The 72089-nt window shown below is 32.0% G+C and overlaps 1 protein-coding gene across 1 annotated transcript in view; it reads left to right on the top strand.

The window, feature by feature from the left end:
• LOC149540345 (laccase-12-like) overlaps window positions 1-1276 on the top strand; it is a 4128-nt gene extending 2852 nt beyond the window's left edge. The window contains exons 5-6 of the mRNA XM_089799555.1: window positions 1-870; window positions 985-1276. The exon at window positions 1-870 is cut by the window's left edge and continues 81 nt beyond it. Coding sequence (XP_089655681.1) covers window positions 1-870; window positions 985-1115 — 1001 coding nt within the window. The 3' untranslated portion in view covers window positions 1116-1276. The remainder of the gene's footprint in view (window positions 871-984) is intronic.
• The last annotated feature ends 70813 nt before the right edge of the window (window positions 1277-72089 follow it).

The following is a 72089-nucleotide window of genomic DNA, read 5'->3' as shown; positions in this document are numbered from 1 at the left end:
TCAAGATCGCATCACACAATCTCACAGTGGTATCTGCGGATGCCTCCTACACAAAGCAATACACAACAGACATTCTCTTTTTAACATCTGGTCAGACCTTAGATGTTCTTCTCACAACCAATCAATCTGCAGCCCAATACTATATGGCAGCCAAGCTATACACTACTCAAGCGGAAGCATTTATTAATGACACCACGACAACCGCCATTTTAGAGTATGTGAGTTATAATGCATCTGCTGCTCCAATCCTTCCAGTCCTTCCAATATTCAACGACACCGACACTGTGACCAACTTTACCAAATCCCTACGAAGCTTGGCTTCAGAGGAACATCCTGTGGATGTTCCCACAGACATAAGTGACAGTAGTATCATAACCGTGGGACTTGGTTTAAGTCCCTGTCCAACTGGATATAATGCATCCAGTAACTGTACTGCCCCTAACACCAGAAGATTGGCTGCCAGTATGAACAACATGTCTTTTGTGCTACCAGACATCGACATTCTGCAAGCCTATTACTTCGGCATTGATGGTGTTTATACCACAGACTTTCCTTCAAATCCACCAGTTGAGTATGATTACACAGGCGATGTAGACGAATCTCTGTGGGCGCCTCTTATGGGCACAAGAGTGAAAGTGATTGAATATAATGCCACAGTTCAGATTGTGTTCCAGGGAACCAGTATTTTCCAGGAAGACAACCATCCAATGCATATTCATGGGTATGATTTTTATGTGGTGGGAGAGGGGTTTGGTAATTATGTTGAAGCTAATCAGAGCTCTTTCAACGTGAACGATCCGCCTCAACGGAATACTGTAGGGGTTCCTGTCAATGGATGGACTGCTCTCCGATTCAAAGCTAGCAATCCAGGTAAGAAATAGAAAAACATGAATTTCTGTCACTGTTCTGGACATGAAATATGGCTTGGAATTGAAGATTTTGAATGTATGTATGGTGGGCTAAAATGATTGTTTGCGTGTGCAGGTGTCTGGTTCGTGCACTGTCACTTTGATGATCATGTAACATGGGGGTTGAACATGGCGTTGATAGTGAAGAACGGTCCCACTGAGCAAGAAAGTTTGACGGGTCCTCCAAATGGCCTCCCACAATGCTAGAGCAACACATAGCTTCAGAGATTTTAGTTTGGTGTTAATGAAGTAGTGAGTGGTGTAAAATGTTAAAAAGAAAGGGCAAAACTTGTCTTTTTAATTCAAATGTATTATCGCATGAAGAGCATTGTGTTGTGTCAATAAATAAAAAATGTTGTTTATGGTAATATACATTTTTTTGGTAAGAATTTTAAATAAAATCATATTTTAAAATCTAATTTTATAGATTTTTTTAATAATAATTGTTAAAAAAAAAAAAAAATTATAATTATTTAAAAGAAAAATACTATTCTGAAAGTTCTGATTGGCTAACGTGGGAGAGTGTCTAAAATCTTACAAATTAGTCAAGCGATAGAAGAAAAGGGAACTCACAAGAAGTGAGACCACCCAACAAAAGACAAATAACCTAAATAGAACTCAAAGATGAAAATAGATAAAACTAAAAATAACCATATCTATATGATCCAAAATCATATTTTAAAAACTAATTTTATAGGCATTTTTTAATAGAAATTGTTTAAAAAAGAAAAAGAAATTATTTAAAAGAAAAATACTATTCTGAAAATTCTGATTGGATAAAGTGGGAGACTGTCCAAAATCTTACAAATTAGTCAAGCGATAGAAAAAAAAAGAACTCACAAGAAGTGAGACTACCCAACAAAAGACAAACAACCTAGATAAAACTCAAAGATGTAAATAGATAAAACTAAAACTAACCACACCTTTATGATCCCGCTTAAGAAGAGGGGATCTTAATGAGTTTATAATATTGAATTAATTCATTTAGCACATGTAGAAAGGATGCTTTCTCCATTCTATCACATGTGTAACATAGATCAATTGAAGCTTCCACATTCAAACTCGGTGTCATTTCCTTTTCCTTTTCCATGCTTGTGTTCAAGCTCCTCTTCAAGGATTTATAGATAGCTTCATGCCTTTCTCATAATATCATAAATAATTTCTTTTTCTTCTTCATCAAGCGACACTAACTCAGAGATCCTTGATCTGAATCTCAATTTTATCCTAGATTTTCTGTCTATTAGCAAGATCACCATTTAAAGCCAAATCCATCTCATCATGAATAGTCATACATTGATTTCCAATTCTCATATTTGCATCTATCAAAGCCTCAAGCCTATTAATTTCCTTTTTGGTCATATGTAATTGGGATAACATCAATTTGATAAATCCCATTTTGTTTATTATAAAACACACACAACTTGTCAACTTTTTCTACCATTTCATGAAACTCAACATTCGAGAAAGATATAGCAGGGAAGCGAGGAGGGGTGGTAGGGGAATCTAGAAAAGGATTACGACTTGAATATTCAAGTGTGGATGGGGAATTCACAATCATCTCAACTAATCCAAAAATATAGGAGGAAGCAAAAGCCTCATAAACACGAAAGACCTTGGTTTGCACCACATTCATGGTCTTGACTACTGTCTTCATCTTAGCAATTTTCTAAGGGTTAACCAGGTTTTCTTTGGATATAACAAGGAGTGATTTATCCAAACCAAACAAAAATGACCATTTACAATCTTTGGTATTGGACAACTCAACAATGATGTTAGGATTATTGGAGGCAGAAGGGCTAGGTCTAGAATTAGTAGAGAGAGATAAATTAAGAATATACAATCAAGTAACAAGATTAGTAATAGAGCTCATAGTCAAGAGTATTCTCATATAGAGTTCATAGTGTTTTAATTAGATATATATATTGTAATTAAAAAATTCTACAAGTACGTAGTTTAACACTCAAGAAGATGTCAATTTTGAGAAAGAAAAAAATAGTAAATCATATCAAAAAAATTTAAAATTATATGACATTTTAGAGGAGAGAGTCCTCTTCAAGAATCTATAATTTTTCTTTTGATTGGAATAGATTTACATTCAAAAATGTGGTGGGAGATGAAAACTATCAATTTAAGTAAGTTGAAATTTGAACTGTTATAAAAGAGAAAATATAGGTCTAAAGTCATTTTTTGTTTTTTATTGTTCCATCTACATATATTACGTACAACATAATCTGAGATCAAAAGGAAAAAAAATTATTTCCTTGTAGTTTTGTGGTGGGAACTAGACCCCTAATTTTCAGCATTTTTCAGCAACTAAAAAGTTATCTTTAAAAAATAGGAAAATATACCATTTCTTTTTGTAAATAATTATTAAAAATAATAATCTTAAACTTCACCCATTTCTATACATTTCATTAGTTTACTTCATTTTCAAATTCTAAATAATAATACAAGATGTATGTCATTGAAGTTGAATAGTTATACTTTTGTTAGCCTTTTCCTTTGTAAAAGGGTGATATAGGTTTGCACTTTTACCCAAGTACAAATAAATTATTCCACAAAACCTTTCAAAACTTATGCTTAGTTGCTAAACACATTAAAAACATAAACATTAACTTTATTCTATTGGTAACCACATCAAATATTAATAATAGATGTAACTATGAAAGTAAATAAACACCAACACAAACAACACTAAAATTTATGTAAAAAACAAAACTAGGAAAAATCACAAAAAAAATAATTCTCATGAAATGAACACCAATTGAGGTGACTTTTACAAGTGACTTGCTACTATTTTTCTCATTATTATTTGGCTTGCTACTAGTTGGCTTGTTTTCAATTAGGCTAACTAACTAGAGATACAAACATAGCTCATTTCCAATATGTATAAGATCACTTCCAATAAACTCAAGCTTATAACTAGAGTATAATAAATGAGAATTGGACCCACTCCTCAAGTCAATATCATTGACACTCTACAATAAGGAAATGGCATTATAGTCTACTACCAATTGTACCAACTCACATGAAAATCAACACATCTAGATTCTACCTTGATAGATTCACACTCACTTCACATATTATGTGCATACAAGCATCATGCATCCATACATTATCCATGAAAATAAACTAAGATCATTTCTCTTCTTATATTGCTCGATACCACCAACCATGTTAGCCAAAACTAATTTAAAATTGATTATATTGAAACATTCCCATGATGCTAAGGAATGAAATGTGGATTACCTCACTTCAATCCAACATGCAACATCATCTTCAAGACTTCTAGTGCTATAAATCTATGGAAATTCAGAAAATAATGATAATTATGATCGAATCATAAATGAACACTCCGCAAATAGGATTGAACCCAAACCATCAATCCACCACATGTTGCACATTTTTTAGTAAATATTTTTTCCCTTTAAGTATAGATAAATAAACTGACTCTAAATGCCTTAAAAGAAGAACAAATTGACTAATAGCTAGATAAGTTATCATGCAATTGGTAATTCTCCTCTAAATTGATAGGTACAAGTCTCTCTTAAAATATCTACAATGAATGAAAATGTTGATATGATTTTTACCAGAAAGTAATAAAGGCGAATAAACAATTTTTTCGTAACTATGGGTAAAATAAAAATGACTAACCATAATAAATTGGTTGAAGATAAATAAAATAGTGTGTATCCTTTACAACCATGAAGATTAAGAAAGTTGGAAATTAATGAAGGCTTCCATTCTTATAGTATTGTTTAATTGTAGAAATAAAATTCTAAAATTTATTCATGTACACAATCTCTATGATTTGAGAGATATAAATGGGTGATTACATGACATCAAAGTCTCACTAATTAGAAGAGATAATATTAAAAATGTAAAAATTATAAACATTATCTCTCCTTTCATTCATATCAACATAGAAAATGAGCCCCTTTTTGTATCTAAAAGGTTGTAAAAGAATCCAAAGAATTTTTTTTTTTTTTTGGAAAGGCTTTCTCTTTTTATAGATGTTTCCACCTCCTCCCTATAACTTTTAAGGATAACTAATTCTTGATGATTCTTTTTTTTACACCGTTCCCCAATTTGTGACTAAAAATCAGATTTATTCCTCCACTTTCTTTCCTTCGTGACTAATTTTTTGTAAAAAGATAAAATAAGTGAACTCCTTAATTGTTGTCTTTCCAACTAATTAAAAGTATTATTTTATTATGTTGTATAAAAAAAAATATTAAAATAATACACCACGTATGCTTGTATGGTTACCAAATAAAATTGGGAATATTTAAGGTGGAAAAAAGGTGGGTCAACCTCATTTTCAAAAAACTAGTAACCTTTTTCGATTGCATTTTTGAATTGTCAGATGAGTCATCCCACACAACTCGTTCCCACTTTTCATCATGAATGGATTAGATGAATAGTGGAAAAACTTTATTTGGGCACTTCAAGCAAAGCATTGGCTTCCATTGAAGCCACCAAATGGCTTCACTCAAAGCCATGTGGAGAGGGCTTTGATGGAAGCAAAATGCTTCTTTCAAAGCCCTTGCCGCCCATTGGTCCACTTGGGCTTTGAGCAAATCCACGTGCTTCCTTCAAAGCCTTTACAACTTCATTTGAAGCCCTTAAAAACCCTAACCACCCACAGGGGCAGTAAATCGGTGAAGGGGCTTTACACAAAGTTGCTTTGCTTGAAGACCCAAAAATGGGCTTAGAACAAAATCCTCTTCACGTGAAGCCTCCAAAAATTGAAAGTTTTCAGATTATGCTCAAATTTTGACTAATTTTCTTCTTTTGATGGCTCAAACAAGGGCCAAATAAGTTTAAACTCTGAAACTAAGTTTAGAAATGTGTTCTCCTTTCAATAAGCTTTCCAATGAATATGTTTTTAGCATATATTGTGTTTATTGTGATGTTTAATTTTTAATTTTATTGAATATAGGTTTTTTTTATCATTTTAGAAACCTCCATTTGAAGCCTTGGGAAAAATATAAAAGTAAAGATCTTTTTAAAAAATAAATATGATCATCAAAGCTATATGTATTAGCTTTCTAGCAAGTTAAGAAAAATACATTTTGATATATACAAATCAAGTTATATTGATCAAAAGAAACCTATGTCTAAATTATCATTAGTGTCACTTTGACACTAAATATAAAACCTATTATTTTTGACAAAATTGAACAAAACCAAAAAAACTTACTAGTTACTGATGTTACTATTCTTGCCCAAAAAGAAATTTGTAATTATCCTATTTAAATTATTTTTTATGTTGATCAAAACACCCATCACTTTTTGGAAATATCAATTTTGGTATAAAGCGCTTCTCAAAGGAGATAAAAGAAAGGATTTCAAATGAAATTATTAAAAAAACTAAAAAATATTGTTAGAAACTGGATAGAAAATGCTAAAAATTGCTAGTTTACATCATCATGATGTTCTTTATGGTTTTTTCATAATATGCATTTGAAAATAAAGTTTTTGTTAACAATATCTACTTTAGTGTCAAACTTGGCCAAAAAGTGGAAACCATTACCATGGCCTTATAGAGATGTGTGCACAAAAATTGATTATCATGTTAAACAATTGAACCTAATAGAAGCATTGAACCACTTTGAACTTGTAAACCTAGTTAAACTCATTTGAACTTGGATGAACCCTATTTATCTTTTGAACCTCTTGAACCTAAAGTTCAAATTTATAGAATTCTCACAAAAATATTTTCCTTATAATGATTATTTTCCCTTTATTTATAGTCTATGTTGAAAATTTTGAACCTTTGAACCTAGTTGAACCACCTCAAACATTTAAACCTTTAAGTTGGGGCATCATAAGTGGGCCAACAATTGGCTCTATCTAGGGACTAATTTTCCATGCCAAAAGAAGATAAATTATAGAAAGTTTGATTAAGAATAACATTGCAATCTAGTGGATGGTAAAAGAGTCAAATCTAACATGGGTAGCGACTTATACGTTGGCAAAGGGGAAGCTTAGAAAAAATCAACAAGACAAGAACTAGAATGAAAGCCAAAACAAAGGATAGCTATATTACACCAAAATTTTATTTACAAAAGATATGGCTAACAACGTTTACCTCTATAGATTCATCTTGCTACTCATATGAAGTCATTGACAAGCTATAAGAGATATGATATGCTATGAGATAGGAATATTTATTTTTAAAACACTTGCAAGCATAAGTATGACATGCAAGCCAATTGGAGATTTTCTTAAACAAATAAACCAAGATACATTCGAAGTCAAAACTTCACCTTCTATCACATATCTCTTGAGGAAAAAATGAGTGCATCATGTTTTGATTAATTAAAGTGGGTAGGACTCGAACCCATAAACAAAAAGTAACATCAAGTCTAGAGAAGATGGACCAAAAATATCACAAGAAGTGACCCTATAAAAGAACTAACAACCAGAACCAACAACTATAGCTAAAAAAGAGGAAAGAAAAATAACTAACCATGGTGGATCAAAACAAAACCCTAGCAACTAACACAATTTTTAGATGGGCTAAGATGCTAGCTAAAGCATAATTTAAAAAAAAAAAATTATAATACAAAGGTCCATATCTAATTGAACCAACAACTAGAACCAAAACCACATCGCACCAACCAACAATCACCATCATGTCCTCTACTTCTGCAGCTTCTTGAGCTACTCCAGCAAGGAGAAGTTTGGGCTAGCAAGCTGGAACTCACTAAACCCCTGAGAAATCTCCTGTTGACCTTCTTCTTTTCTTGGAGTCTCCTTATTCCTTTTCCTCTTTGTCTCTTTCTCCACCAAGAAAGCCTTCAAAATCTCAATCTCCCCTTCCATCTTGTTCTAGGCATGGATTCTCTGTGTGACTAGATTGTTAATTTTTATCACCTAGTAGTGCTTGCTTCTTCTTGATAGACACCAAGGCTTTTAACACCTCATTACACTTTTCCTTAAGGGACACTTTGTTTTTTATGTCCTCCACCTATTCCTCTTGCTTTTCCTTGCTAGTGAGCTTGTCTCCCAGCTCCCGTCCTACTTCCCACTAAACCTCATCCCTTCCAACAATCATATAGTCTATAGAGTTTCTCTCTACTTCTATAACAACCTTTTCTCTATTAATTTTTCTTCATGCATTTGAAATAAGAGCCACCTAGCTACCACTTTCAACCTGTTGTAACATAAATCCTTCTCTATAGAATAGAGGGTTAGAGTATCTAAATCAATAGTTCAATCATTATTTTTAGGATTTGGACTAGTCAAGGGCTCTCTAGACACTCTTGGGTCATTTGGGTAGCTTAAATCCAATTTAAGGGAGGGTGGGCACATAGTAGAACCCAACAAAATAGGGGTAAAAATTTGGGACAAAGTCTCTAGGGTACACTCAATTTAAGTGGTTGAGTAGCCTTTCTCTAAGTCCTCTGCAAGTTCTACAATTTATTCTTTGGAATTAGGGAGCTCATCCTTTTTATTTGTTTCTTTATGGGGAGGCAAGGTCCTAACCCCATAACCAAAGTGAGTAGCATGAGTGCAGGATTGTGCATAGTGCAAGGTAGGAGAGTCCCCAAAGGAGATGTTCTAGCCCTTAGCAAACAACCACCCAATAGAATATAAAAAATAACACAAAAATTTAGATCCACACAATGGAATTTCTCATAAAATGATTTTCATCCAACATTCTTGGTTGTAAGGCCTTCCAAGTTATGGCCAAATACATCAACAATTACAATAAAAGTTTAGCAAGATGTCACAAGATCCAAACCACTAGCTAGCCCAAATCTGCAACCTGGTAGAGAACTCCAAGAATAATCTAAACTCATGCTCACAAGCCACCAAGCAACCTTCTTGTTTCCCAAGCCACACTTAGCTACTAGCTCCGCTCAAATTTTGTTATATCAGTTACTCATCTTCTTCCACTTGAATTCCAAAATTATGCCTAAGACACTATTGAAGCCCTCCTTAAATAATTTCATGACCACATGTTGGCCTATTTTACTTACAAATTTATTAAATATACCCACATTAAATATATCCTTCAAGCCCCAAGTCATCTTGCAATGGATATTAAATGCATGACAATAAATTAAATACTTAGGACAAGCCCCAAGTTTACAATGCATAACTAACCCATAAGACCACATAAGAATACACACACTTAGACCACATACCAACCAAATATCCAAATCCACGAGCACACATACCAACTCCCTTGGATCAAATCTCGCAAATACAATCTCCAAAGTTGTGCCAGTAAATAGGAACACATTACCAACAACCACTAAAATGGCTCTAACTCCAAGACGATGACTCCAAACATCATCTACACTTGAGGAAAGGTTTTCCAAAATTCCTTGAATAGATCCCCAATCACATGAATCATAACTCCACAAAATCAAGCATGAAGCCCCTGCATACATGATTGTTGACTTCCCTAGGATGCTCGTGCATCAGACACCCCAAGTGAGAAAAAAAGATATTCTTAATAGCTAGAAGAACATCTTTTAGGTTTCAACACATAAACCCCAAACTAGTTCTTCACATACATGTCCTCCACCAGGTCAACTAGTACACTCTTGCCTTTGTTTTTCTTCTACAACTGTCATCTCCACATCTGTCTTTGGTGCACAATAGGTTTTCTTTCCACATTGATCTCTAACCGTTTCAAAATCTCCCAACTCAACTTGGATACCAAAACTCAGGTTCCCATTGAGCTCTCTATTATGTAAAGGAATTATGGGATGCTTCCTACTACTCTTCTCAATAGTAAACACATTATTGACACAATCATGCATATCTTTGCAATCATACTGCCAAGGTCTACCAAGTAATAGTGACAACTACACATGTCCACAATATCACACAACACTTGATCCTTATACCAGGCCCAATCTGGAAATCAACAAGACATTTCTCCCTCACTTCCAAAGAATTTTTATCTTGTAACCAACCAATCCTATAAGGAAAAGGATGAATTAACCTCTTCAAATCAAGTTTATGAACCATCTCTAGGTTATCAATACTAGCACCATCCACAATCACATTACAAATCTTACCTCTAGAGTTACAATGAGTCCTGAAAAAATTCCTCCTTTGACAAGGTTCCAATGTCCTGTGTCCAAGAAAAAATCTTTGAATCAACAAATTCACCCCATCCTTCTTGGGTTCATTCACCAAGTCTTTAGCCTCTTGCACCACAAAATTTCTTCTATCAATAGCCTTAGGACCTTCAAAATATCTATTTCCTTCTTCACCACATCTCGAGAAAGTACTCTTAAATGCACCTTTCTCTATCATCTTCCTCTATTCAATAGGTTTTGGTTCATCTTCAGCAATTTCTTTTCTTTACCAAGTGATCTTATTTCTCCATCCCTCAAGGATTACCTTGATATCTCCTCTTCAATTTCTTTTATGCTCACAAAGCATATTGATAAGTGTCCTTAATAGAAGCAATATTCAACATACCAACCTCGTTTTGAATGTTGAATCTCAAGTCATTATTATATCTAGCCACCTTTTCTTTAGAAAATTCTCTATGTCCATACCAAATAGTCAATTTGTAAAAATCCTCTATATAATATTTCACTGCCATATCTTTCTGCTTTAGATTCTACAACTTCTTGAACAACTCAAGTTCATAAATAAAAGGAATGAACTTAGCCTTCAATTTAGTCACCATCGATCTACATCTAGTGATCTTCATTTCACCTTCCTCTTCTTTATCTTGTTGCAATTCCTTCTACCATAAAGCAACATGTCCTTTCAACTTAGTTTGTGCCAACCTCACTTTGAGTGGATCTTCAATATCCCCTAACTCAAAGTAATCTAATCAATCTAATCAATTAGATCTCTAGGATTCAAATTACCTAAAGTTTTAGAAACTTCCATCTTATGCTTTAGCTTTAACTGAGAACTAGATCTATCAAACTGACCAACCCTATTTCCCATAGGTCTCTCAACTTGATTAGTTCTACCTTCACTACTCGATCTAGCAACCTCAAAATCTTCAGTAGTTTCATCACAACCACCTTCGGTACCCATATAATGAGGTACAACACCTATAACACTTATGATCTGAATGATCATATCACTTTTCATCAAAGCCATCTCATATATGAATTCTACTTTAATCTTAGATCTTAGATCTTTCTTCCACAAGCCACCAAGAAACCTTCTTGTTTCCCAAGCCACACTTAGCTACTAGCTCTACTCAAACTTTTCTATCTTAGCTACTCATCTTCTTCCACTTGAATTCCCAAAATTATACCTATAACACTACCCAATCCCTCCTTAAATACTTGCATGGCCACAGGTTGGCCTATTGTAGTTACATTTATTAAATACACACACATTAAATATATCCTTCAAGCCACAAGTCAGCTTGCGACAGATATTAAATACATGACATAAAGTTAAATACTTAGGACAAGCCCGAAGTTTCTAATGCATAACTAACTCAAAAGACCAAAAAATAATACATGTAATTAGATATAGGTCCATGTACCAACCACCTATCCAAATCCAAGAGTACACATACGAACTCCCTTAGATTGAAGCTTGCAAATACAATCTCCAAAGCTCTATCAGTAAATAGGAACACATTACCAACAACCACTAAAATGGATCCAACTCCAAGATTATGACTCCAAACATCACACACACTTAAGAAATGGTTCCCTAATATGCTTCAAATAGATCTCCAACCACGCAACATAACTCCACAAACTTGAGCATGAAGCTCCTGCATACAGGATTGTTGACTTCCCTAGGATGCTCATACATTAGATTGTCTCATTGTTGAAGAGATTATCTTGAAAATATATTTATTTATCTCATTGGTAAGGTTAGGGGAGGTTTGAAGGGTCATGTTCCAATGGAACTCATAAATCCTAAGAAAATGCCCTTGATATTTCAGTAGGAAACCTTTTACTTTACATTTTCTAATTGACAACAAAAGGGAGGAGAAATTTTGAAAAGGAAAAAAAAAAAGAAAAGTCATTCCTCTGAAAATGATTCAACATGGGAAAAGTGTGGGAATGAAAATTCTTATACCTACCCTTATAGTTGATTAAATGGACAAGAACCTTCACTAGGGCCTTCTACACTCTGTTCGTCGCCTATCTATTAAACCCATGATGCAATTTAGGGATATTTTCCTCCCAGCTCCCTAAATTTCTCTAAAGAATCCTTGAATGGAATTTTGGTGTTTATTAAAATTTTGGCCCTTTCCATACTTAGCCTAGTGATGGTAGAGATGGAGTCCAAAGTGATGATAAATGTGACACGACCCACTCTAATGTTTCCTTCATCCGAGGACTCCAAAACTTTATAAGAAAGTTAAGGGTTATAACCCTTCATGCTTGTGTTGTAATTAGTTAAACCACACTTCTCAAGGATCTCCTAGATCTCCTTCTCATTTTGTTATTCTCCCCACTCTTTAGGCTTAATCTAATAAGGTCTCTACCCATCCTTCTTCTGAGATGAATAGAGGAAATACACACCACTTCAGGAACAAACAAAGGCACAAACAAAAATTAACTTAAGTTTTTTGGTGTGGCCACTTTCAACTAAAAAACTAAAATGACAGTCCAAATCATAAAATATCTATGGCAAATAGGCCCCATTAAGAGTAATAAAGACCAAATCATTAATATGTGATCTAGGTGAGATCATGACAGATCACATTTATACCCTTTGACGAGGATAAACAGAGGGTCATCCCATATTTTGCATCATTTCATAAATTTTCCCATACTCAACAACCTATCAATGACATTATTACCCTCTCAAAAGGTGTGTTAAAATGACACCCCATCTAATTTTGTTGAGATAGATTTCTCAATTTTCACATTGAGAAATTTGACTAAATAGGAAAATAAAGAAAGGGGAAATGAAACGAAATAGATAGCAATAGAAGATACCAAGTTCCTTTAAGTATATACTTGTGAGAATGATATTGTGGAACTTTAAAATGCTATAATTTTTCAACTTACCAAATGAACTTGCAGACTAAACTATACCCCCTACATGCATACCCCACCTATTGCCATGGTAGGGCCTCCCCAAGCAATATGCCCTACTCGCCGTACTGTTAGATTATTCCCTAGCCCCATGGAATTTGATGGATCAATGAACGAGATTCTAGATGCCCCATAGCCCATAAAATAGTAGGGAGGCACGACTAGTACACATGCCCACTCCATGCACCATGTTATGTACTAGAATTGAACCTAAGAACAGGTTTATTAAAATAAAACAACATAAACATAATAGAGAAAGAAAGAACTTCTAGCTTAATTTTATTGAATATTAGATGCAAATTTATACAATAGCTTGACTCAACAACATTCCTAAATGATTGCTAATTAGATTGACAACAAACTACTTCATGATTGGCAACACACACACATAAACTTGACACTAATTGAAACTTATGAAAACCTAACTCAACACATCTACAATAAGAACTTGATTCAAACTAAAACTCTTTAACTCAATCCTTAACTAAACTTGTGTTGCCAACAACTCAACAAGGCTTCCCACATGTGAAAAAATTATTATTGACTACCTTGGAACATTAAATCCAACACCCTCACTTAATGTGACAACTAAAGGAAACATTATCTAGAAATTATACGTTGAAAATATGTCATAGAGGAGTAAGACTTTCTCATAGTTATGCAACTGTCATCCAGCTTTGAAACACCATTGGACACCCCATCTCCACATGAAATGTCTTATAAGCCTTTTAAAGGTAAGATGCCAAACTTCCAAACTTTCAGATCTCCCCAAACTATTGGACACACCATCTCCACATGGAATGCCTCATAACCCTCATAAAGGTATAGCTTCTCCAATCCTATAGCACCTCAAACTATTCGAACATACATCTAGCCTCTACCACATCTTTTCCTATTTTTCAAAACATTGATATCTTCAAAATCAAAATTTTTTCTATATGAAAACATAATCATCCAGTGGTTCTTCTCTTGGTCTCATCTTCTTAACAACTTCTTCTCAAACACACACAACTTAGTAGGAAGATAGCTCTGATACCATATTGGAAAAATAGAACAACATAAATATAATGGAGAAAGAAAGATCTTAAAGCTTAATTTTATTGAATAGTAGATGCAAATTTATACAATATCTTGACTCAACAACATTTCTACATGATTTCTAATTAGATTGACAACAAACTATTTCATGATTGACAACACACACATAAACTTGACACTAACTAAAACTTAGGAAAACCTAACTCAACACATCTATAATAAGAACTTGATTCAAACAAAAACTCTTTGACTCAATCCCAAATTAAACTTGTGTTGCCAAAAACTCAACAAGGCTTGCCACATGTGCAAAAATTATTATTGACTACCATTGGAACATTGACTCCAACACTATGTTGCTTAGAAAGTGTTTGATTTTAGCAATCACATCTCTATCATTCCATCTTATCATTGCCACATTTTTAAAAATATTGATGATATTTAAGGGATAACCTTCAATGATGACCTTCCTCATATCTTGTCTAGTTAGCATAATAGCCCTATGTTACAAAGCTAGTAGTTTGGCCACATAAGAAATCTGAACCCCCAAGTCAACCAAGTAAGCAATTAAGATATCCCTGTTTAAGTTCATCAAAGGGCCACCCCCACCCACCCAACGTAGTTTTCCCATAGCAAAACCATCAAAATTTAGCTTGGTCCAATTTGGATCAAGGGTTCAATGAGTGCATCATGTTGTATAGGATAAACTACAACATTTTTATCTTCACATTACGTGATTCTTTTAGAAGAGTAGATCAAATCTCTAATGGGGAATCCATTGAATAGGATGGGATGATGAATATCATAAACTGATGGTAAATTTTTAATAAATACATGGCCCCCATATTCTAACTCATTAATCAAAATTTGAAGGTGTGACAAAGAAGACATGTATGTCTTTATTTTCAAAAATAAAAGGCTCTAAGATTAAGCCATTCTTTACCTTACCCATTCCTGCATTGTCTTAGCTATCTGTTTCTTTTATTATAGCACCATCACAAGAGTTATATTTCTCTTATGTCCCCTCTTTCTTACTTTCATTAATATTCCCTTCAAATTTTTAATTAGCATTGTATTTTATTTTTTTAAGAAATTCGTTTGCATAGGTTCATTTACACCACTCTTATGAGAATAAAATTGTCATCATCACTTTCATTGTCATTACTTTGAAGAATACATTCTTTTAATTAAGCTCCTTCATAGAGAAGGGATAAATTCTTATTGGTCGGATGAGAATTATGAAGTTCAAAAGGAGGATTATCCCTTATCTTAAAATCTTAATAGAATCTTGTAGATAGATATAATGCATTCATACTACCCCAATTAATTTCAATACCATCTATTTCAGATTTCAACTCAACTTCTATAATGTCAATTGCATTATCATCTTAACACACAAAAGAAAAATTAGAATTCATAGACAACCCTTGTGATCCATAAGATAGAATATTCTCATGATATATAGCTAAAAATAAAGGTTTTTGGATATTACTTGTCATCCTTATTGAATCAAATTTAAAAGGAAATATTTCTTTATTTCTGGTATAAACAAAATCTTCAACAAACATGAAGGATGGAAATTGGATTTATTCACACCATTACCAATACTAATCGAAAGACATTCATGTACATGCATCTTCTTGCTTTGTCCATCTTGCATACATAATGAAGAAGATCTATAATATTCATTATTAGCTTGGTGTGGACTTTCTTTCTATTGTTGATAGTGATCCCAAGGTGCTAATGTGTGTGTTGTTGTTGGTATAAAATTTTGTTCCCCGAGAACTAAGAAATTAGGAGACAATGATTCTTTATTTTCTAATTATTTCTTTGGTGTTTTTTCTGAAATCAAAATCTCTTCTTTTAAGCTCATGAGGTAGTAATATCTTTGGTACACTAATTTTAGTAATAGGGAAGATCTTAGATCTTCAAATAAATTTAATATGTTAATTTAAGTATCACAAATGCTTCCTTTAAAGACATTCCACAAATATTGCAATATTTGATCATATTCAAAATTCAACTCTTCAATAGTTGGTCTCCTTCTAAAATATTTTCTTGGTTGGACTTCATGCTCACCACTCTTAAGGTCATCATTATTAAAAGGACTTTTAGCATCTAAACCAATCTCAGAATAAAGAGAAACTAGATTTCTTTTGCAAGGAGATTTCCTTGCCCAATAGTTGACAAAAACTTATTTATGATGTCTTCTTCACAAAGAAGAGTGTCATCTAAACCAACCAATAGTTCTTAAGGTTGCAACACTTCGTTGGCATGGCTATTATCCTACTCTACATTCTCTTTAGAATTTCCTTTCTTAATCAGATTTTTATATTTTTGAAACTCTTGGACACCACATGGAATTTATTTTTTCACAAGATTTAACAAATAAACCTTTAGATTATATCATTGTATTTTCAACATAAAATTATTTTACAATAGATTTGTTAAAATTATAAAAAAAACTATTCACAATGTCCCCTTCTATAAACTTAAAGGCTTCATATTCTTCTTATGTACTGAGATGAAAAAAATTTTATATTTTACAACCACTACATATTTCTTGTTCTTGTTGATCCATCATACTTGCTTACTTTATATTTTTTTCTAGAATTATATTAGAAATATCAAGTGTAAAAGATTGAAATTCTAAAATAAAAATACTTTCTAGAAATATTTCATTTAATTTTTCACCATCAAATTTTTTTTCTTGTATAGATTCTCCATGACTTCTTGATCAAAATAATTTGTTGAAATTGTGTTAGAATTATCAAATGAAAAGGTTTGCAAATCTGAAAAAGAAACATTTTCAAGTGTGCTTTCATTTGATCATTCTTTGTTAAAACCCTTCTCAATAGAATACGTATCTACACATGCTATTAAATTCTCTAATTTTACATTGTGATCATTGTTGTCTTTAGAAGAATCATCATTCTCCACATGCAAAGGATAAATTCTTTCAATGTGAGGACAGCTTTTTTCAATTGCATGACATGCATGAAGATATTAATCATTAAATACTATTAAATTTTGATGATGTGAGATAGGAAAAGCTAATTTTTTTCATCTTTCATAATGGATTTCTTTTGCTGAGACTTTTTCTTGGAATAAAAGTTTTGATCATGAAGACAAATTTTAGATTGAGGTACATTTCCAACACATTCATTTATGCACTTCATCTCACTTAAAAATATATCGTCATCTATTTTAGTAGCCTCTTTTTGTGCATCTTTCAAATTTTGCATTTTCTTTCATTTTAATAGGAATTTAATCTTAGTTTTTAATGCTACAATAAAAACACACTATTGATTATTTTCATTTGGTTGGCATGCTTGAGAGATTTTACCAACACACCTACTATAACTATCAATAAAATCTCTCTTAGATTCTTCCTTTTCCGTTTGAATTTGAAATAAATTCAACAAGTATCATTTACATTTTGAAATATTCTACGAAATTTTACCTTTAAATGATCCCATTTGGTAATGTATCCCTCTTGCGAATTCTAAAACCATTTAGTAGCATTTCCAACAATTCTCTCAACAAATAATTTGACAAACACATATTACTCTTGCACTCTGAGAATCCCACATGCAATAGTATCTACTCTAATATGATCATCTGGGTCTTGAGTTTTATCTCCAAAAAACTTTGGAGAATTTATCTTGATCTTTTTGGTAGAGTTGAATATTGGGGTAAAGTGAAAGGTCCAATTTGTGTTCCTATGAATGAGTTGCAACCAAAGCCATATTTATACTGTATTTTTTTTGACCAAGATATATTCAAATCAAACACAAAATTTCCAACTTCACACATGCAAAAATAAACTAAAGAAATAAAGTAAGAATTGGTCTTTGATTTTGATTCTCCAATGGAGTTGCCAACCATCTATTAGTAAATAGATTTATCCTACAAGAATAGATAAAAAAATTGACTCCATATTCCCCAAAAGAAGAATAAATTGAACTAACAGCTGGATAAGTTATCATTAAATTGATAATTCTCCTCTAAATTGAGAGGTGCAACTCCCTCTTAAAATATGTGCAACGAATGAAAATATTGCTATGCTTTTTACCACAAAGTAATAAAGGCAAATAATTTTTTGTCCATAACAATGAATCAAATGTAAATGATTAACCATGATAAAATTGATGAAGATAAATAAAATAATGTGTATCAATCTTCAACCATGAACATTAAGAAAGTTGAAAATTAATGGAGGCTCACTTTCTTTTGATATATTTAATTGTACAAATAAACTTCTAAAATTTATTCATGTACACAACCTCTATGATAGAGAAATGTAAATGGGTGATTAAAAGATATCAAAATTGCATTGAAATCGGAAGAAATAATATTAACAATGCAAATATTATAAATACTATCTCTTGTTTCATTTATACGAATACAAAAATTCAAATATTAATGTTCTCCACCTCTTTGTTACTGTTAGAAAATAAAACTTAGGATTTTTTCATTTTTTATCCATGCTTTATGCATAAAGTTTTTATTCTTAGTGTGTAAGCTAACTAAAGAATACTTTTGATTTTTTAGTTTTATTCATATTTTTCCTCTTCTTTATGCTTTGAGGAAGCCTATATTATTGTAATTATTTCATTGTAATCAATGAAAAGTTTCATTTTTCATCTTTTATTATGAATTTTTTCTTTCTTCAACTACATATTTTGTTCTATCATTCTACATAGATTATTTGTTGGTTAAGTTAAAATTTTACATTGTATTAGAGCTTTTAAAGAATGGATTTTCTAGCCTGCGCTAGTTTGATGCTATATTGCTATTTTAAATGGAAGTGTAATGGCAATAGAGGTTGAACTAAATTCTATCGGTTGATCATAGATAGGCCAAGATCATGCTCTTTTTTCATGGGTCTTGCCTACATCTTCTTCTTAGTGACACACAATTTCAGTGGACTTGTCATGCCTTACACTTCAATATTTTAGAGGGTTTTCTATTGTTAGTGTTGATGCTTCCTTGGTTCCATAGTTGATAAATTTTGTAGACAATTAGAACCTCTATTTTCAACTAGAAATTTATTTTTGCATGGTTGAGTAGTGTTGTTTGGGTCACTCATGTAGATTTATATGTCATCTACATCCTTAATTAATAGATGTTTTGTCTTATGGTTGAGTAGTGTTGTTTGGGTCACTTGTACAGATTTATGTGTCATCTACATCCTTAACTGATATATGTTTTGTCTTTATTTTCCATATATTCATTGTTTAGGGGCTTCTATCTAGATTATTGTGTTTTGTATCTTCGATTGACAGATGTTATGCCTAGTTTGCCATCTACTCAATATTCAAGTAGTGTCATTGGGGGCACTCATGTAGATTGATCTTGATTGTCATTCTAGTTTCAAAGGAGGTTTTTCATCCAGCACTATGATAGGTATCATGCAATAGTCATCCACACTTTTCTTGTGTCTCAAAAGATGGTTTTCTATTGCATATTTTGAGGGGGGGTAGGAGGAGGTGACAGAAAATAAAACTTAGCATGTTTTTTGTTTTGTATCCATGCTTTATGGATAAAGCTTATTTTCTTAGTGTGTAAGCTAACTAAGGGAATGAACCCACAATAATGGGCTCCACTTTAGTGGGCCGAACAAAATTGCAAAAACTTGGCAAAAGTGGAAATTTCATGCATGATATGTTCGCATGAACATAGTTTACATGTTCGGACGAACACACTAACTACATATGTTCGCTCGAACATATCCACATATAATATGTCATGTTCGAGTGAACATATTTAATTAGTGTGTTCGCCCGAACATTGCACAAGTTGATTTTCGACAGTTAAAACTAGTGATTTAACCCATTTGGGTCATTTTCGATGGCATAACTATTCATTTTGAGGGTTGGAGAAAATGAGTGTTTCCTATAAGATCTATTAGCATCATCTTTTCACTTTCCTTCTGATTCTCATCTTCAGGTATGTTTAAATATTATTATTTTAATGTTTTTTATTGTTTATTTATGTTAAACTTAATTATATTAATTTAGAAAACAAAAAAATATCATATAAAAACATTATACTTTTTTTAAGGAAGCATTAAGAAAAATATTAGAAAAACATTAGAAAATTTATAATAATATAAAATTTAGAAAACAAATTTAGAAAAAACATTAGAAATTTTATAGTAATATAAATTTTAGAAAATAAATTTAGAAAACATTAGAAAAAAATATTAGAAAATTTAGAATACAAATCTAGAAAAAACATTAGAAAAATATTAGAAAATTTATAATTTAATATAAAATTTAGAAAAAATATTAGAAAAACATTAGAAAATTTATTAATATAAATTTTAGAAAAAAAATTTAGAAAAAACATTAGAAAAATATTAGAAAATTGATAATAATATAAAGTTTAGAAAAAAAATTAGAAAAAACATTAGAAAATTTATAATAACATAAAATTTAGAAAACAAATTTAGACAAACATTAGAAAAAATATTAGAAAAACATTAAAAAAATTTATAAAATTTATAATTTAATATAATGTATAATTGGAAAATAAATTTAGAAAAACCATTACATTTAAATATTAGAAAAACATTTGAAAATATATTTAAAAATAATAATTTAAAATTTAATATTAGAAAACTATGAGAAAATAAAATTAGGATTTAAAAATTACAAAATATTAGAAAAAATATTAGAAAATATTTTTAAAAACATTAGAAAATATTTTTAAAAACATTAGTCGTGAAAATTAGAAAAAATTAGAAAAATATTAAAAAATATTAAAAAAATAAAATTTAGAAAAATATTTTCAATATTCATATAAATTTATTAATGTTAATGTATGTATGTCATTGATTTTTTAATACATCTTAATCTTTTATGTTTACGTATATATGTTTTATTCATGTATCTGTATATGTTATTCATCTTAATGCCTTATTCATGTTTATGTGTATGTTATTCATCTTTATGCACCTTAATCTAAATTGTGTAATTTTAACTATATTTAATGGCATACATCTTAAGGGGAAATCCTAAATTATAAATTAAGAATGCTGATTAAAATATACATATTTTATTTCATATATATATATATATATATATATATATATATATATATATTTTAAATGTAGACACGTATGTTTTTGATATTCATGTTTATGTATATATGTCAAATTCATCTTAATCTCTTAATCTTAGAAGTTTAATTAAATGACATATCTTAAGGGTCCAAATCCTAAATTATACATGTAACAATGTAGATTAAAATGTATAATTTTTTATTTTGAATGTCATAGATGTACATGTATATTTGTTCATGGTTAAAAGTAGATGTATGTACATGTTTTTAATAAATTCACATTTTTATATGTATATATATATATGTTAACTATTGATCTTAATTTGTCTTATAACTAAGTGTAATTAACTATATTTAGTGACATGTCTTAAGGGGAGATCCTAAATTGTAGAAATAAGAATGTAGATTAAAATGTATATTTTATTTCATAAATGTACATGTAAATATGTTCATGTTAAATATAGATGTCCATACATATGTTTTCAATATTCATGTTTAAATGTATATGTTATTATTTTTAATGTCTTAATAATCTAAGTATATAATTAACTATATAATTCAATGGCATTTCTTAAGGGGAGATCCTAAACTATACATTTATAAGAATGTAGATTAATTTGCATATAGGTAAGAATATAATATACATGTACATACATAAGAACATATAACTTTAGAATGTGTGTATGACCTAAAGAATACATGTTACAACATTTAATTAATAAAAGTTAATTATAATCTAACATAACTTGATTATAATATAAAAACATAAAGAATGTACATCATATATTTGAACATGTAAAGATCTTATATATATATATATATATATATATATATATATATATATGTATATATATATATATATGTATATATATATATATATGTATATATATATATATATGTATATATATATATATATGTATATATATATATATATGTATATATATATATATATGTATATATATATATATATACATATATAAATATATAGATATATACATATATATATATATATATATACATATATACACACATATATATATACATATATACACACATATATATACATATATACACATATATATATATGTATATACATATATATACATATACATATATGTATATATATATATATATATGTACATATATATACATATACATATATGTATATATATATATATACATATATATACATATACATATATATACATATACATATATATACATATACATATATGTACATATATGTATATATATACATATATGTACATATATGTATATATATACATATATGTACATATATGTATATATATAAATATATATATATATATATATATAACTTAAATTTTAACTCTTAAACCTTAATGCTAAACAATCAACTCCTAAATACTAAACCTAGTCATAATCCTAACTGCAAAACCCTAATCATAAATTATAACCATAACTCCTAAATATCAATTTGAACCGTAGACCTAAATGATAAACCCCAACATTAAATAGTATTTAATCATAATACTTGATCCTAAATTTAATTATAAATATTAAAACTATGTGTTAAAACCATAATCCAAAATCTTATCCCTACTACAAATCCTAACCCTCTAACCATACTGAACTAACAATGATGTAAACCCATGTACCCTAACCCTCTTTAAACTGTACTTCTAACAATGATGTGAACCCATTTAACCTAGATCTAACCCTAATCATAATCATAAACCACAAATGTTAAACCATGACCTTAAATACTAAACCCCAATCTTTGTACACTAAGATCCTAAAATGTTAGATTTAAATGCTAAATTCTAATTCTAAAAGAGCTATTTAACTAATTTTAAGTAAGTTAAAAACCATAATTCTAACACTAAGTGTAAATGGTAAACCCTTATACTAGATGATAAGCCCCAACTCTTATCCTAAATTATAAGCCTTAATCATAAATTTTCTATCCATAAATTTTAACCCCGATACAAGTCATAACCCTAAAAATAAAACTAATAGCAATGTCAACCTATATATATATATATATATATATATATATATATATATATATATATATATATATATATATATATATATATATATATATATATATATAACCCTATAAATAATACTAATAGAAATGTAAACCCATACCCTAACCCTAATCATAACTATAACCCTAAATCCATTAAATGCTAACTTAGCCTAATACTAACCTTAATTGATAGACTATAATTTGTACTCCTAACCTCTGACCATGATCCTAACTATAATCGTGGTCTCAATCCTAAATAGTAGCCCTAACCATGTAATCCTAACTCTAACTATAAACCTTAACTAAAATAATTATCCAAATCCTAACCCTAACCATTATCAAAACCCTAACCTAACCAAACCCTAAACCTAAACATTATCCAGACCCTAACCCTAACCTTGATCTTAAAATTTAATTTCTAAACCCAAGATTATAAATGATAATAAATAACCTAAATCATAATCTTGAACCAAATCATAAACTTCATATGCTAAGTTCCCTTATCCTAAATTCTTAACATGGACCTTCATATTAACCCCTAAATTTAATGCTAAATTATGTAAGTTCGTATAAACCCTAACAATGTCATAAGGTCCTAAATCTTACCCTAAAATTAAGCCTAATTATAACCTTTACACTAAAACCCTATTTCAAAACCTAATTGAGGCCTAACTTACATAAAATTAAAACAAGTTGACCCTAATCCTAAATTGTAATAAATTACAAATTTGAGATACATGCACATACATTTAAACACATGTACATACATGAAGTATGACCCTTGTTTTAAATGATATATATGTTTAACCCAACTTGAAACCTAAACCTTGAAATGTTATCCTTTAAGAGTAATATAAATATTTTATTAGGAACTTTAATTGAGTGCTCTAATAATACCCCCCAAAGTATAATAAAATCCTAGAACAATAAATTAAAGACTTACGGGCCTCTAATTTTCACCTTATCCTACTTGCTAACCTTAACTCTAAACTTAAATTTCCTTAAATCATAACATTAATTAAACTAATATATATCCCTATTTGAAGGTCTTAACTATAATATAAGATATAAACTATAACCATAACCTTGGAACCCTAACACTCATGAATGTATCTATATGAAAATTTGGAGATCTATACATGGTTAAAAAATTAGTATGATAAAAAATTGAGTGCACACATGCACACATTTTTTATTTCATAAATCTAAATTATAATTTACAATATTTTTAATCAAATGATATACTAAATTTTCACTTGTTTGAAAACAACACACATTAACACACACACACACATTTATTAATATTATTTCTATTTAACTTTGAAAATATGGAAAATCTAGCTAATTAATTTAACACATTTTTAATTAACAATAAGTAAATATATTATTGAACTTTCTTATTATATATGATTAAAATTTATTTTGAATATTAGGGTTTAGTATTTAGAGTCATGGTTTAACATTTATGATTTATGATTATGATTAGGGTTAGATAGGTTACATCCTTAAATCCTAAATTATAAGCCCTTATACTAATTTAGGTAAATGGTAAACCCTTATACTAAATTGAAAGTTTGTATAAAGATTAGGGTTTAGTATTTAGGGTCATGGTTTAACATTTATGATTGATGATTATGATTAGGGTTAGATCTAGGTTATGACAAGCCCCAACCCTTATCCTGAATTATAAGCTCCCTTATACTAAATTAAAAGTTTGTACAAAGATTAGGGTTTGGTATTTAGGGTCATGGTTTAACATTTATGATTTATGATTATGATTAGGGTTAGATAGGTTATGATAAGCCCCAACCCTTATCCTAAATTATAAGCCCTTAAATATTAATCGTAAATGGTTTTAAAATTAGCTAGAATTTCTATATTATTAATTAAAAATGTGTTAAATTGGCTAGATTTTTTATATTTTGCTTATAGTTCAATAACATGCAATGTATGTTTAATATATTTTCTAAAGTTCTCATGTATGTATACATATATGCATTCAATCATGTATATTTAAATTTTATTAGATCATGGTACATGTGTTATAGATTATCTAGGTCCATGTGTGATGTATGTTCAATTATCTATGTATAATTTTTAATTTTAAAAATAAAAAATTGTGTGTACAGTAGGAAATTTAGCTCTTCGTACATTTCTATAGATATGGCTTCACACGATCAGCTTGATGTGGCTCTTGGTGTGGCACCTGATGTAGTTCCTGCTGCAACTCCTACTACAACACAGGTTGATGTGGTTCCTATTGCAGTGCTTGATGTAGTTCTTGATCTGGCCCCTCATGTAATTCATGGTGGGGCTTGTGCTACAACTTGTGGTGGGGCTTGTGGTGTACCTCGATGTAGGGCTCATCATGTAGCTCATGTTCTGGCTCTTGGTGCAACTCCAGGTGGTGTAGGTCCTACTGTGGCTCCTGGTGCGGCTCCTATTCCAAGTCAGGCTACACCTATAGCTCCTACTGGAGGTCCTACACCACCACCTCTGTGCATTGATATCAATGCTTTATTTTCATTTTCAAAGCAGGAGGTTGCTAGACTACAACACTCTATATCAACCTTTGATGATGGTCTTTATAGAGACATATGTACTACAATATGTAGGAGTTTATAGGATTTGATAGCTAGGTTTAGAGCTCACCATTCATTTACTCCTTCCATATTAGCTTCCATATCTAAGGAGCTTAGGGCTGAGGTTTTAGGAGATGCATTTTTCCATGATGTCAAGAGGGTATCCCCTAAAGACATCATCTAGAGAGAGCTCTTTCCAGCATATGAGGGAGCACAGGGTAGGGTGAGAGGCTACAGAGTCACATGATGTAGAGACCCTATTATTGCTAGCATGATTTATCCACAATTTTTTGCTGTACATGGTCATTATCCTAATAACAACCAGATACCCCTTTATTTTGCACAATAGTTGTACGTTGAGTTTCATATAGGGCTCAACATCAACTACTTGGATATTCTTGATTATTGCGGGCAGGGGTGTGGTCGAATCGCAGATTGTGACCAGTATCGCAGTACACATCGTCTGCCACCTACATATGTTAGATAGTTTGTTGGACAAAGGCTACCTCCTCTGACTCCTGCACATGTGGCTATTGTAGATAGAGTTTTCATTACTTCCCAAAGGGGAGCAATTGACACTACTGGGCACATTGCATCTACAACGGCTAGTATCACATCAAATTCTATTGGTCATTATCTTCATAGTTGATGTCCTCATCCACCTGGTCAACCATCTTCAGAGGCATCTAGTAGCACTTCAGGCACCTCCTCCTCTGATGCATATAGAGCTGCTAGGAAACCACTACTAGGTGATATTTGTGGTCTTTAAGGACAAAAGACACATATGGATATGGCTCTATATTTTTTGGAGGATATGTTGCACATTATCAGCTATAGTTCTATTACATAGGGGATTCTAGTACACTCGATGATGGATGTTGTTAGATAGCATCAGAGCCCCATCATAGTTCCACAGACACAGGCTGCCACACTAGTGACAGATGATACACCTATGCATAGCTCACAACATTTGGCTCCAGGCTCACGACACTCTAAAAATGACTCGGGCATACGAGTTAGAGATGTCCAAATCATAGCTGAGGGTCTTGATGATTTTGGTGAGAATTTGCTAGACCTATTTTATATTGATACTAGTTTGAGCCTCGATATTTCATCGTACATGGACCTATCATTCTGACTTGGTAGCACTGATTCTACACCATTACCCAGCTGGTTCCACAGTCCACTTCACTCATATTTACTAGCAGTTGGACATGGTGCTGAGGGCAATTCAGTAGGTGTTAGATTTTTAGGCTTAGGTGCATCAGTAGATGATACGATGGAGTCTACTGATCATCCTCCACCTTTGGAGACCTAGGTATATATATAATTTATTTTTAATTTTTAATATATATAAAATTAAAAACTATGTTCATTTATTAAAAAAATTAGATTAGATATATATCTAGATATTTAATTTAATCTTTAACTCATAATAAATCATGCAGGCATAGGTCGTTGAGCACATGGTTACACATACTATTGGTTTAGGGCATCATATTGAGCCACCTGGTAGTGCTCAGGTATTTGAGTTTTAAATAGTTTGTTTAAAGTTATTTACATGTTTTGAAAACTATGTGTGTGTGTGTGTGTGTGTGTGGGTGTGTGTAAGTTCGTATTTAATTTGAATGTACATGTACATGTGTATGTATATATATGTTTTAAAGATAGAATTCTAACATGTATGTATATATGTATATATATTTGCAGGGTTCATATTTGTAGGGTTCAGTTGATGTGCCTCAACGAGAGGATGTACAGGAGACTCGATCAGAGGGTTATTTTGTTCGTATGCATCTTAAGGGGTCCCTCTAGTAGTAGATCAGATTTATATATTTTTTGATTCATTTATATATTGGAGACACTTTACATGTACACATGTGTATTTCAGTACCTTGATGACATACATGTACTTTCACTATTTATTTGATTATTGAGTACTTCAGTAGTTAGATACCATCACATGTATGTATATATGACTTTTTATATTTTGCTTCATACATGTATTTATTCAAGATTTAGAGTTTGCATTTTAGTTACATAGAGATATATTAGATCTGTAGATGTTTATTCTTGAGATGTGTATATGTGTACATATGTGTATTTTTTCGTGTTATAGCTATAAAACATGATCTTGAGACATGTGTACATGTATATCAATTATCAATTAGTAGGAAGTTAGAAAGATATATATTTCTTAAATTATCAATTACTAACTTGCTAAAGATAAATATTAGTTTTATGTGGATAAAAATATGTTAATTAGGTACGCCAATACATTATTTTAGAAAAATTTTACAAAATATAATATTAAAAAAACATATTAATTTAAAATAATTTAAACTTTAAGAGTACATGACCATAGATGTAATAAAGTAACATTAAAATATGTAGTTTTTTAGTAAACTAACCTAAATGATAACTATGAACTTATAATCTTACAATTTTAAAAACACATTTAATTTTCACTTATGAAATTCAATCTAGTTTGAAAAAAAGTTGATAAATGAATTTAAATTATTAAATTCATCCATGGTACAATTAATCTAAATTATTAAATTATATAATTTTTTAATAAACTAATGATAATTAAGAACTTATGATCATACAATTAAAAACACATTTAATTCAAGATGAAATTCAATAGTTTGAAAAGAAGTTGATATTTAAGAATTGTAAGATATTAAATTATTTTTGATATATATGTATAGATAATGATTAAGTTTGAACTAACTTAAAGCCTATTTATATCAAGTTGTTAAATTATTAAATCCATCCATGTGGTACAATTAATTTAAATTATTAAATTATATAGTTTTTTAATAAACTAATGATAATTAAAAACTTATGATCGTACAATTAAAAACACATTTAATTCAAGATGAAATTCAATAGTTTAAAAAGAAGTTGATATTTAAGAATTGTAACATACTAAATTATTTTTCATACATATCTATAGATAATGAAATTGTGTAAGTTTGAACTAACTTCTAGCCTATTTATATCAAGTTGTAAAATTATTAAATTCATCCATAATACAATTAATATTATAGATTTTTAAATAAAATAATGATAACTAAGACTATGATCGTACAATTAAAAACACATTTCATCAAAGTTGATATTCAGATTATTGTAAAATAAATCTCAAAGGTCTAATCAACCATGATGTACACTTATAACATGTAATATCTTTTCATGATCTTCATTGTCTAGTCTCCACTTACGATGTACATGCTTAAGTTTGACTAGATGTAGACCAAGCCCGGTAGCAACGACCAAGTGGCTGTATTGTAAAACCTTGTTGCTAGGTTGATAATATACAAAGTGTATTCCATGTTGGACTATTTTTTCTTGCTTCAAATATGTTCCCTCTATCATAATAGAATCTGCACCACAAATTTAAAATTTGATAGATATAAAGTTACCTAGATATATTTATTTATTTAAATATGTATGTGCATACATGTATATGTATAATTTACCTATGGGGAACAACATTCCATCCCTTTCTTCAGGGTCATATAACTTTTTCCTCTCTGTAGTACATCACAATAAATAATAACTGACACCTTCATGATTTCCAAGCTCAACAATCACTGCAAAGAAATCTCCTGCATAAAGTATAGATGAATGTATGTGTACAATATATATAAGATAGTTGAAATTGATAATTAAATAACAAGTTGAGATTAATTTTTATGATACTCACCCACTTTTACAATTCTAGAGATATGATTATAATCATCAGAAATTAATGGAATATCATCAAAATTTTCATCATCTTTATCAATTGTATCAGTAACATCAAGTGGTACTGAAATCCATGCACCTGTATATCCACGTGTTTGATTGATGCATTCTTCGTAGTCTTCATCAATGTAACTATCACAAAACCTGAGTATTCTCTTGTCTACAATGTCCAATTGCAATTATCTGTGCTCATGATTGAATGTAAGGAATGTGTCTTTTCTATCCTCTTGCAACCATGCATGTTTTTTCTATTAACACCTAAAAGTTCATTAAATAAAAAATATAGACAAATCAAATTTAAACTTCAATGAATTGAAAAATAAAACTTAGCAATAAAATTTTATAACTTAATTGCATAAAAGTTAAACAGACGTACACATCCATACCTATTATCTCCCTAAAGACTCTATATGGTACTTGTCGACTCGTCGTTGATGATGTCCCGACCTCATCTAATGCAAAATGAGTCTTACACCATTCAAAAAAATCATGTGCATCATTTACATGAACTCCCTGATAATTCATTTGATACTTTTACAAAACATGTTTGATACAAGCTCCAACACCACCATGTTCACCTTTTCCATGGCCACTCTCAAAGAAATTCCATATGTGTTTTATATTATCATTAAGATGATATCTACACAATGCATAAAATGGTCTAGATGATTTAAACTGTGTGGCACATCCATCAGACCAAACATAATGTTTATCAACATTTATGTTTCTTTCAATGTTTATCAACATTTATGTTTCTTTCTTTCAAATAAGAAAAGAACATATTGAAGCAATGTTCTACATAGTGAATTTCATGTTCTTTATCATCACTTATATAAAAATGATATTCCTTTATAATTACTTGTGTTTGAATTTTACTTTGAACACAATCCAAATCTAACTATGCATGTCTATAACAAACATGTACCATAATAGTGACCTGGTTATTAAAGTAATAATCTGATGGAATTTCTTTTTGATGAAAAAAGGAATAGTTCATTGCAAAATCAAAAACTAATACAATTGTTCCAAGTGAAAAATTATCTCTCAAAGTTTGAAACTTTTGTGCTTGCCACTTTGCAAAAAATGTGTGATGAATATAAGGTTGAATCAATTTCTTAAATCTGTCCATAAATGTTAGAACAGGCAACTCCTCTTCAACATATTCCAACCTTTTTGTTTCCTTCCCCAACTTTGTTTCATTCTTCACATACTTGTAAATTTTGCAATTCAATATTTTTGTTACATCAATATTTTTAGTTTTCAAAGGAAATAGAGCCAATTCACCACATTTTTCACATAATCCTTTGATGCAATTTATTTGACTAGATGGATCATCTATGTTGTCACACAAAATGGATGATATAAACTCACTTCTCCTACTAGGAGGAGCAACATGAAAACCATATGTGTCTTCTACAAAATTTCAAAATACCTAATAGTGGAGATCAAACTCAATATGATGATGACAACAACACGTTTCAAACACTTTGTTTGACCTCACAAGGCATGGCTTCAATTTTTCAAACAATGTTTGCCCAACTTTTACATTAGGATGTTCACTACAAAACGACACATATAACTCATGTTGCGTTGTGTCCAACCAATGTTTTGTATGATGTTCATATTGACCAGGTGCAATCCTATGCTTGATAACATCTCTTCTATTTGATGAAGGATGAGTGTTATCAATCCAAAATGATATGACTAAATTTTTTAATAACTCTTCAATCCTATCAGAACGAGGTGCTCTACATATGATTGCCCAACTGTTGTCCATAGTACTATCACACTTTTCTTGCTGTAGACTTATCTTTAGTTTGAGAGTGTTTTCCTATGTTTCTCAAACCTTGTTTAACATTTTCAATTAGATCAGTTTGCATGCTAGAAAAATCTTCTCTTCTTTGATGTTGTGTCTACACCTAACAATTTCAATGCCTCTTGCAATTTATTTTGTGTAAGAAAAAGTGAAAGCAACAGAGCTTGTTCAAGTGTTTCAGTGTTATCAAATTGAGTCATAATTTCTCTTATCTTCTTATTCATTGACCTTTTCTTAGACAAACTTAATGGTTGAACACTAGGTGCAAGTTTTCTCAATTTATCCACATCCATTTTAAGTAAATGATCTCAATTCTTATGAGAAATACCATTCTTTATATATTGCGAAATATTTAAGAGTTCATCCATACTAGTTCCTACACTTGATCCTGACCCTTCTCTGACTTCTATTACTAGAATTTCTACAGGGACCGATCTTGAGCCTTCCCCAACATCCATTATTTGAGATTCTACAGGGAAAGATTTTGACCTTTCTCTGACTTCTATTATTTCAACCTTTGTAGGGAGTGATCTTGAGCCTTTTTCAACATTTCCTTCACCTTTTTTAATTCAATGATAACATGTCGTAGTCTTCTAAATATTTCTTTGTTCTACTTCATCAGATCTCTTCCTTGCATATTTGTTTTTCCTTCCTTTCTTGTTTCCCATTATAAAATTAAAAAAAAAAAAAAAATTTATCCCTTGCCTCAAGATAAATTTCATGCAATAACCAGATAAAAATATTACTTATGGATTTGTCTGTCACTGTCAGTATTTTTAAACTGTTTGTCTGAGGTTGATGTTAGCTTTTCTATGTTCGCATGAACATGATATGAAACACATGTTCAGGCAAACATTTTTGCTTAAGTTTTCAGTTATCAAAAAATTTTAGCAGCCATGTTTGTGCAAACATGCATTAGCACAAACATGCCTAATATATTCGCATGAATGCTCAAAATTAAGAAAATTTTAACACTTTTTTCATATTATATATATTTTTTGCTCTTTTGACACCCATAATTGCTGAAGAATGATCTCCTACTATAAAATAAAAAATGTCAAACTGTGCTACTCAGAGCAAGCTTTCCAATGACTATAATTGTAATACATATTTTAGTCTTAAAACTTTCAAATATGAGTTTAACTCATTATAGGCTCATTACCGATTGAACATCAACTGACTTCAAAACCTTAGGAAAATTAGTAAATTAGGTCAAATATTTTTTGAAAAATATGTAGGAAATAGCTTATTGAGATATCTTTCTATTAAAAAAAAAAAAAGGTTTATTCACTTCAAATTATTTGTGTCATACGAAATGTATGTCTGAATTACAATTCGTGTCACTTAAAAACTTCATAAACTATACAATATTCAACCAAAATGAATCAAGCCAAATGCATCCTCTAGATATTGATGGTACAAATCTAATGCCAAAAGAATTACTTCATTATCATTTCTAGAAAAAAAGTTGTGTGCCAAACGGACTGTCACTCTTTAAAAATATTGAATTTTATTATGTACCACTTTTCGGAGGAGATGAAAAAATTGACATAAATAATTTTTTTTTAAGATTAAAAAATATGGTTACAAAGTAGGAATAGAGTACTAAAAATCACTAATTTATGTCATCTTGAAATTATTTATAGTTTTGGAGATATAGTCACTTGAATGTGACATTTATTGCAAAAATATTGATTTCAGTGTCAAAATAGGTCAAAAAGTGGAACCCATTATTGTGGGATCACCTAAAGAATACTTCTAATTTTTTAAGTTTTATTCATGTTTTTCCTCTACTTTATGCTTTGAGGAAGCCTATATTATTGTAATTAGATTTCATTGTAATTAACGAGAAGTTTCATTTTCCATCTTCTATTTTGATTTTTTTTTTTTCAGACCTGCATTTTTTGTTCTATCATTATAGCTAGATTATTTTTTGGTTAAGCAAAAAATTTATAGCTATAATTATAATGCAAAAAAAATTTCCTTGGGAGCCCCTTTTCTGCAGTACACGGGTTGCTATAAAAAATATCTAAAGAAAAGGAAATTTTTTATTTTGGGAAAAGCATTTTTTTTTATAGATATTCTCAACTCCTTTCCATAGCTTTCCCAAATAACTACTTTGTGGTGATTCTTTTTTTATATATTTCCCATGTTTGTGAGTAAAAATCAGATTAACTCCTCCACTTTCTTTCCTTCATAACTTATTTTTGATATAGAGAAATAAAAGAATTCCTCCTCATTTGCTACATTTCCAACCAATTATTTAAGCATTATTTCTAATTTTTGTATTTGGGAAAATCTTAAAATAATATACCATGTATGCTTATACAATTATAAAAAATAAATGAAGGAATATTTAAGGCAAAAATGATAGGTGGGTCAGCCTTAGATTCAGATAACTAGCAACTTTTTTAATTGTATTTTTGAACCCTTAGATGTGTACATAGAAATCAAATGTTGTGTTGAACCATTGAACATGCTAAAATAGTTGAATAAATTTTACTCTAAGAACCTGTGAACTAGTTGAACCCATTTGAACTTGGATGAACGATATTGAACTTTTGAACCTAGTTGAACCTATTTTAAGAACCTGTTGAACCTAAATTCAAAATTTATAAGTTCTCCCAAAATTATTTTCCTTCTTTGATGGAATTTTCACTTTCATTTTCATTTATGTCAAACATTTTGAATCTAGTTGAACCACCTTGAACCTTTGAACCTAGTTGAATTGGTTTAGAGGGTTCAATAACTTGTATTTTCACTTTAAAAGAATTTTAACATGTGAATTTAAAGGGGGAAATGACTATACAAGTATGTAATGCAAATAAAGAGGTTGGCTTAAAAATAATAAGTTGGTTACTATAAGTGGACCAACAACATTAAATAGGACTGCCACAAACTACATAAGGATAAATATTTTAGTACATTCTTTAGTGAGAACCTTCTATTGATACACCAACAATATCTATACACATCAATTGATACAACAAAACCATTGAAACATAAATGAATCTCCTCTATGCATTAGATATGTTAAGATCAATGACAACCATTAATAACAATAACATGATTAGCAAAAAGCTCATGTTTTCAAAAAAACTCTCCCTTTTGTCATTGATGGTGACATTCATCAATATAAAAACACACAAGCAACATCAAATCTCATTACTAGTTCTTCTCTCCCCTTAACAGCAATGAAAAATTAAACCTAAATGAACATAAGTTGTTGAATCATCTTGTGCATTAAATCATCAATAAGATGAGGGAAACCCTCGTAGTACAGAGCAACACAACTAAAACTTCATAGGTGCAATCACTAAGGAAATTTTGTAGAAGATGTATGATTTATGAAAATTTCTCAAATTGTCGAGCCACCTCGATATATGTACACACAAGATAAATTTATCTTAATAATCCATTAGAAAAAATTCTCTATAGTTCATCACAACAAAAGAATTGAAATAATTAAAAACTCCAAAAATCCTAATAAAAACATACAACAATCAATTAGAATAATTGGCTCTTTCAAATATATAAATTAACAGTTCATAATTCATTAAAAAATGTCTACAAGCATGAATAACCACAATATGTATTGAAACACTAATTCCATATACTTTATTGAAATTTTTTTCAACCCTTATTACAGTATTAAAAGTGATTTTATATTGATTATTCTTTAAACTAAGAAACCCCTAGCCAGAGTTTTTCCTATACCCAAAAACTAAAAATAGTATGTAATTATAATTGTTTGTAAGGAAAAATACTCCTAAATTTTTTTCTCACTAGCATGCATGTATTTTTGTCTATTTTTATTGTGCATGATATTAATTACATGTTGAGAAAACAAGGGAAAATGAAGAAAAATAAAAGAAGAAATAAGTGCAACAAAATTGGTCTTCAACAGCTTCCTCAAGCTTCACTTCCAAAAATACCACCAAATTTGAATGCACAATCTTATCTAATGATGCACAAATGATTGATAACTCAAAGGCACTTTAAATTATCCTAAAAACTACATAGAAGCCCAACAATTTTTAAATTGGAGTTTAAAAATGCTAAAACACATTGTCGACCAAAATTTGTGGAACCCAACTTCAAGTCTAAATTTTTTTTCTTCAAAGTTTCCTTAAGTGTTGATCACTTTTTAGAGTTATTAGATGTCTAAATTTTGGATTTTTTAGATGTCCATAATTCTAGAAAACCACAATATTTCTAAAGTACAAAACTGTAAAATTGAGATCTAGGTTTTATCCCTTGTTCCTTTAGTGAGACTCCTGGAAGTTCTATTTTGAAGTTTTCAATTATTCTCATGGTGTCAAAGGGATTGTGAATCTTCTTCTGATAAAGCTTCTTCTATTTTCTCTTCTATAAATTCTTCACTTTTTTTTCAAATGCCTCTAAATTTGTGATCTTCCCACTGGTTTTCCTTATTTCTTCCGCATTCCTAAAAATCTTGTGAAGATCATCCTTGGTGGTCATAGTTTAAAATGAACCCTTGAATTATTTTATTACCATCTCCATAGGGTAATTATGATTTTGTAATCATCTTTATATATCTCAAAACTAAATTTTCTGAAAAAAATTCTCCCTCAACTATCTAATCATATGCTTTATTTTAGATATCATTAATTTTGTGAACATATGGATTAGACTCTTGGTACTTGTTCCCTAGATCAGTCAGGTCAGTGGGACCCACCATATTTATAATGAATTCCTTTAATGCTTTATTCTACTTGTAAATCCATTGTATCTTCTACTCATCTAAATTAATGCACTGAAACAAGTACTTTAAGCTTAATGTCACCAAAGCCTTCTTACCTACCTAGGTTAGTTGACCTAGATTGATCTCCTCGATCTAGTAATCATCAAGCATTAATTCTTCAATATTTTCTTAGGATGGAGGACCAACTCTATGTCACTTTCCATGGTGAGATACATCCTAGATCATGTATGATATGCATTGTTCTTCCTTACTAACCTTAGGTTGTTGGAAGGGTTTCCCCACTAAGAGAATGTGGACATTCTCTCTGCACTACAATTTTTTTATTTATTGAATTACCTTGGATGTCATATAAATTTTGTGGAAGTGAAAAATTTATTTTATGTACTTATTTATCCTCACTAGTAGAGGGAACCTCAACTTTCTCACCTTTATATATGTTTCATCTACATGTTCCTCTTTAACTACGTCCCTTCTTTCTTGGGAGGATGTAGTGGAACTTCTTCTAATAGAACTGTAAGAATCTATTGCTCTTATGGCACTTATTTCTCTTCAATTTATTGATCCTTTTCATGTTATTGTGTTATCTTTCTCTAGATTTTTAATGGTGTTTCCACCTCCATCTTTGTATCCTTCCCAATAACAATTGTTAGTTTCTTCTTTTTCTTTTTCTTGTTGGCACTTGACATATTCTCCATAAAAATAATTTCTATTTATTTTGCCATTAGTTTCCCTTATTAAAATATATGAGGATGAGGAGGAATGATTTCTTCTTAATTATTCTCCTCTAGTATATGCTAGGAGTCATCTCCCTTAGGCTCCTTAACTACTTCCTAGTCCTTATCTTTCCTTCCTATAATATCTCCTCTTTTTCATGCTCCTTTTCCTATGTAGATTCCTTAGAACTTTACTCCTTCTTAGTTTTATTTTCTATCTCTATAATTTTATCCTAAGGAGTAGCTACTTGACCATGTACCTCTTCCATATTCTTTCCAATGCTTGGTTATCCTAATAGCTTCTCTCTTTCAATGGTTGGCACATTGGGAGGTAGAATATCAGAAACATAGCTTTGCTTGGGGGAAGTGAAATATAAATCCATAACATCAAATGTCTTGAATCCCTAATTCTCTCCCATATCCTTTTATCCCTTTTTAGATTCCTCAATATTGATGGTCTCTCCTTGAGGTTGTGGAGGTATCACTTCATGTTGTTTTCTTTTTTTTTCTATAGTTGTAGTCATTGTTTAACTAGTTCTTTTGATAAAATGGATATCATCCTCTTGATCATCTACCTCTTTCTTAGCTGTGTCTTCCATAAAGGCTGAAGGTGTGGAACTACCTCTCTTTCTTTGGTATACTTAACTTTCTTATCCTTGGGCTACCAACTGGAAGTACAACTAGAAGTAGGAGTAATTTTCTTCTTTTTCTGAGTAGGATTCTTGAGGACCTCTTCTTCTAGGATTCTACCTCAATAATAGTGGATTTTATCTTATTACCTTTTTTCTCCTTGGTTCTCAACTCATAAGCTACATGTCATGAATGTTTATATATTGTTTCTATTTTATAAGGTTTCATGGGCATCCAAGTAGGAATAATAACCTTTTTTCCCTTACCCTTATCCAGTTTCATCGACAAAACTAGTTGAGATCTCTAGGGAACTAGAATCCAACTTCAAGGGCATAAAAATACATATCAATATCCTACTACTTATGTGCCTCACTCTACATTATGCATCATAATTATTCGGGTAGATCACTTTGGTGTCAGCCACTACTTTCCAATAGACCTTATCTCAATTGTATGATGGATTCAGCATATCCTTTGAATATTTGTCCTAATATTTCCTTGGTATATCAATTTATATGGCATATTCTATAAGCTATAGATTCAATCTATATTAGTCTCCTTCCTTGACATCATAGTCATCCAAGCAGTTGATCTAGTGATCTTTAATACGTGGCTCATGCTTATACCCTCTTCCTTTCACAAGTTCAATCTAAATTCATCCTACCTATTCAAAAGGTGCAAGAGGAAGATGTCAGCATTACAAAAGTTCAAACAACCACACCTCCTAGCACCAGAAGGTTTGCAAGGTTAATTGAAGTAAAATAGGAGCAAATTGAACCTCCTAGACACAAGAGAGTGAAAGAATTAGCTAATGGAACATAAAATAAAATAAAATAAATGTTGTTCCAAAGTCCCATCTAGGCACGGGAAGCATCCCATTCGGATTATGAAGGGGATGCTATATCATAGATAAGAGGTATTGAAAAGGATATCATAGCAAGTTCACAATGTTTTATCTTCTTAAAAATTGCATAATGTGTGTGCAATGAAGCTCTAACATGTCTCTCCCCCTATTTTTAAGCAATGGGGCTCATACATTCAATTCTTTGATAGGTTAACTATTTCAATAGCTAAAAATTCAGAGTTGCTTGACAAGATCTTTATAGTAAAAGAGGCTTTAGAGATGGTGAAAGAATTGATTGTTTCTTCACAATCAGGTCATTGGGAATCCAAGGTAAAGTGAAAATAGTGAATGAAGACATTGATATTTTTATTCCCTACATTGTTGATAATAAAAATAAGTTGAAGGATTGGCAAGAGTGGTCAACATCCTTTGATCACATCATGATGTTGGAAAAGGTTGTAACAATTTTTTATGGGGATGTGAATGACAAAAAAATCAAAGGCCATCACAAATGCCAGGTGGAACAAATTTGTTAATGATCTAGAAGATATTAGAGGTACTGAGTAGCCAACTAAGAGAGAAGTTTATGTGTGGGAAGTAGTTGGAGAAATCAAGACCTTTCACATGAGAAGTAGTTAGAAGATAGTTGATGAAGACAAATAAAGAAAAAATAGAGGAAGGATAGAAATCATATCAAGGTATCTTACTTTTGTAGTAGCTTGCTATGGATACACATGTATTACAAACATGGATTATTCCTAAACATCAAGATGCTAGCTAGAAAATTTTGAGCTACTTCCCATATCATTTTAGTTGCAGAGAATATTTGTAAAATAATATTTTTCCTTCTTTATAACTTGTCTTAGTGAATCTCATAATGACATGTGGCTTCCCATATCTAAAGCTTGTTGCAATCCTTATTCTATAAAAGGATTTCCAAGATTAGGAAGAAGAGTTTGAAGCCCAATTATGTGATGGATATTATCATATGAATCAATCTGGTTTTTGTGTTAAGTCTGGAGATGTTTTAGTTTTTTTCTTTTGAAAGTTTGAAGTTAATGAAAGGCTGGTTTTCATCCTATATTATTGTCATAAGAATCATCATTAGAAATATGTATGATTCTCAAAGAGATTAATACAAGGAACATTGCAAAATATCTATGTCCCCAAATTTATACCTCTATTTTCATACTTTAGTGATTTTGAGAGTGAATCAACAAGATTCAATTTATTCAAATGCAATTCAAGTGGGTTGTATATTATTTCATTGTTGGTTTTAATTTAAAGAATTAAGTAAATGCTTCTGTGGGATGATAGGGTCATCTTAAGTGTGATAGGGATATTATGAGTAGAGAATTTAGAGGTCAACAATTGATACATTTAATTGTAGGCCAATTAAATAAATCTATTAATATTGACTGATATGACTCTATTGTAGCAATCAATTAAGGCACCAGTCAATTAGTTGAAGAATTAAGCAAATCAATCTTAGCTTTGCATGAATTAAATTTTACAAATCAAAATCATTAAATATTGATATTAGAATGGGATATAAAGTTGGCCATCACTTGTTGCAATAATTTATCAAGTTTATTATTGGCTATTATTAATTTTTCATTAACTTGCAGTTACAAGAAGTGTCAAGATCAAATATGTTGTAAGGGATTTGTGTGAGAAGTATTATTCATGAATCATCAAATCCTTAGGTTGACCCACCTTGGTTTAGTAGAGCAAAAAGAGTAGAAAGCATCATTACTTTGTTAGTTGGTCCAAACTCAATAGGATGTACCAGGCATGCGAAGTAGCTAACTCCTAGGTATTATCTTATTTTTGATTTTTATGTTATTATTAAATCTATTATATTAGAAACCAACACTAGTGATGGAGGGATTTTGTATCTCTATTTCATTTCAACTTGAAAACTTTTCATCATCTTGGTGATATTCTCTGTCATTCTATCTTTTGGATGCTTTATGTAATAATGTGTAACTAAGTTCATTGTACATATGTTTTTTTTTTGCACTCATAATCAAGCATTCTGAGAAGTTTTTGTATCACTTGGAAGACTAGGTGTGTGATCAAATATTCAAAACCAAAAATTGCATTCTTTGTCTTCTTGATCCTATCAATATTATTAAGAATCTTCTACTTTAGTATCTGACACATATTTTCCTTCTCCTTCTTAACTGTCATCAGATAAGCTATGTGGAAAGATCCACTAGGTAAAGAGTTAAATCTTGAATTGTAATTCATCTTGTAGCCAATTACTTTACTTATCAATTTGACATTAGTTTCCTCGATCATTTTAACTTTCATGTTTATGCCATCAGATACTATTTTCAGATTAGTTTCCACCAACTTGTTAGCATTCTTGACATTGATAGGGTTGCGACCCTCATTGCTCAAACCAATGAGTTTATGAATCATTTAATTTTCTATCATAATTGGAATATCTCCTACTTAGAACATATCTTCATATATGTGGCTTAGGACTATTCTTGTCCACTTGTGATTGTCAAATTCTATGTAAAACATGTCTGGTGATGTTTAGGTCTTTCAAATGCTTAAACCTTTGTTTGAATAATAGGCCATTATTGTAAACTAAGTCCATGTCATCGTGGATGTCACTATCACCTATACTCTCAAATTGATAGCGAATGTATTCACGAATGTCCTATATGTGTAATACATTGTTGGGTACTTGAGAGAATGCTCCTAATGGGTCAACTTCTAGTGAAATGAAGGGATGCTTCTTAAATTCATACCTAGGTCTTTCACTAACATAAATCAATATGTATTATTATAAATATCTAAAGCATAAGATGTTTTAACTGTATATAGTGCAAATAGAATTGAGAAAATAACTCTATAGTAAGAATTGTTGGAGTCTAGTTGTTAAGAAACTTGTTGAAAATAAAAGAGTTTGAGCTTATATAATTGTGTTTGTGAGCATTGATTATATTGAGTGTATTCAAGAAACAAACCTTTTTATTAAGTGTTGAACAAAATGAAAGCATGTAGAACAACCTCGAGTTGGGTGAGAAGTATGCACTATGTCCCTGATATTCATAGTATGTTGCCTACATAATAAAATGCATGTTGGGAAAAAGTTAGTACTATATAATAGCAAAAAGTGGAAATTAGATTTTAAACATGTAAATGAGTAGTATGCTTACCTATGTTGGTAGTGTTTGTTGACTATTCTTGAAGTAAAGTGGCATGTACAATCATGTTGTTTTGATTGAAAGTAAACTTGCCTCTCATAGTGACATTTCTTAAAGTGAATATGACTATTGATTTGTCAGAAATACATTTCTGATAGGTTATGTTTCTCAAGGAGGGTCATATTTGTTCTGCAATATTTTTTTCAACGAAGCAATGGATTAATTGGTTATTTTTGTTTGTCATAATTGCTTTAATATGCATAGAGTATATGTAGCTCACCTTTTCTTTGCATTTTTTGCAATGAGCTTTTTGGCCATCCAATACGCCGTAGTTTGTGAGTCTAAAGTTGTAATTAGGAAAAAAAGCATGGAATAGACTGCAGAGGGCATTTGCAAGCTTGAGAAAACTTCATACCTATAATAAACAACATGGTTTTATTATGGTAATAAAATGACAATTAGGAAATGAAGAAAAATAGACATTTAAAATTGTTACCTCAAATGTTGTGTGCAATAGGTCATGGAGTCTTTGGGTTGTCCTATTGTCATTGAGTGTACAAATATATGTTGCAAGAGTAGTGCAAAGAGAATGTTTTTGATTAAGGTTGTTTGTAATGCTTCTAAAGAGCAGTATTGACACTTCATTTTTGAGTAATTTCTCTTACAATTGGAGGTACAAGTGGGAAAATTTGGAATACATTTTCAATTGTTATTGGTTAGAAGTGTTAGCTTTTTATTTTGATAAGAAGAATAAAAGTATAAAAGTGTGAATGAAAATATAAATAATGTTCATAAGAATGTTGACATTTGATCCATGTGTGTGTCCATCCTTGATGTCAAGAATGTATTGAGATCCTTTTTTGTATGCTGCTACAACTATTGCACCCACTATTCCATTGGAGAAGTTAATATGCAATCTGAATCTCCACGATCATATTCAGTTTTTGGTGTAATGCCAAATTATGTTATTGCTATAGTTGTTCCTACAACTATTTTATTCCCATACTTTTGTACGAGGTAATTTCTTCCTACGCTAACTGTTATAGTCATTTCACCTTTGCATTTTGTCAAATCTACACGTAGAACTTCTCGTGTTCTTGTGCCTCTATCAAGGATGACTTTGTACACAACTAACAAATTTCCTTTGAAAGTCTTCTTGAATTTTCTAGCTTTAGATCTTTGATAGTTATTGGCTTTTGACTATTTAGTTTTTCCCTAGTGGAAATGAGCAAGCATGACATTAGATTGTTTTTTTTTGTTGGCAAAAAAGTATTCTCATTTTAAACATAGAATGTAATTACCTTTTTGGTGTTTTCTCTTCCTTTGGATCTAGTTCATTTGTTGTTGTTGCTGAATCCATTATCACTGCAGGATGAAGTTACAATATGTAAAGTGTATTTTTTTTATTGATTGGTCTTTGAACTATAAGTTGTGAATGAGAAGGTTTGAAATATGGTCATGGGGGCAATGATTATTTGTGAAGGTGGTAAGGTGGTCTGTCTAGCAAGCTTTAGCAAGCTTTTATTCTATAGGTGCAACATATATTTGTGGGTGTGTTTGTCTACAAATGGTTGATGAGTATTTTGTTTGTGGCATGTGCTTCATTCAAAACAAATTTCATAATGTATTGTTTTATTTGTTCAATGAATCTTTGTGTGGTTGTTTTTTTTGTATACCTGTCAAAATTGAAGTCACCCACAATGAAAAGAGGAGTTTTGGTAGGTAGGAATGTGACTATTTCACAAATTAAGGTCATGAATTGTGCAATTGTAGTATTTGGCCATATTTAAATGTTGGAGACATTAAGCTCAATGGTATGGTGGATTAATCTCAATCTAATGGCTTCAATGTTTTTTGTTCAATGCTCCTTTATTTTGGAGGAGAGTATATTTTTTGATACAAAAGTTGATATGCCATGTATGTGGTACATCATATGGTGGTTGTATTTTTCAAGTAGAATGTTTGTGTATGGTGGAACTTTGTGTGTTTCTTGTAAGCATAAAATGGTTGAGTACATTATATCATGGTTAGTGGTAAGCTCATTTGAGTGGGTTTCTTAAGCTACGAATGTTTAATGTGCACAACAATATGTGGGACATATAATTTGAGCAACGTAGAGGATTGTCAAGTTTCCATTGTGTTGTTGATTGGAGTTAACACATTTCTTGGTGGATTTGTTCTTTGACCTTGAAATTTTTGGGATGTAAAGGACTTAATAAGAACTATGATTGAATTGTTCTTGTTCATTAGGGTGTTGTGTACATTAATTCGTGTTGTGTTAAGAAACTTGGGTCAAATGTGAGCCCATCCATTGCTAATCCTTGTGATTGGTGAATTGTTTGAGCACATGCAATTTGTATTGGGAATTATTTCCTTATTTTTATTTTCCCATTATTGAGTTTCTTTGGGATGGGCCTAGCAATTTGGATTATGGGAATTTGGTGTTTCTCTACTATTTGAATGTAGTATTGAGCTAGTGCTTTTTGTTGTTGTTTACCAACTTTGGGATCATTGAATTGGATCTATATTATATCAAAAAAAAAAATTGTGTACAACTTGAAAATTCCATCAGATCCATTTACTAGACCATCTTTTGCATTATAGTTTCCTCCAATAATTTCAATTATAATGTTTTGTTTTAGGATAATTTGAGTTGGTAGTGTTGTTATGTGGTTGTATATTCATGTTGCAAAATAATTATCATGTTCAACATCAATTACATCTAATATTATTCATTTTCCTAGAATTATAGAGAACATATTGTTGTAGTGTGTATCGACATCTTTTCTTCTATAAAAAGTTAGGAAAATATTGGGTTTGATGGTGGTGGCCTTAAATAATTGTAGTTGAGGTATTCTATATATTTAATTATTTGTAAACCTAGTCATATTCTATTGAGTATCAAGATAAATCATTCATCTTTTTGTCTCATTGTTGTGGTTAGTGAGTAACACTTTACATTGTCTTTTCAAAAATTGTAAGGTATTAAATATATGGAATTTTTTTTTTGGTCCAAGACAATAGTGTCGAGTACAGGGAGGGCTCAATAAAAGTCACCATAGAAGATTGTGTCAAGGTTCCCAAAGTGTGTAGTAGGTAATTGGTTAATATCATGTAATCATAGAAATGTAGATTCCACCAATGAAATCTTGACTATGAGAAGTGCATGTAGTTGAGTATAGTTCTTTGACATTGAGCCCATAATTTCTGTGTTGAGTGGGAAAAATTTAGATTGTTGAAAGGTAGGTGGAAGGATGAATGTAGTGTTGTTCCTCCAATGTTGTATGCTTATTTTCCTGTGTATGAAGTTATTAGTCCTTTTGGTTTGTCTGGATCATTGTCAACCTAGTTATTGTATAGATGTATTAGATTTTCATAAATAAGATTTGTAGTAAATGTCTTCCCTATGCCAGCCCCTCCTATTAAGAAAAAATGCAATGGAGTCTTTAAATATTTTAATCTTTTCATAACAACATCCTTGACAATTACTTGTTGTTCTCTATTTAACATTGTTCTCAATTTGCAGTACTCATTATTATCCATTATTTGTGGGCACCGACCAACTTCAAATCCATTTCAAGATATGTTCCCAAGGTTTCTATGGAATGTGGCTTGCATATCTTCTTGTATATTATTGGTCTTCTCATTTACCTATTTTATCTATAGAGCATGTATTTTCAATGTTATCTTCATTTTCATTTATTTCATTCATAGCTTCATCAATGTTGCCCCATGTAGAGTTTGCATTATAGCATAAATTTTCTTAATTCATTTGGATAGTTTTCTTATGGTGGAAGTAGGCCTTTTCCCAAGAATCAATTTTTTTTTCAATGTGTCTTCACTTAACATAAATGGGATGTACAACAATATGTGTTTGTTGAAGTTAATAGATTGTATAACTCTTGATTTGTTCTTGAATTTAAGTTTTCTTCCATCTTTTCTATATTTTTACACAAATTATGTGAGGCATGTAGTTGAAATAGTGTGAGGGCATTTCAAGTAATAGTCAATTAGAGATTTGCACATGATTCATATGTGTCAATATTAAGGAGTAGTCATTGTTTGATCTTGTGTCAATAAAAATGCAATTTGTGGAGGTTTAATTTAAAGGGAGTGATAAAGAAAAATGTGTTTCTTGCTGAGGGGAGATTTGTTGCAAGTTTAGTAAAGCATTTCCAAGCCTTGAAGTCATTTTCAATGCATCAATATTGTCTTATTGGTAGTCTTTAAGATTCTATTTAATGCAGTTGTCCTTTTTTATCAACTTTTGTCATGTAGGAGCTACAATACATTGTTGCGGCATACGCATTAAGGATAAATTGTGCATCCATATTTACTTTCCAGAGTTGGGATTTTTTTAGCAAAACTAATGTTCCATATATGTGAAGGTTCATTCAAGGTAAATAGTAGGATGATTGCTTGATGATCTTAGGGCCATTATATATTCATCTTCATTGATTGACATGTCATCTAAGAAATTTTGGAACCTATATGCAGTATTGTAACTTTCTTTTTGAATCTTTGTAAGAATGTTTTTTGCAATTGAACATGTAGTTTCACTTGTTTCAAGTAGCGGATCAAGTATTATAGTCTTCCTAATTGGTGGAATTAGGAAATTGTATCTGCATTGTGTTTTCTTTGATTTTTTGCATTGTTTTGTATGATGGTGCTTATGTAATATAGTTATGTGTGGTTCTAAATCTTTTTGTGGCAGATGTAATATAGTTGTCTATGAAGTCTACAATGCTTATATTGGTTTATTTTCCATAGATAGATGCACTTTTTACCCATATGAAGAAATGGTCATGTTCATTTCCACAAATTTGGAATTCAACTACAGAGAAATAGTATATGACATTTCTGAAAAAGAGAGTTGTCTACAAATATCATTTTTTTAAACACATTTATCTTATGTCTATAGTATCAAGCACAAATTATTGGGTCTTTTTAAATTAATTTTCATTTATCATATTGATTTTTGTTATTTTCTTTTGTTGATGAGTGATGAGAGTTATGAAGCTCTCCAAGTGTTCTCTTGAGAGGTGACCAATTTTGTTCAGCACTAGTGAATGTAAGGAAAAAGGTCTGTGGCCCCAATTGACGGATCATTGCGAAGATTTTTTTTTTTCCATTGTTATGTGTAGTCTGGAGATGTTCTTTTTTTTTTTGAAGTCAACATAGTCAATATCTTATTCTAGTATTTTCTCCAGATTTGGTTTATGCTTGACATCTTTTTCTAATGACTTTCTTCCTTTTAATTGTCCTTTTCATATTCTTATCCATATTATGGACAATACTTATTGAATAAGAATATTTATTGTTTTAAAAAATATGTTCATTGTATGATATGCAAAATTTCCATTCAAATTTAGTAATTCTCACTCCACAATTTTTTGGTAGCTATAGTTGTTTAGAATATCTTCATCACATGGTTTGCCAAAGAATAGCGTTGAGAAATTCATTTCTTTGACATATTTGTCTTTAAATATTCGAATAGAATTTTGGTCTTATGCAGGCACAATCTCTATTAGTTTGTCTTGGATGTTGTGAATTTTGATTGATTTATTAAATCCACAGACTAAAGTCTCACATGGTTCTTGTTGAATGTCACTTTCAGAGTCAGTTTCATTTGTGATAATTTTAATATTTTCTTCAATGTTATTATTGTTTTGAATGACTTGTTTTTTATTTTCATTTAGTTGCACATCCTGATTTCGTATAAGGTTGTATTTGTTAATTCTTGATGTGATTGCACATGATCAAAGTTGGATGTACCATGCCTTTCTAGAAGGAATTTCTATATTCTAAACATTTTTTGAGGGAGACATAAATGGTTGTTACAGTATTAGTTGATAGAGGCAGAGCTATTTGTAAAATGTTTGTATCAGTTGGAACATTAATAATTAAACCTGTAAAGCCAAATTGATATCTCTTGTATCTAGTATTTCTGCAAATGTAATTTGTAGAGAGACAAGGCACTCTTCTAGTTGTGTTAATTGTTGTATATATTGTAATGCATTATTCATTCTAATAGTATGATGTGTTCCATACTTAGGAAGAGTATAATGCTTTAATCCAATATGGAAATTTTGGGATATTAATTTTGTTATTAGATTGTCAAATGATTTGAGTAGTTTTTCATAGGTTTATTTTTGTTTATTTTTGAATGCTCTAATGTTTTTCTTGAAACATACTAGTTGGAAAATAATACATGTATATTTTGGTGATAATTATTTTTTATAAGTTTTCTAGGTAGGCATTGTTTCTGTTTTAAGTTGGAAGACATTTTTATTTGGTTTGATTGGTCATTTTCTTGTTTCCTTGTTGTATTTTGACATGTATAGTCAATGGAATTAGGTTCTTAATTCCCTCTTATTTTTTTTCTTTAGGTTATGAAGTGATGTATGTTGATGTGGTTTTTTTTTTTGGGGCCATAGTGATTTGAATTTTATTTTTATCAATGCTTTATGAGTTTTGTTGAATTGTTATTGTTGCATCTTGTGTATTTTCTTTAAGATCCATTGTTCTATTAAGCTCTTCGGGTGGGCACTGGACTTTTTGTCTAACAACATCCATTGTGAATTGCATAAGAGGTTCATAATGTCTAGATAGTGGATTAACATCACGGAACAGTAATGAATATGATTTTGTGTTCGAATGTTTGTTGAAATGCAAGTATTTCTTCACTTCTGTTAATGAACAGATTAAACATTTGTATTTTCAACAACTTTGATAGCCAATGAATACATAATACATCTCCCCAAACTCTTATAAAGTTTGTGGATCCAATTCATGGTTGTAGGAGTCAATGGCCTCTACTTCATGTCTTGCTAGGTAGGCCAAGAAATAGTGAATAGTTCCTTTGTGCAATTAAATCAATGTATACCTATTGTTTAGCAAGAATTCTAATTAGTCAAAAAGGAAATCCCCTAATTTATACTTGAATGTGTTTGATCTATAAAGTCCTTCTTCCTTAAGTATGTTATCAATGTTGCAATTGGAATTTATCTTCTCTTCTCATACCTCTCAACATCTATAATTTTTGTTTTTTTCATTTCTAGTTTTTGGGTTTCGTTCATACTAGAATAAAATGTGTAGCTCTCTATATCCTAAATTCAATAATACCAATGGAATATATGTATTTCATTTTTTTGGAAAAATCTAACAAAATGCTATTATACCCTAAATTCAAACGATGTTAATAAAATATATGTGAAACCAATAGTGTTGCAATAATGTAAGTAGTCAAAAGAAAAAATTCATTTTCTTTTCTAGGAAAATCTAGAAAAATGAAAATTTATTTGCACAAAAAAATAGGCGTAAAATACATGGGTAGGTGGAATTCATACCTTAGTTGTCATGTCTTGTTAATTGATTTGTTGGCTTTGTTATTGATATGTGTTTCATGTTGTCTATAAAAGTTACAATGTGTGTCTATAGCTGAAAAGTAGTAATTTTTTGTAGCCAAGTCTGGTTCAAAAAATGTGACATAAACATTGACTTAAAAGCTTCCTTAGATAAACAAGAAAGATTATATTTTAGATTTTAATGGAAAAGATTGTGAAATTCTTACCACAATTGATAGTTTTTCACCCTTAGAGATTGTATGCTTTTCTAAGTGCACAATACATCCTCCACCTTCCATTGATTTGATAGATTTTGCATCAAAAGATTCACTTATGATCCTCAAATGCAAATATAGGAATACATGCAAGTTAATAGAGATAACTTTGGATGCACAAATCACATTCAGATTCTAAAATCAATCAATGAACAGATCATAAAAACCCACTACACTTTTAATGGAGATTTAAATCAAGAGCATAATAGAATCATTGTACAACATGGATACATGTTTAGATTTAGAAGATAACAAAACTCTCACTACATAAAAAAACTTTAGCAATAGTCATGTTTTGTGGAGCTTAGTAATACATTACTTTCTATGCTTGGATGAACCTTACACACCTACTAAGTTTATTTGACTCAAGTATCAATTTGATAGAGCTCCTTCAACATTATTTTTAATACACACAAGGCTTCTAATGTGATTTGAAGAATCAATTTGCCAAAAAATATTGCTCGATATGAGAAATTAGGAGATAGTTTTCACATTATCTTTCATGATTTATTCAAAAAGCTCTAATTGTATCAGAGGCACGAGCTCCTATTTGCCTTAAATATAATTGGTAATAATTTTATCTACAATAGTAGGTAGGTGTTGTGGTGTCCACAACACACGCCCCATTCCTCACTAGGAATGGGGACCCCCCTACTTTTTTTGACTCTCGGACTCATAGTTCGGGGGTCGGGAGAAGGAAATTTGGTTAGAAGTTATAATTTTAGAGAAATAATAATAATAAAATCACAAAACAAAAACAAAAAAATTTAAAAATAAAAAATAAAAAAATAATAATAATATTTAAAAAATCAATTTCCACATGCGAAAGGGTAGGATGTGTGCGCGCCGAGGTGTGCTGCGCACCCAGCCTGGCATGGGGGCTATATAATCCCTCCCCTGCCCACCATAACTCTCATTTTTGGATCTTGCTCAGCATTTTCACAAGGTATTAATGCACTTGTTTAAAACTGCCACTCCCAAAACCTCCTCGCCACATCCTCTCCGCACCTCTCTACATCTCCGTTCTTTTTTAAAACTTGCACGCGTGTCCCTCATGAAACCCAACACCACGCACCCGCGTGCCCCTTCCCTGTGTGCTTCCACCACACGCAGGTGCCCACTTGCACCACACGCTCACTTCCAAAGTGCTCGGGCTCACCTCCATTTTCTTTCCTCGCATGTCATCTCCAAAGTGCTCATACCACACGTGCCTCCCATCTCCTTCGCCATTGCTCGAAACCCTACACCTACGCCATCGGCTTCTTACGCATGCCCATACCGTGCGCCCTACAAACACATCATTTTCATGTTTTTAAATTTATTTTGATTTTGTTTTTAAAAAAAAAAAAATCAAAAAATTAAAAAAATTTAAATATATATAAATATATATATATATATATATATATATATATATATATATATATATATATATATATATATGTATGTATATAAAAGAATTAAAAAAAAAAAACTAATAAATAAGTTCCTTAGGGGGACTTTTTTGTCCTTTTTACATTTTTTTGATATCCAATAATTAATTATGTTTTCTTTTTCTCGTGACGTATAGGTAATATAATCAGATGGTGTCCACATCTGGATCAACAACAAAACTAGTTGTGTACAAGTTCCAAGGCGTAACCCTAAAATCATAGTTGCACGATGAATACTCTAAGATCAAAGACACAGAACTTGGACACACAGACTTGGGAGAGTTCTTGAGAGTCTGTAACAATCCAACCAAAAGATCATCCTTGAGATCCACCCTAATCTGTTCTAGATTAGTAAATGATGCATCACATCTAGGGACCATTCAATCAAGTGAATTGATTATGACCCTATCTCAGCATTTTGTTCCTGATGAAAGGGTGGTAAAGAGCATCACTGGGGAAGTGGTCCTGGATCTATGAGCTGATAATATCGAGAGGGTTTTTCATCTACCTAGAGTAGATCAATTCATCAAGCTTTCATATGAAGCAGCTAAAAGGTGGCATAAGGATCATTACTAGGAGGCCATCAACATCATATATTCCTCATACTTCATTGAGAAGCCACCTCGGGGGAAGAGAATCAGCAAAGTGGATATGACTCAGGGATACATGAAGGATGACATTGGATATTCAATCATTCTCCTTATCAGAGTTATGGGATTGCCTGCAGTGGGTCATCTCACTCCATTCATGGTCAACTTCATTGAGCCCATTAGACATGTAAAGACGTCACTAGATTGGGCTACCACACTTAGTGAGAACCTATGTGACCAATTGCGGATAGTAAAGGACAAGAAGAAGTTCTATATGACTTCTTATGTAGTGTATCTACTTGTAGCAAGGGCAATCGACTATCCCAGGTTGTACAAGAAGGACAGTATGTAGGACTCTAATGCATGGCCATATATAGTCTATCCTCAACTGGTGAAGAAGAAGCTCTCACCACAGAGCAAGGAATACAAAATGGTGAATGATGCCTTCATCTTTTCCATCATTCAATTCATCAAAGGGGATTATGGGAAGAGATTTTCTGATGAAACCAAGGCATAGATGACAGCTCTCGGTGCATATTTCATCTAGTTTTAGACATTCACATACATTTGGGTTGGTGGTGCATCCATCCATCCAAAGAAGCTCCCAAGATACCTAAGTGACAAGTTAGTTATGATGGAAATATCCTGGTAGATTGAGTCAGCTTATAAGAGGATCAAAATACAACAAAGGCCTTGTTGGGAATGGCCTTTTGTAGTAGAAGAATACCAAGTAAAGACAAAACAATTTATCTAGACTTTTGAGTGGGAATGGAAGAATTGTCCTCTTGAAGAATATAACTCTCCCCAACCATTCTTTAACAATGTTAGTAAAGTGGAAAATCTAGCAAGAAAAGAGTTCTACCACAAGGATGCCATTGAAGATCATTGGATGAATGCCACAAATGACTACAATGTGTGTATCAGAGACTATTGTAGAATGACTTTGTATTTAGTAGAGAAGACTCTCCACTTGACCATCTCGAATGAGATAAGGCTACAAGACTTGTAAGAGCTACTAGATCCCCTATTCAATGCAGATAGAGTTGGTGAGAGGCCCATTCTGAATGCAGAAAATGACAAAGAGGAAGGAGACGATATTAATCATCGAGTGAGACATGTCATCAAAATGAAAAAGAGTTGGATCAAGAAACCCTTTCCACTTAATCCAATTTCGGATACAGTGATATTCCATGCACATGCTCACCCAGAAAAGGGAAAGGGAAAGAAAGTCACAGTTACTATCTTTGCACTCCAGTCTCCTATCAGGCCAGAAACAATCTACCAGCTTGATCGTCTAGTGGGATACTATCACCCTTCAAAGAAGAAGAAGGAAAAGAGGAAGAGAGCCTCTCCTCAGAGGATTCAGGTAGAGCATGTTGAAGAACAAGCCCCTTCGCAGTGATAGGAATCCACTCCCCAAGAACCTCAAGATGGTGGAGCTTCTCATATCTAGGTCGAATTTCCATTACCTCCTATTTTGTCAAGTCAACAAGAAGAGGGAGAAATTCTAGATACATCCATTCATCCAGTGCATGAAGAGCTCGCTTCTCCCATGGTTCCACACAAACAAAAGAGGATCAAAGTTAGAATGAACAAGAGGCAAAGAGTTCATAAAAGATTAGTGCCTAATCCCTCTATTCTTGAAGCCATTCCCGAGGAAGAATTCGATGAAGGGGAAACAAAGTTAGATGAAGAGGAGGAGAAAGTGCCTCTACAAAGGAGAACTCGACTGGCCAAGGCTACAGAATTGGAAAGAAGGAAGAGTGTCACAAATACTACACCACCCACCCAATCTAAAATGGTACAACTCTCCTCTTCGAAAGATGAAGTATAATGATGGGTGAATGAGAAAAGGGAGCTAGGTGATGATGTTCTCTCCATCCCAAATTTTGATTTCATGTTAGTGGGTACAGAATTGGTTAGAGATAAGATTAGAGATACTCCTATAGTTGAACTTCAATAGCAAGATTGGATGCAGATGTCACCCAAGACACAAGGTCCTCATCTCACTTCCCCATCTTCACCTTAGGTTATGATGGTAGATAAGGTTTTAGTGACACCTCCACCTCCGAGTTCAAAAGAACATGTTCAGAAGAAATCGTCATTACAAGGAGAACTAGAACCAAGGGTTATTGATGAGCCATCAAAAGAGGCATAGGTAGTAGAATGTATACAACAACCTTCTCAAGAAGTTGAAGATCAAACTATGAGATCTAAAGAAACTGAGACTACAAAAGAAGAACCCTTACAACAGGAGACTTCAAGCAAGAGCGATAGAGGGAAGGAGGTAGTTGAACACATCCCTCAATCATCTAGAGCCAAGGTTATACAAAGGCATATCACAAGATGGTTTTGAAAAGAGATAATGAGAAGTGCCAAGCATCAATTTTGTGCTTCGGAGGATGATATTTGTGACATTGTGAAGATTTTGAACAAGCCTTACTCTCCATTACATGATGCAACACCGTTTGCATTCATTACTACTACCCAGAATTAGGACTTATTTGCACAAGTGGCTCACCCTCTGAAAGGTACAGATGAAGAAGTTGTTAATCTTTAGGACTATGAAGTGAAAGATATCATTGTTAGGAAAGCCTACAGAGGATACTTCTCGACAAATGATGACTATGGGAGTCAAGGAGGTTCTCAGCCATATGGAACAGGATGAGGTTGAAATCAAAACACTTTGAAGGCAAGTTGAGATCTTAAAGGGATATCTAGCTGAAGTTATTGGTCCTCTTGATTCTAAACGCCCCGAGGAGACTTTGAATACCATTCTTAGAGAAGGGGAAGGTGTACAACTTAGTCCATTTTTGAGAGCTTGTTAGGATTGGCAAGACAGCCTTGAGGATACGGGTGTCACTATAATCACAAGAAGTTTGAAGTTATTGCATGCTACACAAGAGAATTTTGATAAGATCGTGGCCATTTTGAGGCAGGACTTCAGTATTATGGATGAGGTACGGGTATGGAGCAAGGATTTACAAACTCTACAAGCCATATAAGGGCAAAGGTACTACATTCTAATTAATGTATATATCGGAGAAGAGTTAGACATGATAGATGATTGGATAGAAAATATTGCAGATGGAAATAAAGTGATGGAAACATTGCATGATGAGATACATAGGCTCAAGGAAAGCCCGAGAGTGAATTTTGGAAGCAAAAATGTTGTACAGTGATGCATTCTTGGACATTTTTGAAGATGAAGAATGAGAGAAGCTTTTACCAATTGAGGTAGTTGTGAAAAATTTCAAAAAGACTTTAGAGGAAGCATCCAGTGATGAAGACATTAGACAAGCCTTCAGGATAGAGGAAGCGCTATTAGAGTTGGACACCAAACTCAGAGATTTTGTAGAAACTTGAATTGAGGTGGACAACTACAAATAGAAGGTCAAAGAAAAGTATGATGCTTTGGATCTTCAAGATGGTGCTAAGATTATTGAGATTATAGAGAAATTCAAGGGCAAACATCCAAACATATGTTTAGGATAAAGATGAGCAAAACCCAGATGCTAGAATTTCAATTTTGACACTTAGTAAAATTTTGAGATTTTTGACCCAGTCAAGGTTCGCAACTCCATAGGTCCACAGTTTAGAGGTGTGTCGATAGTTGACTGCCAGTTTCAAAAATAACACTTTCCATGCATCAGGAGCACATTCTGACAACAGTTTAACTCTGACACACTCCTAGTGAAGGGGCAGCTTCTATTTTTGGTGTCTCCATGCACTTCTACTTCGACTAATGGCTTCCTCCTACTTTCTCTCTCATGCTTTCATTATTTTTGACATTTAAAGGGCTCATGCATCCAATTAATGAATAAAATATGGATGGAGTCCCTCTAAGCACTAGTTAGATCATCAGTTTGTATATATTTAGTTTGTTTAAATATTTTAAAAGCATTTTATTGCATCAAGATATCTCCCACTCTCAACACAAATTGAGGAGACAATTTCTTATAAATACCCCATTATAAAATGTAATGAGGGTTGCTGTTATTATGCAATAAAATTATGCTTTTGGTGCTAGCATTCAGAGTGTAGTTATTCTTGCCTGAATATGTCATGGTTTTGTGGATTTTATTCATGAGATTGTGATTGAGCCAAAATTTTATTGTGTTTTTTCTGGATGTGTAATCTTTTAGTTTTGGTGTTTGCTAGAGATATATGAATTTTGTTGACATAATGAGCTTGAGAAGAGATCATCCGATTTGTGTCTACATAGATTTTTGTCTCACATGAACACACTTTTTGTGGCCTTGCGATTTGATGAAGAGTGAAACATCATTCAATTTGTTAAAGATTCTCACTGACGATTGCATCACTAGATTTTAGGAAGCGTTGCTCCTATTTTCATTGGTTTCCTACCAATTTCTTTGAAAGTTTAACTCGCAGCATGTTGTGTTCTGTAGCTTATGTTTGTTTAGGAATTTCAATTTCAAGTTATTTGATTTCATGTTATTTTCTTTCAGTTTCATTATTTGCTTTGCTAACCCCTTGTTAGAATAGGACCTCGTAGTAGCTACATTACTAGAGTTGCATTCATTAAAAAAATAGAAAATACAAAACTATTATTCTTTTGGTGTGATATTTTGAGATAGCGAATAGATTTTACTTCAATTCCAAGATAAAAGAGTTTTAGAACTACAAAATGCCTCCTTGTGAACACTCACATTAATCTTCTACTGAGTGGATTTTGGTACGTTGCAAGACAAACACTGAACCTTGGAGTGGATCCTTAAAAAGATTTTCTTTTCAAGAGAGGAATTACGTAAAGGATTCCTGTCATTGACCTTGTGCAAAATGAACACCCAATAGTAGGCAATACTTAGAGACTATATACATGTTTCAAATTTAGAGCTATGAGAATGTCATTAATGATCATGGTGTCTTAGCTAATTCTTATTTAGTTTAGCTGGCCTTTTTTTATTAAAAGAAATGAAGACAATGATAAAAATAGTACAACTTTTTGCTTTTGAATGGGTCAACTTTAAGTTAGGAAAACCATGTCAATTCCTTTTACTAGTGGGGAATCTAAAATTTTTAGTGCTATCTTGACTTGTTGATGAAAAAATTTATATCTTGTTTCATTGGTAAACTGTTCCTAATGAGTCAAGACAAGAAACATTATATTTGGAAGTTTAATGGAAAATTTTGTACAATTCTTACCACAATTGACTATTCTTTTTTCCATTAGAGACTGGATGCTCTTTTAAATCCACATTAGTTCCTTGACCTTTCAAAAATTTGATAGATTTTGCATTAAAAGATAAATGCCAGATCCTGAAATGAAGATAAAGGAATACATGGAAGTCGAAAGCCACAAATATGGTCACGCAACTGGACATTCAAATTATGAAATCATTTATCAATATTTATAAATCTTAACTTTACAATACATAAGAAAATAATATTGAGAATAATCAATAATTTACCTCAAAATCTTGTGATTTCAACTTCCCTCAAGCATTGTTCACTGTTTCTTCTTTTAGTTTCTCCCAATATAATGTTCAGGGGTAACTTTAAGAAACTCCTCCAAAAAATAATGCCTAAAATTCTAGTGAATCCAACATTTAATGGGTGAGAAAATTTTAACGTCGAGGGCGATTTTTTTGTTCCATGTAGGGAAATAAAATATTATATGTTGGTGATTTTTTCTTGCCCTAACAAAAATCATTTTAAATGTGGCAATTTTTTTTTTTCTTGTTGACAGATAAATAAATGGTGGCTATTTTTTTACTTGCCAAAAATGAGATTGTAATGTTAGAGGTAAATTACTTGTTTTTTAGGAAAATGAATAATAATGGTCTTGGCTAATCTTTAGCGATAAACTGAAAAATTATTTAATCTAAAAGTGAATTTGCACATGTATTGGCTAGTGACTGTACTGAATACTGATTAGTCACTTCAACTTGTGTATTATCTTAGGTCTAGTATTAATAATGTCATTATGTCAGTGTAGCCATTACTAGGTTGGCTACCGTCTCATTTGTAACATTAATACAATAGTTTTATTGACCATTGATTAATCAAAGATCAATGATAGAAGATGCATTTTGGGGTCAATTGCTTGAAAAAATTTGGAGTCACATGAAATTCTCCAGAATGGAGACACATGGCAAGTTATGCATAGAAACCATTGACTAGAATGTAGTGAACATCACATCAAGATTAAAATCATAAATGTGGTACTAATAGTTACAATTATTACATTTCATTTACAACCACCTTGGTAGGCACTCCAACTCTCTGACATTAATGTGAGCATATTTCACACACAAATTAATAGGAATATGAAAAATGAAGATATGAAAGAGCGTGAACACCAAAATATTTAATGAAACTATGTTAAATAGCCTCTTCAATTCCTCTTTCATTATCATTTCTCAAAATTTTGAATCTCAATTTAGTTTGCAGAGTTTCTTAGAATCTTAGGGATTAGGGTTGTAATTTTCATGGATATGCCAATTCGCCTGAAATGCACCACAATGGATCTACAAAAGCCCTTTTTGGGCATGATACCTAAGGATGTCCTAGCCATGGTTTACAAGGAAGAAACCAAAGATCCTTTTATCCGTCATGCTTTGGTCATGGTCCTCAACCATGAATTATTAAGAAATGAGAAGAGGTTCCATGTGTCCACAGATATTACCTCCCACTTCCTCACATATCTTCTCAACCTTGGAGGCAATCAAGTAGGTATTCTAATGCTTCTGTATAATATTTTTAAGAAATTTTATTTAGAAGACTACATCGAAATTCTTGTATTGGTCAAGTAGGTATCAAAGTTAGACACTAGCATGCCTTTTGTAGATGTAGTAGACAAGTGTTGGGAGCATTGTACAAAAGCATCCCTTCTTGCTTGGCATGAATGAATGATAATTGACTTGCCATTGGCAGTGAGCACAACTTGGAAGGGATTCTCTATGAAAGTGGTTATTGTTGGATGAAATTAGTCAGACCAACTTCACATGGTTGTATGAGTTTAGCAACATTATCATCTCCAAAAGATTCCTTGTGAAGGGGCTTGAAGACCTTTCTGATTGGAGGCTTCAAACCCTCAGCCCCTCATCCTATTGATGCTCCCTGTTCCCTAGTTCCCTATTCCCTATTTGCTAAATCCTATTTCCTTGACCCTTGCCCTTTGGAAAAAAAAATATTTTTAAGATATTTTTTTTCTTTAGATTGTGCCTTGCCCTTTAATGTAAATTATGAAATAGTAAAATCAAGTTGATTTAATTAGCTATTTTGAATTTCTATGCTATGAATTAGTAGTATGTACATTATACACTCTCAAATATTATGAATGAAAACAATAGTTTTTGGCTTCTCAAATTGTTGTTCCTGTTAGTCTACAACTCTATTTTTGGCTTCTCAGTGCATTGTTCAATTGTTAGTCTATGACTCTGTTATAAAAAATTAACTATTAATAGTTATAAAGTTAGAAACAAAAAAAGCGTTTCAACAATCCCTTTATGGTTTCATATTTGATTAATGATTTATAGTAAAAAAATATTCAATTGAAAATTATCCAATGAAAATTTGTAAAATGTATATGTATGTCCTTTAAATTACAAAACCTATAAAATTCAATCATATATGAACACAGGGGCTAGGACCATGCAAGTTAATAGTTATTGGTTATAATAGTTTTAACTGTTGTTAATTTATTTTAAAATATTAAATAAATAAGAAAATAGTTTGTTAAAGTTAAACTTAAACTTATGATACATGTAACATCATGATTGATGAATCATGAATCATGAATCTAGAATCTTGCTCAATGACCATGCAATTTAAATTGTATACATAATGTTGAAATTTGATTTGAAAATAAAAAGTTCAAATTATAACTTATATATAAATGTTCATATTAAATATTGAATATTTATTTATTTATTCATTACTTCCTATTTTGAAATGTAAATTTATTTAAATATCATCACCATCATAATATTTTTAACTTTTTATCATATTCTGAATTAAATGAAAAATGCCATAGTTATTTAAATTTAAATGATCACTTATCATTATCAAGCTGAAGCAATTTAGCAAATATTGATTATAACCTAAATTAATTTTAATTAAGTAAAAATGCTATGATTATTAAATCAAGTTATCATTATAAGCAATTAATGATCGATGAATGGTAATTTATTACAATTTACAAATTATAATTTTGCACTTTTAAAAATTTGATGTTTCATTAATTTTACATGTTTAATTTTATTCATCCAAATCATGGATTTTGGAAATTGTCAAGAACTTCAAATAATTTGTATGTTTGCAACCAGTAATTGCACTCTGTGATTTAAGTTTTAATTTGCATTGTGAAACAATAAGATGAATTATAATTTAAATAATTAATATTAGTTATGCGAAAGGTTTAACGATTCATGATTTGATTTGGACCATTCAATGAAAGATAGATCAACAACTACAACTCTATGTCATGCCAAATTTTAAAAGATTTAAGTTAAATTCTATTTCTACGAGCGAAATCAAGACACGTGTAGTCAATATTTTTTCTTATAAGTTATAGTTATGTTTGAGTCTTGATCGTTGATTAAAATAAATATTGATGACCCGAGATGAATTTTGGATAAATTTTGGAAATGTTATTGTTGTTGTCAAGAAACATCCAGAATCGTGACATGAGTCCATGAGAACATTCCACTACCTAAAATCAAGACACATGTAGTTCAAGATACTCTCTAATAGTTATAACTTATGTCTAAGTCTTGATTGTTGATTAAAAGAAAGATCAATAGCCTAAGATGAATTTTAGATCAATCTGGGGAATGTTTTCCCATGTGCCTAGATTTATTTAGAATTGGGACACGTGTCTGGTCATTGCAAAGCTTGATTAAGTGTAATAATTATGGTTAGTCTTTTAAAAAATTATTATTTAATCCTGACTATTAAGTAAAAGATAGATCAATGACCCAAGATGAATTTCAGATAAATTTTGGGAATGCTATTGCTATTGTCGAGCAATATCCAAAATCATGACAGGTGTCCTTGACAAGTATCACAATTCTAGATGACTCTTGACAACAATGATAACATTCCACAAATTGACCTGAAAATCATATCGATTATTAAGTTCAATTTTTATTTTTTTATTTATTTAAAATGAAAAAATTTCAAAATTTGAATGTATATTAATGCAATTAATTTTTACTTATTATTATTATAATTATGTACTTTATTAAGTCTTGATGTTGTTTACATATACATTATACATAGTATTAGTAAAGTACTTAAAATAATTAATTACTTAATACTTACGTTTTAACTTTTAACTATTAACCTTTTATGTTTTTAGAGTATTAAGTTCAGAGTTCTTGAGAGTCCAATACTATAAGGCTTTCAAATTTCAACTTTTCAAAGACCGATTGAATTTCATTTTTTGATCTAAAAACTGGAAGTCTGAAAGTTGAGTATCATAGGACAACACCAATTATTTGAATATTTGCTAGTACTAGTATTATCGAATCTCAATTCTTGATTATGGGTATTTAATTTTTTTAAAAAAAATTTGCAGTGCATTTTGTAGCAATAGAAATCTTGATTCTTATTGCCTTACGTTTACACTTTACAATTTTTTTAAATTTGGATTTAAGAAGAATTTTGTTTAATAATTAGTAGTAGGCATGGGAAAAACAAAGTCAAAAACTTCCAATATGAGTGCAAGCATAAAGGAAAAAAAAAAACATTATAGAACTGAGGCAAGTGCTACAAACCCTAAGTTTCACCAATGAATGTCATGGTATTTTTTATCTTGTTATCCATGGAGATTTGGGAATCATGGGAATTAGACATTCATTGTTTAATAAGTGGAAAGATTCACAAAAAGAGAGAAATTATTACAAATACAACAAAAGTATTCATGCACATACAAATAAACTAGCTACTTTGGTTATTGGATTAGCAAACCTCACTATACTCGAAGTATTCCCTTGCACTAAAATTATAATGCTATGTGCTCAGAATTATGATGAAAATAAAAAGGCAATTGTAAACCAAAAAACTTAGGAGGAAATTTTATCCATAATCGAGTTGAGATTTTCTCACTCTATTAGACCTAGGGCTGGGGTCTAAATCAGGAAGCTTTAACGAGTGCATTGACTTGGATAAACTAGCCCAAGCTTATGACAAACTAGACAAAGTTTTCAAGATTCATATAATAAGCATTTAATAAACTCAAAGTCATCTACTAATCATAATAGTTTTACTATTACACTGGACATAAACCATAAGCCTCCTTATTAGTATGATATTTTGTGCCATGGGTTTAGAATATTATTTCTTTGTTATCATTTTGTCTAGGATTGGACAATTAAAAGGAAGTGGGGGCCAGTGATCTTGAAATAATTTATAATATCCATTGTCAAGGTCAGTCAGTTGAGAAGGTCATCCCAACACAATATTTGTTAAATCTTCAAATCCAGTTGTAGTTGATCCCATTGGCATTGGCACTAGCACTAGCATGGATGAACCTTGTGCAAAAAAGCAAAAAGTTATGAAAATTACAATGTAAGCAATGTCAGTAGTTACTTCACCAATGTATGCACCAGTAGCTTCTATACAAAACCTTGAAAATAGTCCTAAAATGCCAAGATTTGGAATGGGTCATCTTCAATATGTTGGAAATCCTCAAAATACAATTGTAGCTAGAGTAAGTGTAACTAGAGTTGGAGGAGCATGCAAGAATCCAAATGATAATTCACCTTTCAAATTGTCAATTGTCTCAGCAAACCCATATTTTAGTTTAAAGGAGTTTGCATCAAAGTTTGATTAGATAAGCAAAAGAAATAGGCAAATTATGAGGACTTTGAAAAGTGATGTAGTTGTTGAATGTCAAAGATCTACAAATAGTATATTTCCAACATATGATCCAAACACCGAAATGATGAACTTAAAAGCTATTATGCCCCTAACTAGAGATAATAATCCACCAGAAAATGTAATAAATTGTAATGATGTACAAGTTACCAGTCTTCAAATGGATTTCTCAAAAGTAAAAAAATTGACAAAATCAATATATCAAAAGAGAGCAACAAAATGGTCTAATCTACACTTTTCAAAGTAGATAGGGAAAACAAAAGGCTTACAAAGCAAATAGAAAAGTTACAGGTAAACCTTGATAATGTGAAGGCCAAGGAGAAAGAAGTAGACAATAGGTTCAAAGAATTATAAAACATGATAAAGAATTCTTCTTCTATAGAGGCAATTGTCCAACAAGAAAACATGAATGAACAACTGAAAATTTTCACTAAAGAATTGGATGAGTGCAAAAAAATAATTTAGCATGAAAAGCCTCTACTACACAGTTGTTCAAGTCTGTAGAGAGTTGTGCACAGGTCAACAATAAATTGAAAACTGACATGGACTCTATTGTTAAGGAAAATAATAATTTGGAGATTGAATTGGAGAATGAAAGGAAAAATCACTTCTATGATGAAAATACAATCCATAATTTGAAGATGGAATTGGAGAATGAAAAAAAGAGAGAGTCTAAGGCAAGGATAATTGATAATTTGTAGAAGGAATTGGGGAATGAGAAGAAAATAGAGTAGTCTAGTGCAAACACAATCCACAATTTAAAGAGGCAATTGGAGAATATGAAGAAAAAAGAGGAGTCAACTGCAAAGACAATCCTTGATTTGAAGGAGTTGGAGAAAGTGAAAATAAATAGAGTCTAATACAATTGCAAATAGTAACACAATCCACCATATGAAGAAGGAATTTGAAAAAGAAAAAAGAGGAGTCAACTGCAAAATAAATCCTCGATTTGAAGAAGGAATTGGAGAAGGTGAAGAAAGACCAGTTTACTCAAACACTCCATGATTTAACGAAGGAATTGGACAATGCAAAGAAAAAGGAGGAGTCCACTATGAACAAAATCATTGATTTGAAAAGGGAACTCGAGGATGAGAAGAAAAATTAGGTAAGTATTGCAAAGACAATCCAAGATTTGAAGAAGAAATTGGAGGATGAGAGGAAGAGAACAACTAATTAGCAAGGGCAACTAGAGGAAATACAAGAAAATAGTGAGATAGAGATGTCTAAAATGAAGAAAAAGATGGAGAATGCAATTGCAATAAATATAACGTCATCTTCCAAAGACCATCATGTCAAGGATACTATAATAAAAATGGTTAACCTTATCAAAAAAAAAAATTGGGAAAAATTAATGAAGAACAATGATAGTTTGTTTGAATGACTAAATTAAAATAGCAATCTCAGAGTTGTCTTTGAAAATGTAAAGAAATATCTTGAGAGTAAATGAAGTATCTTCACCAATTCCTTACAAAATCTTCCTATAATTTTTTTGAATAAAGTACAGAGATTCAATAACAAGTATTTAGAAAACCAAGGAATAAACAATCGCTTGGATGCCTCTGTAATGACCATTGTTGTCTGTCACAATTGTGAATAATCAATGGAAATAGTTGAAGCTTTGAAATTTTCTTCCAAAGATTTGATAAAGATGAATCACAACATAATGAACTTGCTAAATGTTGGATTACTAAATCCATCTTACTCAGACAGTAAATTCATTGGAAAGAAAATTACATGAAAATTTTTCACAAAACCATGAATTACAATTTAGGCAACTTGCCTAAGGAAACCACTCTAGAAAGAATTGCAAATTGCTTCAAACCACTATAAAAAATGAATGCAATTACAGATAAATTCCTTGATTCATATAAAAATATATCTTCGAAGTATTCATTGTTGATGAGGTTACAACTATTTAGCTACAACCTCAAAAAATAGAGCTTCCAAATGATGCAAAATGGAGTACCCTAAAGAACATCATTGGAGCTGGGTCATCTTCTTAAACTATTACTATTAGTGTTAGTGATAGTCATAGCTGATAGCACTAAGACGTAATAACTTAGTAAGTAATAGTACTATAATCATTTTGTTACTTGTATGAACAACATATCTTTTGTGCTACTAGATATAGCCATTTTCTAAGCTTATTACTTCAACATACTAGATGTTTATAGAACTGAATTTCCTTCCAGTCCGCCCATTGAGTATAATTATAATAGTGATGTAGATGAATCTTTGTGGGCACTAATTTCTAGCACAAGAGTAAAAGTGATTGAATATAATGCTATGGTTTAGATTGTTTTCTAGGGAACCAATATCTTCTAAGCAGATAATCATCCAATGCATATTCATGGGTATGACTTTTATGTGGTCAGAGAGGGTTTTGGTAATTATGATAATGAAAGACACTTGAACTCTTTCAATCTAGTTGATCCACCTTAGAAAAATATGGTAGGGGTTCCAGTCAATGGATGGGTTGTTGTTAGATTCAAAGCTAATAATCTAGGTAAGAAACAAAGTGACATTTCTTTACTATTTTTAGATATGAAATATGCATTAAGATTGAAAATTTGAAAGCATATGAAGGATTTTTTGATTTGTACAAGGGTTTGGTTCATGCATTGTCACTTTGATGATCATGTGACATGGGGGTTGAGCATGGTGTTTTTAGTAAAGAATGGTCCCACTAAGAAGGAAAGTTTAAAGGCTCCTCCTAATAGTCTCCTATAATGCTAGAGCAAAGTATGGTATCAGAAATTTAATTTTGGGTGTTGTTCACCATAATATGGAACGCATTTCTTCTAGTGAGGATGTGTTAAGGATCTGAAGCATTTGTTTCTTTTATGTGTATCTTGGGTGCATAAGTCCATTCTTAGGGTTTTGTGGGTGATGTTTTGTGTAAAGTTAAGGATAAAGCTTATCCTTCCCTTTTCCTAAAACTACTATGTAATGAAAGAATATTTTGATTGTGTTTTGTAAGTCTTTGAAGTGTTAGATAGCAGTAAAAAAAGAACAAGGGCTGACTCCAAGTAACAAATAGGTTGAACAATCAGTTGGAGGTAGCCTCCTAGTTGTCTATCCTATGCCATCTTTTAAATTCACAAAACAAAATATGTCCATGACATGATTAACGATACTATCATACCTTAAACTAATATCTGTAAAAGACTATAAAATGTACCAGCAACTCCTATACAAAATGTTGCTCTTAATCAACATAATCTTAAAAGCTAAAGACTCCATGGGGTATCAAGTTCAAAGTACCAAGCATAAAAAAACTACACATATAAAATACCAAAACCAAGACTAATTGGCCTCTTCTTGTCCTTGTGTGTCCTCCTTTTTTTCCTTAGTAGCATCCCTAACTGCATCCTCCCCCTCCCTCTTAACCGGTTTGTCCAGGATTGTCTTTAGCCAATCCTCCGCCAGAAAGCCATAGATGGAATGGGTGGTCTTAGTAACTTTTCCTAGATCCTTCTCCTCCTTCTTAGCCTATAGGAAGTATAAGGTTGTGGCCACAGAATGTATGACCTTGGTGGAAAACTCCACCAACATTTCAAATCACTAGCAGATACCAGTTTGATTATTAGTCAGGTCCTTCATAAAATGTTCTATCCTTTCTAGTCTAGCATTAATATGACTATGCTTCCCTTTCTTCCCAGTGTATTTGTTGAGTTCTTTCTTAGTGGAAGTGATGTATTCCCCCCTACTTCTAGCTAGGGTAGCCTCCAAGGTGTCAGAGATATGGGAAGAGCTAAGAGGGCTTAGGGTAGACTGAGGTAATCTCTTCTTTCTTGCAGGTTTGGAATCACTTTTGGAAGACTTAGAGATAGAATCTTGTTTTTTTTTTTTTTTTGGGGGGGGGGGGGGGCGGACTTGAATTTATCTAAGTGGAGGTGCTCACTAGTTCTCCTGGTGGTTTGTATACCCTTCTTAGTATCCGAGTCCAACTTTGTGAGGCTGATTTTGGATTCTAGGTCCATTTTGACATCTGAGCCATGGGTTTTCTTGAACTTCTTATGGCTAGGCCTAGTTCCAAGGCCCAAGGAGACTTGGGGGGTCACCAAGGCTAGAGGGTTAACCAAAAGAGGTTGGTTTTGGGCTAGGTGTTGGATATACAACTTATTCATAAGCCCCTAGTGGATAAGGTAGAAAGTTTTACCCTCATCATGTTCCTTCTAGCCTTAAAAATAGAATCTTCTAGTGAATGCAATAATAGAAATGGGAAGGAAATGTGGTCAAATTTCTTGAAGTGATTCAAAAAGGGAAGTGGTAATAATAGATTACCTAAAAGTAGTTCTCAAGGGTGATATATCACATAATAGATGGTGTCCCGAGGCTTAGGGAGGGCTTCCTATGAAAATTCTCCATGCATTTGTGTCGGTTCCTCCTTGAGTTTGAAAATTTTCCCCAAACCAGTCTCCTCATTAACTATAGCCTACCTTCACCATTTCTTTCCTTCCATAGTAAAATATTTTATCCTTGCAATGGTTTCCTTAGAGATTTCAAATTTCATACTAGTGACAGTCACCTTTTATGTCCTTCCAAGTCTGGAACAACTACACCAAGACAATCTTGTCATGCTTCCCCCTTCCCTCCATATATGATAAGAGGCTGCCTTCCTACAAGTAGACCATCATCACCTCACTGCTATGGATGCCGTTCTCCACAAAAATCAATTCTATGCAATCACTAACACCCATGTCTTCACCCAGGTCAACAACCAAATCTTCAGACAACATAGCCTCATTGCAAGTATGAAATATAAAATGAGAAGCCTAAATGATAAAAATGAAAAGGCATTGCATAGTCATCATAATTCCATAAAGTTTCCCAAAAGACAAAAATCCATCCTCTGTGGCACATATGAGCGATCTCTTTCCCTTCGTAAATGACTAGTGCTAGTTGTAGTTAGTGCGGGAATATAGTAAGTTATCATTATGATTATTAGTAGGCTATTTTCTATATGTCACCAAATCCCCCCTCTATGACCTTTTATGACAATAATCAATGTTTACGGAAACCAAAACATTAATGCATATCCTCATACAAATCTTTCCAAACAAGCCCTTTATGGATTGTCATGTCCTCACACCCTTGTGGAAAAAAGATAGCTTGCCACCTATTTTGATTCATCATATGGAATTTTTGAAAGTTTGCTTCGTTTCCATCACCACTTACGTTGATGATTGGAATAATCTAACAACCTCCCATTCCATTAAATCTCTAACACCATTGCCAAATTTGGCCAACTCATCTGCCACACCATTCCCTTCCTGATATATGTGCACCACTTGGATGCCATGGTAATCTTCCAACAACCTTCAGATTTCCTTGATTATGAGTTTAATTGACTAGTTACTCCATCCTTCTCCCTCAGTGGCCTTAATGATAAGCATATAATCTCCCTCGATGGCAAGCCTATCAATTTCCCAAGCTCTTGCAACTCTCAGCCTCCACAAGTGTGCCATAGCTTACGCTTCATTGTTGGAGCCTCCTCTACAGTTACTAGCATAGGCGACCACCATATTTCCTATACTATTATGAAGGATACCTCCCGCTGAAGTGCTACCCATCATGGCTGAACTATCAAAATTTAGTTTGAACCAAGATGGAGAGGGAGGGAGCCATACCATCTTCTTCCTAGCTAGGAGCCTTGGGGGAGTTCACATATCTAAGGGAATTGGTGAGGAGACAATCTCCTAAGGTATTTAGCCTTAATTATGTTGCACCAACTACCTTGAGAGCTTACCAAATTCTAGTCAATTTTGGTTAACCGGGCCTTGTCCAAGTTTCGTGTTCCTCTTAAATTTAGACCACCAAGAGATTTTGGTCAATAGACTTTCTCCCAACTAACCAAATTCATTCTTGACTTCTCTTTAGTTTTCGCCCACAAGAAGTTATGTTAGATTTTTGGAATAATGTCTTTGAACCTGCTTGAGATTTTGAAAGTGGAAAGGAAGCCTTGTAGGGAGGCAGAGAGAAGCTAGAGTTTCCCAACATTACTCAAGATTTTCCCTTTCTAACCCACCAACCTTTTTTGGAAGTGTTCAACTAGACCATTGTAAAATCGATTGGGAACTTCTTTAATTGTGAGTGGTAGGCCAAGATAAGTATCTAGGAGGGATGCCTCTTGGTAGCCAATAATACATGTCAACTTATCTCTCAAGATGGCAATGGTGTTGAAGAAAAAGAGTTTTCTTTTCTGGTAATTTATGCATTGACCAAAGACCATCGCATACTGATTCAAGGTGATTTTCCATTATCTAGCTTCATGGATGGAGGAGATGCCAAATAAGAAGGTGTCATCCACAAACTCTTGTATGATTTATGGGGGGCACCAAGAGGCTTGTTTAATGCCCTTGATTTTGTCATAGTTAGTCAAAGACACTAATTTTTTTCTTAGTACATATGCTAAAATAATAAAAAGGTAGGGAGATAGGGGGTCACCTTGGTGAAGACTTTGCGAAGATGAGAAAAAATTGCCAAGAGCTCCGTTGGTGATCACCGAGAAAGTAACAGAGGTAGCAACATTTTTTACAATACTATTAACCTTCCCATTAAAACCAAGTTTGACAAGAATAGAAAAGAGGAATTCATGCTTGATCTTATCATAAGCTTTGGAGATATCTAGTTTAAGAACCATACCTGGGTTCTTAGACCTTTTCATAGAGTGTATCACCTCATGGGTGCTTATAACCATGTCAAGAATCTACCTCCTAGACACAAAGCCACTCTGAAAGGGGCCAATGAATTTTTCCAAGAGAGGCTTGATGTGATTTACCATAACCTTAGCAAGAGCCTTAGAAATTGTGTTACAAAGGTTGATGTGTCTATAGTCTTCCAGTCTTTGAGGGTCCTCTATCTTAGGAATGAGAACAATGAAGGTCTGGTTGAGTTCCTTCGGCAACTTTCTCATTCTAACAAAGTTACGAGTAGTATGGATAACATCATACTTAATAATATCCCAAAATTCCTGGAAGAAAGCAAGAGGAAACCCATCTAGACCAAGAGCATTATATTGATCCATACTAAAAACAACCTTTCTAACTTCCTCTTCTTCGACCTTGCATGTCATCTTCTCATTCATTTGACTATTAATCACCAATTGAAATGACCTTAGAATAGCATTTTGTATGTTTTTATTAACCTGGGTTGTTGGGTGGTTATACATTTCTTGGAAATAAGGAATTGACTTTATCCTTTATCTGTTCTATTTCAGTGACCTCATGGTGATTATTATCCATCAAGCTATTGATAGTGTTTCTCTTTTTGCATCTTGAGGTTGATCTGTGAAAAGACATTGTGTTTTTGTCTCCCTCCTTCAACCATTGTATCCTAGATCTTTGTTTCTAGAAAACTTCCTCCCTATTGAGAAGGTTTCTCCATTCTTTTCTACACTTTCTCTCCTCTTGTTGTTGCTCAATCTACACATTGTTTTGCACAATTTGCATAAGGAGGGCTTCCATCTTTTTCTTTTTAACCTTCTTTTCTTTGGATAAAGTCCCAAACAAGGATTTTATCCATCTTTCACCTCATTTTTTATTCTATCAAGCTTTCTAGAAACATAGAACATGGTAGTGCCTTCCTTCAGATCCTTCCACCATCGTACAATATAGTCCTTGAATTCAATGTGCGAGTACCACATGATCTCATATCTAAAAGGCCTGTGCCTAGTAGCATTTTGAGTCTAGGAGATAAGTATCCTTGAATGATTTGAGATAGTTCTTGGAAAAACCTTTAGGGAGGGGTGTTGGAGAATGTCCCCATCCTGAAGAGATTAGAGCACTGTCAATCCTAACTTAAATCAATTTTTTCCCTATTCTATTATTAAACTAGGTAAAAGAAAAGCCTTGTAGTTCAATATCAATCAGATTGTTTCTTCTCAAAAAATCTTCCAAGTCCTGCATGTTATCTGAAAAATCCTCCAATCCCCCCAATTTCTCAGAAGGGTATAGTGAGGTGTTGAAGTCTCCCATACACAAAAATTTCCCTTGTCTCATGGAATCTACCATAGTAGTAGCCTCATTCTAGATAGTAAGCCTACCATTGTGAGTGTTAGGGGCATAAAAATGAAAAGTAGTCCAATTGCCAGAGTGGGTGGTGAAGTTTGTGACAACAAAATGGGTGTTGACATAAATATCCATGCCCACAACCCTATCAAGATTCCACATCATAGAAATACCTCCAGAAGCTCCATTAGCTTCACTATAGGTATATTTAGCACCCGACCAAATATTATTAGCCACATGTGAAAAAACATGTGCATTCATTTTAATTTCCTGCAGAAGAATCATATCAACGTTAAGCTCAATGATTTTCTATTTGATTTTAAACTGCTTCCTGGGGCTATTCAACCCTCTCACATCCCAGGATATGATCTTCATCTTTTGTGGTTTTGGGTTTCTTTTAAGTTTTTTTTTCCCCCTGTGCAATATCCTTTTTTGTTTCCTTTTAACAGATGTTCCTAGTCGGAGGTCTCCCTATCCTTGTAGTTGATGCAACATCTACCCTATTCCCCCCTGATCTTCCTCTTTGGGACCATCCATTCACCAGTATTTCATATGAGATCAAAGCTTGGGCCCTCTGAAGTAGGGGAAAAGACTTCCAAAATACTAGAAATAGAGACCACACAGATTCCATTACCAAGATATGGGCCCATCCCCAAGTCAATAGATAGGCTACAGTAGCTCTCTATCCCCTCAACAATCATTTCTTTGTCTAGCATACCATCACCCAGATGTATTTCTAGGTTTAGCATGTCAATAGTCTCCCCCTCTTCTTGAACAACAACTTTCAATAAATCATTTGTCTCCTTACTTTGAATACAAGTGCATTCTTTCATCGGGGTTCGTGTGATCTCACTCAATCAAGGGGTTCCATTCAATTGAGGCTCCTCCACACAAGTGTTGATGGAACCACCTAGCTCTATTTTTTCCTAGGTTGTCAGTACAATAGTCCTTTCAACTATTTTTGAGCTCTCAGTCACCTCCACACCTAGGGAAGATACCTTGTTCTTGAGTTTATCATTCTTCAGGCACTCCACGAAAAGATGACAAAAATTGTTACATTTTTGGCAGAAAGGAGCAACATTCTCATAGACTAACGATTGTGATTAGGTTCCCCATTTAGAAATTAGGTCCACCATGGTTAGTAAGGGTTTTATCATTCCCACATTCACACATATTGTCGCGAAGTCTAGTTTGATCTTTGAGCTAGTCATCAAATCCATCTTTATGAACTGCCCAGAGGAGCTACCAATCCATCTAAAAACACATTCATCCCAGAATTCCAAGGGGAGCCCAGGTAAGACGATCTAGACTAGGGAAGATCTATAAAGGTATTTCACTGGGTTAAAACCTGGCTTCCATTTCACCAGCATCAAGTGATGTTTGCCAAAGTTCCAAGATTTAGCCATGATCTCACCCCTATCATTTTAAGTCATGAATCTGAATAGGAAGAGGGCCCCTATCATCATGGAGATGGAGATATAGCCCATGAGTTTCCACTTTCCTGAGTACCATTTTCTAACCATATCCACCATAGGTTAGAAAGAAACAAACTTTCCTACAAGGCACAGGGTAAACCCTGAGGAAAGTGAGTCCACCAAAAAATTGGGTAGGGAAATCAGGGGTCCAGTGGGTCCGGAAGAAAACGTGGGTTTAGCACCAGAGTCAACAAGAGTCTTGGATCCAACAACAAACCCCTAACTAGTTTGACTTTGGGATCTCCTTAATTGTGGGACCACCCAAGGGCATGGGTCCCAAGCAAGCACAGTCGTCAGGAATGACCCCAGGTTCCATCAAAAAAGAATAATCCTCACAAAGGAGGAGGTGGCCATTCTAAGATTTTGCAACCAAATATAAATCTAGGAAAATAGGGGACGGATCCAACAAGCAGGGGAGGTGTTAGAGGTGGAGCAAGGATCCAAACCTCCAAAGACTGAAAGGGCATGGAGTAAGGGAGGACGACAAGGTTGCAAAGGGTGGAAAGTTAACAAAATATTATTTTTTATTTTCAAATTTTTAAATATTTTTATAGGAAAATTAATATTCATTGATGTAAATATTTCTTCATTTAAAATATTAAAAAATCTAATTTAATTGGATATAATGAAAAAAATAAAAATTTAAATATTAGATTATTGTAGATTTATTGTTAGTAGACTTCTATATTTTATGAAGTGGGATTCTATGTGAGTTTTTGCATGAAAAAAAAAAAACTAGATATAGCATAATTATTAAATAAATTTAACTATAAATTTATATAATATGAAATGAGGTGATGGTGAAGTTATATTGTTGTTTTTATCAATAAAGTTAGAATTCTATTGTATGCT

This window comes from Cupressus sempervirens, chromosome 9, assembly GCF_028749045.1.
Source record: "Cupressus sempervirens isolate cs-2001-9-10 chromosome 9, ASM2874904v1, whole genome shotgun sequence".
Taxonomy (NCBI): domain Eukaryota; kingdom Viridiplantae; phylum Streptophyta; class Pinopsida; order Cupressales; family Cupressaceae; genus Cupressus; species Cupressus sempervirens.
The sequence above is the reverse complement of the archived record's forward strand: the minus strand, read 5'-3'. Positions and strand labels throughout refer to the sequence as shown.